We start from the raw sequence: 72,089 nt of genomic DNA, 5'->3' as shown, positions 1-72,089 counted from the left end.
AGAGCCAATTTTGAAGAAAACCACTTGAAAAGACAGAGAAGGGACCTTCCTCTGAAAGTGTTGTTTATTTCTATCCTTTTATCCTCCTTCTTGTTCTTATTCATACCCCCTTAGAAAAAGTCACTTTTAAAAAACAAATTAAAGAGCTGCGTTATTTAGTATTTCTGTTTTATATTTTTATACTAAGCTTAGCTTCCATTATTACTGAATGTTTGGACATGATATGAAATACATTTTGGAGGTGGAAAAAGTTAATTCTAAGAAGTACGTTTACAAATACAAATCTGGCCTAAATGCATGAGGCATTTTATTTGAAGTCATAGACTTTACATTGGCTTCATTTTTCAGACCAGGGTGCAGCTTCCCAGTCTGAAAAATGAAGCCAGTGTGGAACTGTCATACACCTACATTCTTGCAAATGGCCATGCAAAAAGAAGTCAAATTGTATTGTACTACGGGGAAACTAATCTACTACTCCCTTGATATATGACCTTAGAAAACACTTCCTTGATTAGTTTTTGCTCTAAATCACTTGTTGCGGGTCTGTCTGAATACAACATGATGCTCATTTTGTAAATTATGGTCCTCATTAGAAAAGAAAAAAGGAGGGTAAAATAGAGGATGCTTTGAGGTGGGCTGACTTTATGATGAACAAGTCCTAGTATGTGAACGTCAAGTCTTTTTGTACCAGCAAAAAAGCGAGCTTGAACTGTATGACAAAGTCTTTGTTTCCTTCTGTGCAATCACTACACTAAAAGTAATTTTGTTGGGAATTGTTTTCCCAAATTAAACGCTATGATCGCCTTCTGTTATGAGTCTGTAGTCATTTTTATTGTATCACAGCAAAGTGACAGTGAAATCCTATTTCATATTATCAGGCTGTATTCCCTCGATTCCTTTGTTTGCTCCAAATTGGGTTTTTAATAGTATTTCTAGTCTCTTCAGTACTAATTTTCTCAGGATGCGTACATAAAGAGCTGGGTTGTGGCAATCAAAGCACAAAAATTAGAAATTGGTGTTGAAAGACACCATCTGCAGACATATGCAGATAGAACACTGAGTACAGGGATGTTGTCCGGTTCAGCCACGAGCCAGGCGCTATGTCAATGCGGGCAGCTCATCAAAATGAGTGGCATGTACTGGGGCGCAACCCAAACTACCTCAGAGAGTGAAGGCAGGCATAACAATACATTCCATGCCTCAAGAAAAGAAGCTCCCTTATGTTCTTTGAGGTGCATATTCTGTTCTTTCCTTGTCCTGACCTCTATGCCCCTGCTTTCACCCTCTCATCTACATACAGACTCTCTCTGGTTACAAACTCCAGGCTGAGGGAAGGGAATCTATCATTTCCATCAGTTGAGAGAACTCTGGGAGTGTTATTACTTTGAGCCAAGCCATTAAGCTTTTACCCCGAAGCGATCGATGGCAGATGCTGGAGGGGTTGTTTATCTTTTGTCTTCTTATCAGAGCTGCAAGGAGAGGTGGGGCACCTGGAGGGGGAGAGGACTGGTGTGTGAGGGAGAGATACAAGAAGAAAGGGAGGCAGACTGACAGAGAGAAGGAAAAGTAGAAAGGCTGAACACCTGTTCCCAGAGAAGCAGCAACTTTTACTTGTAATTCAGCGTACAGTCCATGTGCCACCTTTTGATTTGCCAGAATTCATGTCAGGAGCTTGACACTTCTGATGTGGGAGATCAGTCATTAGACAAGGTTATGTGAAAGGCTCACAGCCTACAGGGGAATAACTCAGTATGATAAGCAGATGATCTGAAAGCCCTGCTTCATATCATTAAGCACACCAGCTTAACAGGTTTGCTACGTTCTGCAGCACTCAGAATCTATCTGTATGTTTTTAGGTTGATTTTTCATCTGATGCAAACCCTTCATTTGCTCTTCTTGGCACTGAATCATATTACCTGGCTTAAAGGCAGTGTGAATGACTTTTAGAAGGTGGCTTATAAAAGAGTGGAAGTCATACACAAGAGAAATACCTTTTCCAAACTCAGAGATGTGAGAATTTCTGATGAAAGCCGTGTGAGTAGCCCCTAACGAGGAAGATGGACGGAGCATGAAGCAGAACGATGAAAACCAGCTGTCTGGAGGAGGTTTTTCCCTCGCTTTCACTCTCCCTTTACTTCTCTCCCTGTCTTTTGTCGCTGTTTTATGAACACACAAACTGTGTTCATCACTGAATTTCAAAGCTAATTTCTCTCCACAAACAGAGTAAAAAAAAAAGTCAATTAGTCTTTATGATTATGAGATTCTTACATTTTTACTTCACATATTCACCTTTGTCTTCTCCTTTCAGTCTAAGCCCTCAGTTAAACTGCTCTCCTTCATCCTCTGTCTCATACAAGCATTCATTTCCTCTTCTCTTTGCATCCCGAATTAGCAATGCGTTCATTAAAATAAATATGATGTTTTATTTTTACCAAGGCACCTCTGCCTACAGGTGTGGACAAAAAAATAAATAAAAATCAGTTAACTTCTAAGTCTGGCTTTGCTGAACTAAACAACAAAGTTTCCTTTCACAGGTTGGAAGCAGATGGTGCACTCAAATAAATTTACAATTATAGCTGCTTTTTTTTTTTAAGTCCGGTTAAATGAGGTATTAGACCATGCATGATGGATATCATAGCATCAGTAAATGAATGTGCACTGAGACTGTACATTTTGAATTTACGTGGAAGGTGTGACTCGTATTTTGTTTACCTGGCTTGAACACTGCTGGTGTGTGACTGTTGAAAGGGTCTATTGATAGTCCTGAAGCCTGGGCATTTCCTGCTGAGCAACTGCTGACAGCACTAACGGTGCTCTTGGGAGTTCCCTGTCAGCAGCTTCTACTCTCCATGAACCAGCAGCTACAGGTAGCTAAAGTATCAACAGCTTTAGAAAATGCCTTTGAGTCAGTGTGAAGGTGACCAGTGTTGCTTGACCAGAACACTCTTCCCCCCCCATTCTGCTGTTTAACTCATAACTATCTCATACTATGTAAATCAGTTATTTTCATATCATGATTCATACATATATCTCTATACATACATATATACACTTATACCCCCCCACACACATATATATATATACATATATACACACACATACACACAAGTACCTGGAAATCCCACAGGCAAATGGGAACCACAAAGAGGCTGCTAGGAAAGCTGCAATCACAAAGTACCTGCAGTGGGTCAGGCAATCACAGAGCGTTCTCACTCCCGAGGCGTAACATGTCGACGTTTTGTCACGTCCCGCGGCGTTCCTGAGGAACGCGAAAGGAGACCTTCGGCGTTCTTATGGTACGCGGCGGGTTATTGCTGGAATCCAGTGCAATGACGCTCCCGCGGTAGTAGACGTTCTAGCCCTGTATTCCAGCCCTAAACCTAACCTTATCCCTAGCCCTGACCATAACCTTATTCCTGACCTTAACCAGGACTTTAATGATGTTAAATAGCGTGTTTCTAAGCGATTTGAAGAAAAAGAGCGAACATGTGTAGGTTCAGTCCAGACGGTTCTCATATTTCCTCTTTTTCCGAGGTCGTCATTTAGGAACGTGGTGGGTAGCCGAAAACGTAATATGGTGACGATTTGTCACCTAGCGTAAAATGTTACGCTTTGGGAGTGAGAACGGGTTGGCAATCAACACCTACACCCTGACGGTGATCAGGTACCCTTCTGGGATAATAAGCTGGCCAAAGGAGGCAATAGAAGCCTCTGACATCAAGACATGGAGGGTTCCACCCCAAATCCAGCACCCTGAGACTGCACGCCAAACGTAAAGATGAGGTCGAGGACTGGTGAGTGTCAGAACTACTGTCCAGGATGAGACAACAAACATCCATGAGTACCTCAGGCAGATGGCTCCAATTGACCTTGTGCTTTGTGAGTACCTCAGGTAGGAAGTACCAGAGAAAGAAGAGGAACAAGGAGAAGAACAATCATGGAAGGACAGTCCCCTGCAAGGTATGTGCACCAGCATATAGATGAAGTGGCTGACACCCAGAAATCTTAATAGTGGGTGGACAAAAATGGACTGAAAGACAGCACAGGGGCACTAATCGTGGTGGTACAGGAACAAGCTCTAAGTACAAGATCTATAGAGGCTGGGCTCTATCACACCAGACAAGACCCCAGGTGCAGGCTGTGCAAAGATGCCCCAGCTCATAACAGCAGGGTGTAATGTCCAAGCAGGCAGGGCATACATGGAATGCCATAACCAAGTGGCCAGCATAGTCTACAGGAACGTCTGTACCAAGTATGGCCTGGAAGTTTCGAGGTCAAAATGGGACACGCCCCCTATTGTGTCGGTCCGTATCTGGAAGTTCGGTGGGACTTTCAGATAAAGGCAGAGTGGCTCCAGCAGATCCCAGGAATAACATCAGAGATCTCTGTCCAGAAGAGCGCAGTCCTAGGAACAGCTGTTTACTTTTATTGGCCTTGCTTTTGGTTAAACTGTTACTGATTAGAGTGTAGCTCTGTTCACAGGTAATACAACCAATGTCCCAGAATCTTTAACTCTAACAATTAACAAGTTACTTGTTTATTTAAACTGCAGAAATAGCAGAAAGAAAAATGAAAGCTTAATGTTGTACAAAGATTCATGTTTTAGATTATTTATTGTCCTGGAACAGTCCTTCCATATTTCACGGTATGCATAACAGTGAAAAAGCATATTTCCAAAAATGTCATACTATTACTAAACTCTTTACCAGATGTTCCAGATGTATTATTTTATGTGTATTTGGCAAACGCCTGAAGCAAATGAAAGATACTTTCTATGTGCATGTTCTAAATAACTACAAGTGAATGACCACCTGAACTCATGAATATAATACTAAAAATAAGATATGTTGTTTTTATTTGCATTGATTTATTTATTGATTTATATATGGCAGTATGGCTCTCTTCTCAAAGGAACAAAAGACAATAGAGTGAATAATAACCACAGAATAAGTCAGACATATGAAAAGAAGAGCTGCAAAGCAACTTGCAGCTGCACAGCTAGTGTTAGCTGGCAAGAAAGGTGGATTCACAGAAAGGATTTAGCACAGGGGTGTCAAACTCCAGGCCTCAAGGGCCACTGTCCTGCAGGTTTAGATGTGTCCTTGATTCAACACAGCTGATTCAAATGGCTAAATGACCTTCTCAACATGTCTTGAAGTTCTCCAGAAGCCTGGTAATGAACTAATCATTTCATTCATGTGTGTTGACCCAGGGTGATATCTAAAACCTGCAGGACACCAGCCCTAGACGCCTGGATTTCGACACCCCTGATTAGCAGATCCATCATTATGGTCCAACCATGAAGTGGTGAAACTCCGGAGTCACTGTCTATGTAATATCTTCATATATTCATATCAAAAGTGAATAAGAAAACTTGGGAAACATGTTGAGTCCTGGTTGCATGTGTTAAGGGAATTTTCAGCCTTGGCAAAGGTATGCAGTCTTGTTTAATATTTGCCAACTTCATTCGCTGAGAATCATGTAACCACTGTTCAGTGACACTAAGACCATGTCCTTTCAATTCAACAAACAAGCATAAAACAAACAAACAACAACAAATAAAACTCAGTTTTTTTCTTTTAAAATGGTGTAGCTACATGCTGATGCTTCCACTGAAGAACCTAGGAGGATTCAGCCCCGTGACACACTTTGTACTTTATTTTTAAGACCCATTCATGCTATACCTGCCAGTAGGCATTCTCAAAGCTTCCCTGCCTCCTTTAAATCACCTGACTGCTCTTGTGATCAGCCACCTGCTTGCACAGCTGCTGCTCGCTTGCTCATTAGCTCCCCAGGATATATAGAGGGCATTTAGCTTTGTGGTTTGCTAGGTTGTTTATGCTGCCTTGCTGCTGCAGAATGGGACTTAGTCTTGCTTTGTTGTACCTGTTGCACTTTTACTGATAACTGCCTGTTGCTGATGTCAGGCATGATTTTTCAGTTGCTTGGCAGATCTTGACTGACTGAAGTTGACCAACAGTGATATATTGCTTTCTTCCAGCAATGGAAGAAAAATAGCCTCCAGCTTGTACTGTTTCTCTGGATGGACAGGTACAAAATCATATACTCAGGAACATGGACAAAATATACTGTGACATTTGCATCACCAAAATAGGTAAAAAGGAGCAAATATTCTATTTGTTCCTCATTAAAAGCAAGAATTAAATGTATGCCCGTGATTGCATGTACAGTAAATTGTATCGGTGGGGTGACTTGATTTTACAAGAAAAAGAAATATAGGTCCCAAACTAGGGTCAAGAATCAGGAGAGGAGTTGTTCTGATATTATGAGGTTATTACAGCTGATAATAACATCAACATAACCTGCTGTTAAACTCTGTGTATTTACATTAAGCGATTAAATCTAGTTTAAAGTGCTGAGGTTTTACATGCTTTTGGCTTATGGATTCATTTTCAGCACGAGTAATACAATAGTTGAATTTCTTTTTAAGGATTTGTCTTTTTACAAGTCATTTTAGGAATAATATACATCACATTATTAAAGATAATACTGAATAATTTTTGCATTGCAATCTAATGTTTGATTCTTAATAATATTGCGAGGCATTATTTAAGATTTATTTAATTAAAATTCAGTTACAAAATATTATCACCACTCCTATGAGTCAATATATGAGCCTCAGATGATTCTCATCACCAAATCAGTTTCATCATAATCGCTTGAGTTTGTGCGATCTCTTGACTTAAAAGAATGGCTAGAATTGATTTTCTAGTCTCTGCAGGTACGGTATATTTTTTCTTGAGTGTTGACAAAAACTTGCAACTTTTTTTCCCTCTCGCTTTTTTTTCACTTTACAATTCACACAGAAGTGCAAAGGTAATGTACTTTAACTATTCCAGTTTCTAAGGTGTGAGCTGATGCAATTTAATGCAACATAACGCAATACTTGTGTGAGGAGTAAGAAGGAATTCTGAAAATTATGCTTACCGCTGGATAGTGCATGAGGTAATGGTACTGCTTTAGGAGTAAATGACAACACAAATTTATGAGGGCTAAAGGGAAAACAATAAAGTCTACCAGGATCAAAAACTGAGGAAATATGTTGTTTTATACAGCTTTACATGCAGGATTACTTTTTCCCGTGGGATTTTTTAAATCCCTGTAGTCTAACACTGTAAAGCTCCAAAATGTTCTTTCTATATTTACTGTCATGAAGAATTAGTACTGTAAAAAATCATGAATTTGTGAGATGTTTTGCTAGGCGATATTAATAGCAGATTCATTACGTAACTAACAAGCTCCTGCCAGTATCAGAAAACGAACAGAGATCTGAGAGTGGTATCAGTCTCAGAGAGAAGGAAAAAATAGTCCAACAGGCTGCTATAGTTTTTGTGAAATGGCCACAGCCTGCTACCTTGGATTTTTTTTCCTTTTGTAGCAGCTGCATCCTGTGTGCAAGCTAAAATCCCTGTCAGATAACCCAGATTTCAACCTGTTGAGCACTGACACACTCCTGCCGGCTGTCCACCCTGTCACTCTCTATGACCCTTATCACTTATCAACAGTCTCGTCCAGGCATACACACACTGAAATGCATAAACACTTCAAATGCATACAGATGGCTTCTCACAAGACCACAGGCACACTTGTATAAACCTGCAGTCACACACATACACACACTCGTTCTTATACTTTCTCCTGCTTATAACACACACAGAGTGTCACTCTTTGATCACACTTGTGTTTACTGAAGCTTTCAGCATCCCTGCTCATTTTCATGGTATTAAATGGCATGAAAAAAAGGCTGTAAATACATCCTGGTTTAATAATTCAGAATGTGCAGGTGAATACATTTAAGCGATTAGGATTAAAATGGGGTTGTGCTCTGCATCGTTTGGCTGTCCGATAATGAGAGACCTGCATTCAGAGCATCTCATCCCTAAAAGGATCAAGATTGTCTCTGATCTGTTTCACAACCTCGCCGGGCCTCTGGCTGCTTATATGCTCATTACACCATGCAGGGTAGTGTGGGTGGAGGATATTTGTGGTGTTCGGTGAGTGTGTGTTGTGTTTTCAGCTATTAATAATGAACTTCCACAGCTAGCAGGTGCTAAATTACAACATTAAAATTACACTAAACATTAAAAGTCAGTCAAGAACTCAATAAAAATTAAAAAAATTGTCATACTTTAAAAAAATATATACATATTATTATTTTTTTAATTGTCCTGATCAGTTTGTGGTCTAACTCAAGTCTAATAAAATATAACAAAATGTGCATTTAAAAAAAAATAGGGTTTTTTTTGTAATTTTTGAATGTTGTCCAAAGAGACTATCAGTTATCCTTATTTGTTTTATTTCATATTTATCTCATCTAATTGTATTAATTAATTTATTTTTTGGTTTTGATTTTGTCTATTCTATATATCTATATTAAATCACAATCCTAAAATATCTGGTAGTGTGTTCCTTCAAAGAAAGTGGTAGTTTTTTACAACAGCATCTATACTTAGTTGAATTTTGTTTTTCAGAATAAAAATGTGATTATATGGCTACAAGCTACAGTTCCTTGAAGCATGACAAGGAGAATTTCTCTTTGAAGGTGTCAATATACCCAAAACAAGAGCAGACATGAGGCTGCTGCACTATTTTAGATGCCCAATGTACATGATATAACTTTATGTGGGATAAAAGTTTTTTTTATTATTTATTTATTTATTTTTGTTACTGCTAATAATCCGATTTAAAACTTTCACATATGCATGTGTGGTGTGCGCATGTAGATAACAGTGTGCGCAACACACTCCTGTGTTGGAGTAAGCGGACTAATGCTGCCCATAGTGGTGGTGGGCTTTAGATAAGAATGTCTGTAATCTCAGTTCCTCTTATCATGCTGGTACAATGACATGACCCTAATCCTACACTGCAGTAAATACATTCTTTAAAACCTATATTTGTTCTGTAGCGAAACACCGAGTTCTCTTATAACATCGTGTGTGCCCCGGAGGACCCCAGTTTCTTGTCTCGTCTGTGTCAAGAACTAGTAGAAACATTGTCTCGGTGCCTCTGGGCGATGCTATAGGCATGGCAGTCTTATCTGATATTCCATCATCTTGTCAGCTTGTTCTGCTACCTTTACCTGCTTTATTCATCCAGGGTACAAGAAAACATTTTTGACATCAAAAAACAGTTTGAAGATGTGCTCTACAGGTCAACCTTGTAGCTCTCTTGATTCAAAGTCTTCGTGTGTGTGTCTTTAGGCACATATGTAGATGTGTGTGATGTTGAAGGAGTTGCTGGCTGGCATCAGGCTGAGTCCTCAGAGAATGCTACTCTGCATTTGGAAGATGGCTTTCTGTCTGGTCAGTTAAAGATTCAGCTCCATAAGGGTTTGAAAAAAGCTTCCTTATACTTAGACTTTGTCCCTGCACTTGTTCCTTTCCTGTCTGCTTCCTCCTTCTTTCCTCTTAGATGTGCGCTTCAAAGTGCGTCACAGATCCGGGTGTTTATTCCCAGCCTTCCTTCAGGCATCTCTCCTCCTGAGCATCGCTTTCATTTGCCACAGCTACTCTGATGGCCTGTCAGCTCTGCCACACATGTCCTGACGCATACTGTAAGTGCACACATGCACAGAAACCCAGGCAGAACATTAAAAGAAGAGATGTGCCAGTAAATGAAGTCGGTCTGTGGACTTAGCAGTTCACTCGCATGCAAGTGAGCAAGGCAGCAAAGGAGGTTTTGACAAAGAAAAAGTGCACTCACATCTGCAGCTGTACTTATCCCAGCTTTAAAGCTGCCTTTGCATTTTGCTTGTTCTCCTCTGAGAAACACTCTGGGTATAGCTGAATGCATTAATTACATATGCACTGCTATAGATCCACTGTCTAACACTGCTGATTGCCTTCACCCTCCCCATGTCAAACCTAATTGCAACTGTTAACCTTAAAGTTGCTCTCATAAATGAAATTGACATTCTGCCAAGTTCGATTAACTTGGGTAATAGAATGGATTGTGTTATTTCCTTTACACCTTAGCACACCTTCCACATTTCACATGGCTCTTGTGAGACTGCTGTGTATAGGCAATCCATTTAACGGATTAATAATTTGGACTTTTTAAGTTTAGCTGAGAAGTGAAGCTAAAACAGTCTAAAGTCTAAAGGTCCTCATCTTAAATATTCATCACTCTTCTTATACTCTTTTTCCCAGGAGATGTCTTGTGACCAGAACTTCTGACAGACTGAATATAGCACCAGTGGTCTTAGGATGCTGTATTGCATAATAAAGTCTAGAGTGTAATCTCATTCATAATTTAAGAAGAAATGTTACACAACATGGAAGGAAAAAGTCAATGAGGGACAAGTCTATTGAGTGACAATAGACTGAAAAGTGCATATGAGTTACACACGTACACTGTTTCTTCACTTAATGTAGAAAAAACACAGTGTAGCCTGAAATGCAGCTGGAAGCGTTGGATTGATGAAAGCCTTCATTCTGCAGCATTTTAAGCATCCCCACGCTTGACAATATATCAATAAATTTTCAAAAAGAATGCAACAGCACAGTTCAATGTGCAAATCAATTACACCATAACTTAGAGAATAGTTATTTCCATCAATGGAGGAAAAATCAGAGAACATAACTCTAATCATTTGTCACAAAAATTGGTCTCCCTCTCTCTCTTTGCTTACTGACTAACACTCTATCCAACCCTACAATTCGCCCTGTCATTTCTCAGACAAACTATGGGTATAGTCAGGCTTCAATGTATAAAAAGGCTTAGTGTTAAAAATGTAAAAACAGGAAGGAACCCGAGGAACCCTCAGGGTGCTGGAGATGGATGCAGACAGCCATCTTACTCATAGTCCTGGCCGGAGCTGACAGAATACTAAAACACTGCAATGTGTCAGAAAGCTGACTGGTGACATGAAAAACAGGAGTGTGGATGGTGTGCCAAAAGTTACTGGTGCAGTTCCATGTGAAAAAATGGATGACGGTTTATGTTTGAAGTTCTTTATGAACAATTGCTTGTGTCTTAAACCCACGGTAAAGGCATAAATAATACAAGTCGTGTTCTTTCATGAGAATAGAACAGAGAATACCAGCATTACTTAAAGTTACAGTCATTTTAAAGAGCCTCTGTCGACAGCTCAGCTTTACATGTCAAAGTAATTACATTTGTGGACACTGATTTTCATATTTTTAAGAAACATTTCTGGTGGCATGAAATCAACTATTTTTTTCTGCTTGCAAAAACCCTTCGAATTAAAAAATAAGACACAATAGTGATAATAAAGTTTGCAAGAAGACATATTGTTGGAGGGATTATTCCTCAGCACAACTTTCATTTCTTCCCAAAGGTGTCAGATAACTGACAGTAACCAGGGTGCAATATAATGAGCAGACTGAGGTGAAAATACTCAAAAGAATGAAACAGTGATTAAAGACACAAACTCTGACACGACCAAATTCATAACTTCATAGTCAATGTGACATATCATCTTGCTCAGGCTATTTCCAAGCTGTGAAATTTGATTTTTATTATGTGTGGCAGTAATGACAGAGAATTTCAGACAGAAATCCCACTTGGGTTGCCAAATTTAACTTAATGTCTTGTTGTGCTGGTTGCTTATACTTACCTTCAGGAATAACGGTAGAGGCAAGAACTTTTTTTATATTATAATATTATTAATAAATAGTAAATTAATAGTCATTTGAATGTAGCGAATTTCATTTTAAAAGACAGTGTTTACAATATCATTAATAATTACTTTATTTTATAAGCCATTGTAAATATTAAGTGGACAGTTATTGTAAGAGTAAAACGAATCTTTATGAAACTTTGTAAATGGTTAACAAACAATTTAGTGCATTAGCTGATGTAGCTGATGATTATAATACTTAACCCTTGTATGAAAAACTTGAGTGTGTCTCTGAGACACCAGGGACTTTGACCAGAGTATTTGTTGCCATCAGAACAAGGGTGGGTTCACCGATTAGGTAAAAACCTCTAAAACATTTGGTAATCAGTAACAACTGCATAACATACAACATATGATGTTATATGTGGGGTCATGGGGGGATAGAATTAATATCTTCTCTTAGGAACAATAAAAGAAGATATAATTTATAAAACTAGTAATTTTATTATACTATTAAACTCTGTTTTCAGCAATTGCCGCAACCATTTATTCATTACAGATTAATTACATGCCAGCAATATTAATAGCTAATTACAGTGACTTATTCCCAGTACTCACAGTAAATGAGGACCTTTACCCCCGGCCACACTCATACATTTCAGATCAGCTTGTCAGCTGAACAGAGTAACCATGCGTTTAAAACTTGCTCATGGCACAGCTCTAAGAGGAAATTCACAAAGATGTAATGTAACAGCAGTCATTACAATACTGAAAAAAGTTCTCTGCTGATGCACATGTAATACAAACTGATGTGCACTGTATAGTCACAGAGAACAGAAACACCATCTACCTTTGCACTGAGCTTTGCCTCAAACTCTGATAGATCTGTATCAAAGCATGATATGATCAAGGTGCCATCAGAAAGACAGAGCCTGCAGCTTCTCTCTCATTTGCCCGGCGATGTCTTTTGGAGCAATCTGTCAGCTGTGGGCTAAAATAGGGACTCCGGGGTTGATGTCAGGAGCATCATATTGTACCAATGAGAAAGGACCCCCCATGTGATTCCTTCTATTTCACTCCTTATGTATGTGCAAAGCATATAAAATGTGATTTTTTTTAATGTTTCAGATTAGACTTTAATACCCATACAAGCTTACTGTATCAGTCAGATGAATACACAAATCCAGTGCTGATAAATAACCTTGGCGATAACCACCAGATTAATGATTAGTAAGTCTTTCTGTTTCGGGAAACACATCTGAGACATATTAATGAGCAGCTATCCCGGTTAGCTCCCAACACGTATCACATGGACCATACTGCAGCATACTTCCAGCACTAATGGCTCACAGGGCTCTTTTATCTCATCTGTGGCGGTGATCCAGATGATGTAACAGCTCAATTGAAATATCATCATGGGAGAAAGACAAGCATGAAAAAATGCAAGAAGCACCATCCCCAAAACAAACCTTAAATATTAATTCAGTGATGCCACTTATGTAAGCCTCAGCTCCACTGGGAAGGAGGCAGACACGTGTGCATGAAGAGTGTGAGAGACGTTACAAGTGCAGTTATATATTCTCTCCTGAGTGTCTGACTCATAGTGATCTCTCCCATGCATCTTTATTTCTCGTTTTACATTCTAATTCATATCCCTATTTTGTGTATTTTAAAAGTAGAGGCAAGACTTTTGTTGAGTTTTTTAAAGCATCATTTTTATTATAGGGCCAGGATGGGCCACCAGATGGACAAAGTGATAAAAAAAGAGACAGTATTCATGGGAAAGATGAGGCAGGATCCATATCACAGGAAACATCTAATCTTTCAAGACAGGAAAGGTTACCCAGAATCTGCAGATGTCCTAAATATTTAGATAAGGTGTGCATAGGCTTTCAATCTCCTTTTGCTCCACGCTTCCTCTCTTTCTTGAGCTGTTAAATAGTTTATGTCCTTCCTCTGAGGTGAAACACTGGGGAAACAGTCTAAACAGTTTTATTACATGTATCAGGGGAACCTAAATATTTGTCTAACGGGATGGGCGAGAGGTTGATGTATCATAGGTGGAAGCCTGTATAGGGCACAAAAATGAATCTGAATCTTTTGCTGCTACTCTTTCCTTGCTGATCTCTTATCCTACAGCTGAAACACTTGTGATAACAACATCTTTTGCCATGCTTGGAGCATGTCACTGAAAATTGCATTTTCAGCTTGATCTGCCAGTCTATTCCTTTCCGTTCAAACAAAAAGCTTCTCAGAAACTGCAGGGTGGATTAACATTTTATTTTTGTAAGGATATTAATGGTTCCCAGGGGGTCCATTGTTAGTGTTTTTAGATGATCGTTGTGGCACTGAGTGGAATTCATCAACAATTATTGGGCAGATTGGCACTCAGTGCAGTACAGATCTTGACCCCTCTCTGGGAATATTGTGTACTTTCTTTCATCCAAATTCAATATCTGGTATTGGATTTTTTTTCACCTTTTCTTCTAGTTCAGTGATGAGGTCAGAATTTTGATTTGTCCAACTGTTTTTTCTTTTAAAAAATGCACTGTTCTAAGGTACCTATAAAAATGTGTTTTGCTTTTTGCTCACTGTAAAAACATCCCCTGGAGAACCAGAAAGGTTTTATGATTCTTCTAGACATTCAGTTTTGGCATCTGTGTAGCTTCAATAACATGTATGAACATTATGCTATAAGAGACAACCGTTTACACCAACTAACACTGAAAACTTTTGAACAGAATTAACAACTAATCACATTTCAGTGTCTTGAATGTCTATTACCTCCACAGACATCCAAAATAAAGCCTCCTAGCCAGACTGTTAAATACTGGAATTGAAGTCTAGGAGAGGTATTCAGACATTCAGACAGTGAACCTGATTTGCATGAGATATAATCCTGGACCAACACGATCTTCCTGTCTGGCAGACGTCTCCTGTTCCCTGAGATATTGGCTGGATGTCGGCTGCCATTTGTCCCGTTTTCTGTCAAGATGATCTCACACAGCATCAATAATGTTGAGGTCTAGTCTCTGTTTTTCTACCCAGGTATGCTTTTACTGCACTGGCAGTGTGGTTGGTATCATTGTCATGCTGAAAAATGAAGCTGTTACCAATCAGACGCTTTCCAGAGCATCTGATTGGTACTAATTGGTCAATCAAAATCTGACTGTAGTTTTTTGAGGATATAATTCCATCAACTTTGACATGATCACCACTGGCTGAAATGCAGCCCCAAACCACGTCAGAGTCTCCATCCTTTTACTCTAATCCATCTTTTGGCTGTAGATACTGACTGTTGCACCTCTCTCTTGAACTTTCACATTCATGCTACCAACAATTTGAACCAAACATTTCAAAAACTGATTCATCACTACATCAGACCTGCTGCTACTGATTTTCAGTCCACTTTTTGTATGAATTAGTACCCTTCAGCCTTTTCTCCTCGCTTTCTCTTTCTTAAGAATAGCGCCTCGACAGCCACTCTTCCACTCTTCCACTGAGACCTTTTCTGATGAGGCTTCCTCAATCCTTGGATAGGGTTTCCTTTTATGAACATCACTTTCATACACTGCTGCAGATAGGTTTTTAGGACTGCCAGTTTCATTGTCTTCCACTGTCCAGCCTCCTCAATTTTCTTAAGGAAACATGCACACCTTGCTGAGACATACCCAGTTTTCAGCTTATAAGTTTACAAAAACACAATTTTATTCATGCTAAACTCTGTTAAATAAGGTATTTTTCATTGATTTAAATAAAGAAATGGGAACAAACTGTGTGTTTATGCAACAGCCTCCAAAAGTAACAAAGTGCCTAAAGATACAAGGCTCTATGCTAAGATTAGCGCTTAGCCAAAAGTATGGCTGTGCTAGAATCTCACAGTGTTTCAAGCACTGTTGGAAGTTTTGCAGGCTTGTTTCACTTTGAACCAGATTCTTTCTAATCTACGAGAATCCAGCTAATTGACAATAATCTGCAGTTTCCAAAAATGTGATCTATGTTAACACAAAACAATGCCGAATATTCCTAGCATGCCTCTTTTAAGTTTCCTCTTAAACACCAGAGCAGTAATTTTGTTTAATCAGTAATCATTTCATCATTGCTGCTTAACATACTTCCTCCTAGGCAAAATAAGGGAAAGAAATTGGCAGACTAAAGATAAAAATGACCTGCATTTACCAGTTCAGCTGTAGTAATGGACACACTGCCATCTGCACCTCGGGGATAATTTGATTTGGGCTGACATGGTAAATTACCCTGCTACAGCCTGTCCATTTTATTTGCTAATTCAATTCAGTGTCACTTAACACCCAGAGCCCTTCCTTCGACAGGGCCCCAGAGGCACAGAGAGTCTGGTTTACTCTAGTGTAGGTGCTTCTCTGGGTTGGTTTACTAATAAGTAGAATTTGACCAAGGGGTGCTGAGGAGGACACCCTGAAAATCTCAGAAACAATTTCATCAGCATGACCTTGACATAGAAGGGAAAAAACCTGATACAACAGCATAAATTCATGCTAACTGGGTTGGCGACACTTCTCAACTTGACACGTGACTAGATGATTTAACACACGCTGATACATGTGTATCAGCAATCTGCTTTACTAATATATTTAATGATGCCTGCTGGTTTTCTTAATGCCCCACCCTCCTTCTTAAATATTTGATTCTTCCATATATTTTAAGACTCAAGAGGCCTATATGTATCATAACTACAGACATGTTTATAATGTTTCCTTCAGAAAAAGATATTCTCAGGGAAGCGATCTAAGATAAGTCCTTTTATATTTTCCATGTGGTTCATTAAAATAAAGATGCTCCCTCACAGGGTGCTGGCCCCATTTTTCCCAGCACAAATTATACTTTATGAACAAACTTTTCCATTTTAGGCCCTCTGCATAAATACATAAAGAACAGCTTTGCTAAGAAACTAAAGTTTTCTCAAAGTAAACATCCATGTTGTGATGGCTTTTTAGAGTTTATGTTCTTGAACAAAGACTCTTCCCCAGCTGACTAAAATATTTCTGCCAAAACTTTCTTCTTAAGGAACAAGGGTTCTGTTCCCTTTATCTTCTCATTCACCAAATTTTTGTGTTCAGTCTTTCATTGTTGATGTTTTTCCAAACCCAAAGCCCACTCCTCTGAGCTTTCCTGTAGACTAATATTTGTCTTTCCACCTCCTCCCTCTATGTGAACATCTGGACTGGAGCTTTGCCGCAGCACAAACTTCCTTGGCGAACTTTCCTATCTTTTGATGCTTGCATATATAACGATCAATAGTTTACCTTGGCCATAAACAATTTGCTCTAGCCACCAACACAACAACACTCAGCTGACTGCTGATTTAAAGGGAGAAATACTTCTCTGCATGTCATCTTGCTGGAACCTGTACCATACTGGAACTCCATAATAGGAATTTTACTCTGTGACATGTTTGTTCTCTTGTATCTGGGACAGTTTTGCCAACAGCAGTGAAAGGTTTGATCACCTACAGATCACTAAATCCATTGAGGTCCAACTTTGAGAAGTTTTCTTTACTGCCTTATCCCTTGATTTCGATAGGATGGACTGCAGGGGGTTGATGTGTTTGTCACCCCTCAGGGATAATTGGATTGGTCTGAGCCGTAGATGAAATGAAACACGTGACCAATCCTTTATTTTGAAGCATCTTTATTCTTGCTGTGTTGCTGAAGTAGTGATAAGAGAAATAATAACAATGGATTGCATTTATATAGCGCTTTTCGGGACCCCTCAAAGCACTTTACAATACCACTATTCATTCATACACTGGTGAAGGCAAGCTACAGTTGTAGCCACAGCTGCCCTGGGGCAGACTGACAGAAGCAAGGCCGCCATATCGCGCCATCAGCCCCTCTGGCCAACACCAGTAGGGGGTAGGTGAAATGTCTTGCCAAGGACACAACGACCGAGACTGTCCAAGCTCGAACCGGCAACCTTCCGATTACAAGACAAACACCCAACTCTTGAGCCACAATCGCCCCCTGGAGAATAGAAATGAGTATGAGCTGCTTCTGAACACCATCTCTCTCTCTCTGTGTGTGTGTGTGTGTGTGTGTGAGAGAGAGAGAGAGAGAGAGAGAGAGAGAGAGAGGCAGCCCATGCATACCGTTCTGATTGTGTGTTGCTACATGTCACAAAGTCAAACACTGCAAAGTTTGGTCCAATTTCCGCATGTGATGGAAGTCATTACAGCTCCGGCTCACTGCTCTGATTGAAGTCTCTTAGTCACAATGGGCCAGAGTGACTTCGTCTGAGGCAGGGTCAGTGGAAGCCGGCTCAGTAATCAGGTGGGATTGAGGAAGGAAGATGTGTTCAATCAGGCATCTTACAGATACACGCTGCAGGTCACGAGAACAGGAATTTCATGTGGTGTTCCATCTATGGATGCCATTGTCAATCAATGACACACATATATATTACTAAATGCACAAACTAAATACACAACAAAATCCATAAATTAATATGATCGCTTATTTATTTTTTTTAAATTCTGCCCTAATATAAATATGTATTACATTTGAGTTGACTAAAGAATTGGCTTGAAATGATGAGTTTACTTAACCTGTTAAACCTACAAGACAATGGTGTCCATTTAGTAACAGCTGCAAAACTGTAAGACCAAGATAAATAACCTTGGGTAAAAGGGTTATATGGGTAACAGACACTTGGGAGAATTTTAAAACATTATTAGTCTCCTTAAATGTATCACCAGCTTTAAGCCAGTCATGAAATTCTACAGCATTTTTTTTTAATGTCTGCCTGATTGATAGCTCTGTGACAGTGAGTATATATTGATGTTATCAAGCCCCTTCCAGAAATCCTCCACTGCAAATTTTCATGCAACAGAATTGAAGCATATACCGCATCTATAGTTGTAGGAGACGGCTTCTTTGGTAAGTCTGTTAAGCTCAGCAAGAAAAATTTTCAGGGCTGAAGGGAGGGTCACATTATCAAATTAAGAAATGTGTTTAACATAAGAGCAAACTATCATTGTGATACACTGCATTACTCGCCAACTCCCTTGCATACATTAACACATGCAAACTATAAATCTGCACAGACTACTAAATTGAGAACTGATGTGTTAAATTAAGAGCTAAATTATTATAATGTGAAAATAAAATTTGCTTCCTTAAGTTAACTTACTTGGATATTCTTATTATTCATTAGTCTTTAAATCTTAAAAACTCATTAAATTGTAAATAAATACACAAAAAATTTTTATGTTTATGACACAACATATATTACACAAATTTACGTTAAAAATGTATATAACACGGGAAAAACAACAAGAAAAACTGGAGAAAACTTAACTTTATCTCAGGATTGTAATTTTTTTTTACACCAGTTTAAGAGGTACAATTACAAATCTGTGCCAGCTCTGGCAAAAGCGTTGTCAGTCATCCTGTATACTGTTAGCTAAATTTCTGCTGACTTACCTTTACAATTATTACCACCTTTTAAAGGTGCCCAAATGATAAAGTGGGTCTAAATCCTGTCAGGGGTATCACTTTAGCTTTTTAGAATATATGTTATCTTCTCCATGGCTTTGCAGTGCCTCATTTTCTTAATCTATTGGGCCACCTGTGAACTAAAGAGTCTTCCATGATAAGGCAATCAATTGCTTTGCCTGGAGTAAACACATTACCATAAGTATTTGCTTAGATAGGGCTAGGGTGACTGGATATAACCCTAAAGTAAACACTGTAGGTTGGCTTTACTTCCAGCATTTTGTGCATCATTTATATTGTATATTATGTAATCATAATCTTCTTTTTGTGGCTGGTGTATATACACATATTACTTCCTCTAATCTAACTTACATGTACAGCTTGTTTTCAGGCTTCTAACTGGTCAGCATAGAACTCAATTGAATTGATCAAATCCAGCTTTTACTACAACACTTTTCAGAGATTGACTGTTCCCTTTTAGAAAAAGGTGGTTGAGTTTATAAATGCCTATGAAATGCTGTTTTACAGCTTCTAAACAAATGGCAATTCACATGTTCATATTTGGCTATTTATGCAACATCAAATTTTTTTTTATCTTCAAATATGTTTCCCATCTCAGTTACACCTTTAGTGGACAAAGACTGAAGCCTCAGTCTATTGTTCCATGTTTTAACTGATTTAACTGTTTCTATATAGAAGCACTTTAATTTATTTGTAACATCTGTAGGGATGAGAAAATTGCACATGCAGCAGTGACGGAGATGAACGCAGTGTTAATGTGATGCTTCAGGATGCTGTAGATGGCAGTGTAGCACTGATTTCCAGCACCTTTGTGTGTGTGTGTGTGTGTGTGTGTGTGTGTGTGTGTGTGTGTGTGTGTGTGTAAAATCCTATCCAAGCCACTGATAGCTAAGATAATTCCTTCTGATGGAAAAATCCTATGAATTCCAGAAATAGCCACTGCCTATGTTAACATATTGAGCTCACTTTTACATAAATGTGCAAATATAAAGCACTTGTTCACCTGATATGAATCCTGTACCATCAAACAGAATTATTCAATCAAATTAAGAGCTTTGATCAAAACCTAAGAGAAATACAGGATTATTTGCACATGTGAATGTCATCGAGGACCTTTGATAGAAACTGCAGATCCCTCTTCTCCCGCTACACGGAGTTGTCAGGAAAACAAGCCAGCTCTTTGAGCAAGAATAAACCTAGTCCTGCATTAATTTGCATTCATGTTTCCAGTAAATAAATTCCTCTGTAATCCACACACAGAGGCATCACTGTGAAGAAGCAGAGTATGCACAACACTGGCCACAAGCAGAGAGAAGGGTACAGGAAAGGGATGAAACATAGAATAAAGGAGTAGATTTGAACCAAATTGGCAGCGGAAATAGTAAATTTAGCAAATACAGTATTGATGAGAAGAAAGTGGGAAGAATGTTGCCAGGAAGGGCTTTGACACATACCGTAGTGTTGCAAAGAAAGAGGAGGAAAGAGAGGAATGACTTTATGTTGAAAGAAGGAGACGGATATGACCCAGCGGTTAGTCATGTCCCCTGTGGGGCCCTGGGGGGCCTGCAGCGTCTCTTGCTTGTGTACTCTCTTGCTGTCAGGCCGCTTGCACTGTTGTCCTCTGCTCTCCTTCAACATCTGGAGTCTGTTTAGCCTCATGAGCTCTGCAGCCCCCACCATGACACCTCTGCTAAAAATGCCTGATATGAGGATTTTTTTCCCCAAAGGTTAGCTCAATAAACACCCATGTTCTGATTAATTTCACAATGTATATGTCTTCATTTTTACTCACTGCATCCATTGTGTTATTCACTACTTATCATATTTCCACAAATCAACAAACCTCTTCACTCCAACTGTTAAATCATGGCTGACTAAATGCTTTGACATTTTCATTAGAAGAAAATTTGTTGCTGCAATGGAAAACACTTCCAGTTATGTGTGTGTCACTGTCGGATGCTTTGATGATCTCCGGTCAATTACCTGCAAGACTCCACTGTTTGTAGATGCAGTGATAGTGTAGCTGTTTCTGGCTTTTCCTGCTGGGTTACAACATGAGTCATGTTTAACTGTGAGGTTGTACATAAGCTGTAAACCACAGCCTAGTTGTTGTTATGCATGTGTGTATGTTTACATGGAACTGTCACAGTCCCCCCCTCCCCCCCCGTAGCCACAGGGTTAGAGGTTAGCAGACACCTCTGTGAAAGTGTTTAAAACCACAATGACAGATTTTCCTGCTGGTCAATCAGCAGATGAGCACACCATTCATTTTCTGCAGTCAGTTAGATGACCTTTGTGTCCGCGCCCGGGCCATTTCCCTATGCCTGCTCGTGGGAAACAGGGCTGCTACGAGCTAGAGTTGGATGGGGGTTCAGGGGGGTCTGTTCTTTTCAAGGCAGAGATATATAGACAGAGGTGATACAGCTTGGAGTGTAGTTTCTCGGTTTTGGGGTGCTGACAACTGTTAAATGTATAATTAAGTTCATATGAGGCATATGTGTGTCGTGTGTGTGAGCTGAAATGCCTGATAGGTTATGCTTTGAGTTGAGATGCGTTTTGTGTCAGCCAGTGAAAAAAATGGGTATACAACCCACTAAGTATCCCTTGGGTATACTTCTTTTTTTTCCATGCAGCTGCACTTTGTGTGTACAAACTGAGGTTTGAATGTGGGGGTCCACATGGGAGAGGGCGGGAGTTCCTGGGCACTGAGCCTTTAACAGTAAAATATTTCAGAGGTTGTCCACCAGCAGCCTAATGACTTCAGCAGACAGAGCCTGGATTTTGGCTTTTCCCCACTGCCGACACCAAAAGCCATAAAACACTGCGTGTTTGGAATGCAAAACATGGATCCTGTGGAAGACAACAGCAACTCAGATCACACACAAACCAGAAAACTTGTTGGCTCAAACAACAAAGTGTGTAAAGCTATTTTAATACATTACATGCTGTGATTTAGAGTAGCTAACTTTGCTATCTGTTTGTACAGACTCAGAATACAAACTTATCTGTGCATGAAATCAATTCAAATTGAGTTTTGCCAGGATGCAGGCTGGTAAGCATCCAGCTACAGAAGGTCAGATTACTGAATGATTCATAGACTGGTATAAGTGACCGTGTTTACAGGAGGTCATACCAACAGACCGGTCCTCCTGACCTTTAACCCAAACCTAAAATATAGTGAGTTTGAAACACCCAAGAAACCAGGATCATTAACACCTCAAGAACTACGAAGGCAAGAGGGTGAAATAAGTTTTTGTCTTAACACACACACACAAGAAAGAAAGAAATGTCTAATCTAGCTAGAAATATAGAAAATTTAGGGATGTGATTCTAAATTTTGAGAAAGTGAAAAGAAGAATTTAGAAATGATTAGGATTTTATGAATCAAGTCACGCTCAACAGAGCCAAAAAATGCAACGCCCGGAAATTGTTTTAGCCCTCCAACAAACCATGTCAAATTCCCTTGAATGCTTCCTTATAGTCCCTTATCTTGGCCCACCTCCTTCACACACGGCTGAGGTGGAGTTAGGTTACTAAGCTGACCTCCCACATGGAGCCAGCAGACAGCAGAAGCGGTGGTTTGATGAGTTTTACATATACAGCCAAAGAACTACTAAATAACAGGTAAACATAAAATCTTTAAGTTGTATTTCAGAATCTGATCACTTTTATTGACTGAGAATATCATCCAGTTGCTCCTGGTTGCATTTATTAAAAGGTGCAGAAAAGTCATTACCACCTGAAGATGAGTTTTTCTGCAAGACTGATGGCTTTAATCCCCCTGCAGGCCAAATGACAGGTCAGGCCGATCGAAGAAATGACAGGGATTTTTCTGAGTGCCACCCTCAGGTCATTGTCATTTGTAGCTGGTCCCCATACACAGTAATAGGTCACCTCCCCAGGAGCTGCCACAGGCTAACACCATGGAAACCAGATGGCTGCAGGGGGGATTAGACATGATGAGCTGCAACCCCTGAAATAAATATAATGGTTATGAGAAAGTAGCCTGTTACTGACACAGGGAGAATAGTTGTCCTGGGATCAAGTGAGAGGACAGACTCATCAAAACTGAGTGTGGCTTGGTTGTTTTGTTCCAGTTTTGGAGTGCATCTGAAAAGATTTGTGATGAGTTCAACAGAAAACCACACGATTAGAGATCAGGCTATAAATGTTTTTTGTCATGTCTTGATTATAACTAAAGATTAAAAAAGAAACAAGTTTAGGTAGTAAAATCTGTCATGTGTTAGATGACCTTTTGTTTTTGTTTTAAATTCATTAGGAGAGCATTCATATCTTTTTCACAACAATTAACAGTGTAAAGGGAAAGTAATGACCCCTACTTCCACTTCACAATAAAACTATGTATTGCTAAATTTTACATGATTAGATATTTTTTTTAAATTGGTGCATGATGTTTGTAGAACCAGTTTGAATGAGTTAATAGAGTAAAGTTCACTGGCTTGGTCTAGTGCTTTAGCCCCTCTAAATAAATCTGACATGGGATGAGATAATGAATGTTTTTGCAAAGGAAAGAAAAATGTAAATTAGCTCTTTTGGAAAGGGTAATAAATCATAAACACAAGTACAGTAAAATGTATAACATTCCTATCAAATGTAGTGTAACAGAAGTATAAAGAAGCAGAAAGTAGTACATCTGAAGTGCTGAACTAACAGCATTTCAGTGAATGCAATTAGTTGGTTTTCACAAAGAGACAAATATGACAATAACTATATATGAAACATATATATTTATCTTTACATGACTATGATGATAAAGTTATTCAGGTCTAAAACTCATTTAAATTATTTATTACAACAGAAGAATTTAGCTTGAATTTAGCATCACTCTTTTGATGCACAACAGCAGCCACACTAAAGAGGGAGGACTGGGGGAGTGTGTTTGTTTGACGTATTAGTGATTAAGTATGTATGACGCGGCACAGCTTGACTTTTCTGCCTGAGCTAGCTCGTAAGTTTTATTTGATTTTGTGCTTCTATAATGGCACCGAAGATAACGTATACTAAATATTTGATTTGAACTAAATAACACCTTGAGAGGGACCAGGTGTTGAGGAACATCTCAAGTGGTACTTGAGATGCTGCTTCTACATGCTTCTTCCTCACGACTCAGGATTTATCTGTAGGCAACTGTAAGGTGCCCATTGATAAACCCTCCTTTGGATTGATGTCTTCCCGTATTCGAAGGATTCATTTGTGGTAGTTGTTATCTGAAGAACTCATTACAGATTATGAGTGGGAAAAGTGATCTTAACTATAAGCTGAAAATGTCCTTTAAAAACAGATCATTCTTTTAGTAACAAATAATTAGTTACTTGTTATTGCCTTTTATTTGCTTATATATGTTTGGATGCATTTTTCTCTGAGTTCTGTAAAAGTATAAATGGATTATTAGCAGCTTCTCTTGCCTTAAACAGGTATTATTTTCACATTTGCCATTCAAAGATCAGCATCATACTAAAGAAAAGTATGAGCTTCATGTTTCTTTGTGTCTAACTTAAAGCAACAGAGTAACATCCTCAGTTTTATCCTGGATCTAATACCTTTTGTCCGTTTTGCCCTGTGGACTTTTCAAATGTTGTGTCTCCAAATTAACTCGCTGAAAAAAAAGTTTGTTTTGCTTACAAAAACTTTGGTATTAGAAAGTGCTGTGTGAAAATACAATATTGTGCTGATGTGCAGATCAGGTTGACAGCTTCACAATCGCTGTTTTTTTAGAGGGACCTGCTGAATGATATTTCCCTAAGGGACAGCCCCCAACCCCAGGTAAGAAAAAAAGACATCACATTGTCATTGGGCTGGCAAATTAAACTTTTTGGGTTCCTTTTAAGAAACAATTTACCGACTCACCGACCACACTCCTCACAAAGTCAGCTAAAGTCTCCCTTCTGTAAACAAGTGAGGAAAATGCCACGTGAAACTGTTGCACAAAAAATACTATCATCCAGGGCAAAATACATAACTGTAGCTAGACATTGCAGGTTGTGAGCGAAGTCTGGCTGCATCACATTGTTTATAGATAGGCCAAATAAGGGTTTGTGATGTTCCTGTCTTTCCGCACAAAAAAGGTAGAGGGCAGTGTTTGTCTTTTCATGCTGAGGTGGTCTCATGGGAAACAGATCTGGAGGAGTCAGTTTATCAGCAACATATGAAAGACTAAAGCCTTAAAAAACAAGTACACTGGCCTTCACATTCAAAGATGCAACAGAAGCACCATGCAAAACTATATCACACCTTAGAACAACAATAATGTAACCTTTCACTCGTCTCTCTCCTGCACAGAGCTTGATGACGTTTCTACATTCACATTGTGGTTTGAATCTCAATAGCACTTTGTTGATACTAAAAAAGATTACTTACCGTAATTGGTGCTCTTATACTTTTGTCTCCTTTGAAGAGACACATTAAGAGAGTCTTGAGAATGGTTTCGAGTGCATCTGTCTCTCTTGAGAAGTTAAGAGTGGTGTGGTTTTTGTAAGCTGCCTCATTTGCCCTGAGAGTTCGTGTCTCCAGCAAGCGCTCAGTTTTTTCGATGAGAACAGTGCTGGGAAACCGGAGACTCTAGAACTATCATGGAAATAAATGAGGTTTGTTTGACTGTCAGAAACATGTTGACTGTGTCAGAGCCAGATTAAATGTGGTCAGATATACAGCTGGCGAAAAAAACGAGAAAAAAAAGACATGCTTGTCTGAAGTAGAAGCGTTTTAGAAAAACTCAATTTTTTATGTTTCATTTGGGTACGCAAATGAAATGTTATTGCTGTTTTAAATCCTCCTTCCAATTTCCATAAAGAGTAGGTAACCTAGCTCTGTGTTAACTCATGTAAATGATCTTAAATGACAGCCGAATCCCTCTGCTCAGTGAACGAATTAGCAATTGAATCTCCCTCCGTCTGCAACCTTGCATTTTTCTCAAGACAAATGTGTGAAGTGTCTGCCTGTTTTCCTGCTGTAGGTGGGCAAGATTACTGCTGTCCTCATTGGATAGCTAGTCTTTTGATGTATCAGCAAGACGTCCAGAAGAAGTCAACTGAGTGATTTATGAAGGTGCAGGAACACACACACTCTCACACATTCATGGCCTCCCCACAGAGAGTCTCAGTAGTAGACAGGACGCGGGCCAGGCCTGTGTTGTCGGATGGGGCAGACTAAACAGTAAACAGACACCTCACAGGGCATGGTCAAAGTTTACAGAATTGCCCAGCTGAATTGCCAAAGACTCAAACAAAACCTCATAATTTCCAATGCGGCCACATCACAATCATTCATATTCACAGAAAGAAGTGGACGATTGTCTTTGAAATTTATCCCCATTGTTATTGATAAACATTTGGACTGTAATTACACAGACATGTGTCATACAGGAGTGAAGTCATAAACTGAAAGGCCATCTGACAGAATCTATAAGACCTATGCGTAATTGTATTCATTGTATCTGCGTAATTCTTCTGTGTGAGATCTGTCAGAGGAGTCTTTGTGGCGAAGGCTGTATAATAGGAGGATCTGGCTTTATAATGGGACCCTCTCTATGGGCCCTGGCATACTGCCAGTAACCCCAAAATGCCTCTTATTGGCTGTTGGTTTAGCCGTTGATCCCTGGAAGTGGCGGTCGAGGATAGCGGCCACACTGGTGCTCATATAAATCAAGATATGACTGTTTTTACTGTGGTTGCTTTCTTCATCTTTACAATCTCTGACAAAGCTGAGAAGCTTCTTACCCAGGCTCAAAATAGCCTTCTGTCTTCAGACAAGCCTGTAAGCTAGCAGGCCACAATACAGATCAACATCTTTAGTGTTTCTTTAGCCTCTTTAATGTTAGTTTCACTGTGCTGTACATATAAACAAAGTTCCATGCAACATCCCTCCTATCTATTCATATACTAACCTCCTACTCAGAGTCACAGACAGACAGGCGGGCAGCAGACACGGTGGAGCTGCGATTAGCTGTCGGGGCTCATGGTCTCTAATCAGAAGCAGAAATGAAAACGTTAGATGCGGTTAAGAAAGGCTTACGCCACACTGGCTGGTACAATATGGCACATTATTTGTTGTTCACAGATTGCTTTGTTTTTATTGCACAGAATTTAATATGGTCAGACTGGTCAGACACTGATAGGTAAGACGACATACCTGAACTTCTACCTGAACTTCTAGTTCTCACTGATACATGTACCAAATATCATGACAATCAATCCAATGAAGAAATTTCAATAAACTAACAGTCTTCAAAGGAGACAGCCTGGCTGGAGATACTAGCAACCCAAATATGAAAAAATACTCCACCAAACATGGATGTAGCGGCAAATGTATTTGAGTCTGTCCCAAGGTGGTGGACATTCCCATGACTAGCTATACCATAAAAGACAGAAAGCTCATCATTACAGTGGGGCAAAAAAGTATTTAGTCAGCCACCGATTGTGCAAGTTCCCCCACTTAAAATGATGACAGAGGTCAGTAATTTGCACCAGAGGTACACGTCAACTGTGAGAGACAGAATGTGAAAAAAAAAAATCCATGAATTCACATGGTAGGATTTGTAAAGAATTTATTCGTAAATCAGGGTGGAAAATAAGTATTTGGTCACTTCAAACAAGGAAAATCTCTGGCTCTCACAGACCTGTAACGTCTTCTGTAAGAAGCTTTTCTGTCCCCCACTCGTTACCTGTATGAATGGCACCTGTTTGAACTCATCATCTGTATAAAAGACACCTGTCCACAGCCTCAAACAGTCAGACTCCAAACTCCGCCATGGCCAAGACCAAAGAGCTTTCGAAGGACACCAGGAAAAGTATTGTAGACCTGCACCAGACTGGGAAGAGTGAATCTACAATAGGCAAGCAGCTTGGTGTGAAGAAATCAACTGTGGGAGCAATCATCAGAAAATGGAAGACATACAAGACCACTGATAATCTCCCTCGATCTGGGGCTCCACGCAAGATCTCATCCCGTGGGGTCAAAATGATCATGAGAACGGTGAGCAAAGATCCCAGAACCACACGGGGGGACCTGGTGAATGACCTGCAGAGAGCTGGGACCAAAGTAACAAAGGTCACCATCAGTAACACACTACAACGGCAGGGAATCAAATCCCGCAGTGCCAGATGTGTTCCGCTGCTGAAGCCAGTGCATGTCCAGGCCCGTCTGAAGTTTGCCAGAGAGCACATGGATGATACAGCAGAGGATTGGGAGAATGTCATGTGGTCAGATGAAACCAAAGTAGAACTTTTTGGTATAAACTCAACTCGTCGTGTTTGGAGGAAGAAGAATACTGAGTTGCATCCCAAGAACTCCATACCTACTGTGAAGCATGGGGGTGGAAACATCATGCTATGGGGCTGTTTTTCTGCCAAGGGGACAGGACGACTGATCCGTGTTAAGGACAGAATGAATGGGGCCATGTATCGTGAGATTTTGAGCCAAAACCTCCTTCCATCAGTGAGAACTTTGAAGATGAAACGAGGCTGGGTCTTCCAACATGACAATGATCCAAAACACACCGCCCGGGCAACAAAGGAGTGGCTCCGTAAGAAGCATTTGAAAGTCCTGGAGTGGCCTAGCCAGTCTCCAGACCTCAACCCCATAGAAAATCTGTGGCGGGAGTTGAAAGTCCGTGTTGCTCGGTGACAGCCCCAAAACATCACTGCTCTCGAGAAGATCTGCATGGAGGAATGGGCCAAAATACCAGCTACTGTGTGTGCAAACCTGGTAAAGACCTATAGTAAACGTTTGACCTCTGTTATTGCCAACAAAGGTTATGTTACAAAGTATTGAGTTGTATTTTTGTTATTGCCCAAATACTTATTTTCCACCCTGATTTACGAATAAATTCTTTACAAATCCTACCATGTGGATTCATGGATTTTTTTTTCACATTCTGTCTCTCACAGTTGAAGTGTACCTCTGGTGCAAATTACTGACCTCTGTCATCATTTTAAGTGGGGGAACGTGCACAATCGGTGGCTGACTAAATACTTTTTTGCCCCACTGTATATGTTTTCTCCATCATAGAACCCTTAGGAGCCCTGTAAGTACTGTATGAGCTAGGATTGTTGACGACTGTTAGTGTAAAAACCACACGCTTGCTTTTTAATTGAGTTCTTTTAAAAACACAAAGCCAGCAAGACACAAAAACTGTACCGGACAAATATACAAAACCTCTAACTGTAACTGACATGCAAAGTTACCGTATTTGGATTAGAGGGTACCGTGCTAAGCTATCAACTAACACTGGCAAACTCGGTTAGCAAGCTGTGGTCATAAAATGTATGGGTCTAATGCACACATAACACAACACACACACACAGAAAGCCCTTGGTTTTGTATGATAATTCCATTAAAAATGTTCTAAAGGGCACCGACAGGTCCAGTTCAGTCACTTCCGGTTCAGGAGGTAAGACCTAGCAGACGCCTGTCAATCAACATGGACACACTCGAACTTCCAGTATACCGACTGATGAAACTGTTTGTTGCATCAGGCTTTTTAAATGCTGTAAAGTTGGACAGTTTTTGTATTCTAATCCGAATCAGAGCTTTAAGATTAAGTGATTTCTATGTGTATATTTCACAAAAACAAACATACTATGTGAGCTCTACAGCACATAGGTTCAAAAGAACCAATTTCCATACTAAAAAACTCCACTGAAAACCGTTAGAGAATAAAAATCAACCTATCATCCAAACTCCTCTCATCAGGCCCACAGGCTTATCCGTCTTGTAGAGCTGTTTTCGCTGTGTGAGGGCGGCAGATACGCCACCCACAGCCCCACCCTCGATGTAATGAAAAGTGTTATGAATGTATGTGTCTTAATTCTCTTCTACTAATGTCTGTGGGTGGCAAAATTAGGGTGGGCTGTGCTGGAACCGCTTAAATAGAAAACCGTGTCCAGTTTAACCGAGCTGCTCTAAGCCGATTTTTTAAGGTCACATTGGCACAAATGGGGGATTAGTTTGGTTCAGATCAATGTCTGATTGGGATCTTTCACTCTGCCATTGCCTCCCTCTGTCCTGGGAGAATGCAGCCAAAGTCTTGCGATTTGTACTTGGGGAGAAGAAAGGCTCTCCCCTCCCATGGCGGACAAAGACACACATTAGCTCAGTTTTGCTGTTTTTTTCTCCTCCACCAGTAAAGTTCGCTGTCAAAAGGATCAAACGTATGAAGACATGACCAGTGATGGCACCCCACTGCAGCTGCTGTTGCTACTGTTGCATTGCACAAGTGTGTATCCAGTATGAGCATGCATATGTGTGCATTTTTCTTGTATGTGAGTTATGTGGAGGATAAAAACAGGTGGCTTCAGGAGCAAGTGTATGCATATGTTGTCAATTTAAGTCAGTAAAAATTACTGAGCCTGTGTGAGGAACTGCTTCTAAACAAGTGGTGTGCACATTGGTGGAATATTTGTCATGTTTCCCACAGGACTTAAAGATAAACAAACCTCCATCACCATCAACACCACTTGAAAAGAAAGCTTGCAACCATCCAGTGGCCAGTAATAAGGTAATTCCTACAAGCTACAACAGTTAAACAAAAAGAAAGCCACTGTAGGTCTGTGTGTCTCCTATAAATGAAAAATTTCCTTTAAAATCCCTAATTTCTTACAAACAAATTATTTTATCTGCATCAGACCCCAGAAGACCACAAAGTCACCAAAGTTTACACAGCTGGTTTGAACTAAGTTTCTTTTTTATTTATATTTGAATAAACCGGTACTTGTTCAGAGAAAGGCTTACAGCTCATCAGTAAGCACAAAGCATAAAGAGATAATTCCTGGTGTGTGAAATTCGTTCTTTGTTCCCGTGTATGTCTCATTACATCTTAGTCTATCATTATCCAATCAAAGAGAAGACTAAACAAACAGGGCAGACCATAATTGACAGTGAAGCTGCACAGTAATCTTTATTTTCATCTGTTTCATCTCCCAAGAAAACCAGCATCAGTACTTAAATAAAAGATCACATCAGAAAAGTGTCAGTTTATTTGTCTCTTCGTTCTGCCTGCATACACATTATATGATTTATGTCAGCGTGACAGGCCATGCATGGCTAAACTGGTTAACGCCAACCAAGAGAGGTTCCCAGCAAAGACTAAAAATAAACACAGAAGCAAGAATATCGAAACGGAAATATTTTGGTACGTGTATTCTGGCCGACCTCATGAAGCGATTGATCTGTTTTTAAGGGGGTCAAAAATACAATGAATTAGATGCCTTATTCATTCAAATTATTTGGTAAATCAAAGCACCATTTCCAATTTGCACATATTATGCACCATTCATTGTATCTGCTGATACAACAACAGTCTCAAACGACTTCCTACAAGTGGAGTACAAGAGTTTCGGGCTTTCTTTAGCTGCTGCTACAGAATGGCCTCTCCTCCCCTTCAGTTGAAGACTATTGAGATCCTCAGCAGCTGGGAGTGTTTGTCTCCTTGTAGTACACTGGTGCTAGTTAGTTAAACCAGGGTCAAAGGTCAGAGGTCAACACTGCCCCTGGTGTAGAACAGTTTTAATTGACTTAGAGACAACAACCTCAGGCATTCACCTGTAACTCTAATTTTATCTAACATAAATACACATGTGGAGACAAATAACCACTTTTTACATTTCAAAGTGTTGTTTGCTGCCAAATTCCAAATCAAAGCTTTAGTTTGGAGTTACAAGCATTTATTAAAAGCTGGGCTTGGGTTAGATGTTAAATAGAATATCTTATTTTCATTGTTAATGCTGCATAAAATGCCAAATGATGCTATAGAGCTTTATTGAGCTGAAAAGAAGTGACAAATATACTGGGGATGGCGGTCGACCCCGCTTAAGATCAAACTGGGTGGGTAAAGTAGAATGCGTTTGAGACTCCTGGTCTAACTAAAGGATATACACCGCAGTTGGGTGTCAAAACTTTCCTGCTACAGCAGCCTGTGCTGGAGGCAAATCTCTGATTGCCTAATTATGCTAAACCCTGATGTTAATGAAATGGTCTGAAAGGTCATTATGTGGGGACACTTCTCACATTGCTCAGGGCTTAGATAGGGGTGTGTGTGTGTGTGTGTGTGTGTGTGTGTGTGTGTGTGTGTGTGTGTGTGTGTGTGTGTGTGTGTGAAAGGAGAAGATGAAACATGAAGCTAAGGGGACTGCACTGCGTCTTGTTGCATATGATGTACCTGTAAGCAGTATTGGGGTCATTACTCTAAAATGCAATGCATTACACATTACTTGTTATATTTCTTAAAAGTAATGCATTGTGTTACTTAATTACTTGACAGAGAAAGTAATTTGCTACACTGCTCATTACATTACTTTTACCTTATTCTGCAAATTGACCTGAAATATCTCATAATTACCAGTTAGCAATATAAATCAGAGGCTACAGTCCCACATACCAACACCTATCCCAATGAAGACACACATATGACTCTTCTTTTAGTTTTTACGTATGAACACAAAGCTAACTACACAAAGCAAAGATTAAAAAAAAACAGCCCAAAGAGACTTCAAAGCAATTGTCACAGTGATTCTACTGTAGAAACATGAACAGGTAGACATGAAGGCTACAATGCTACAAGCCTGTCTCCTCATCACTACTTTTGTTACCTGCTGAAGTTTAGGGTCTGGCTGCTGGTCTGGTGTCAGCATTCACTCTGGGTTCTTAGCTAGCCTTGTGTTAGCATGCTGTCTGTGCGGATTCTTTCCAAGAGTCGAGGTTGTGTTAGCAACAGTGCGGAAATGTCTATATCTCTACTCCTCAAAAGCTCATGTATATCACTCTAGCATTGTCCTCTTTGCACATGAACTGAAGTAAGCAGGTTGGCGTGCAAGCATGCAGGAAGACAAAATGCATGTTTCTTTTCATCTTTTGCACTGTTTATGGTGGCTACCCATTTAACCATTAGCTCCAACCATCTCATAACTAAAACCACAGTAAAAGCAATAACTTGTAAGCCTGCTTGGTACACATGCTTTTTCTGTATGGTACACCCAAATCAGTAATTCCTGTCCCAGTAGAATAATAACAGTCTACATCCAAGTTCAAGTTCCACCCAAGAGGTGGAAGAAGCTGGAAGGCGGAGTGTTTTTAATAAACTATTACGGTACTGAATGACGATGACTCACACTGGGACAAAGCAATACCCAGTGCAAAAAAGTTTTATTGCCGCAGATGTGACCACACTTAATCACCGAAAACATCATTAACTAGTCAAATCATTTGTCACCGCATTCCAAAACAAACCATGCACTAATTTTTCAATCTGAAAACTCAGTAGGTTGTTTGTTGATGTTGCTCACTCAGTTGTTTTTAAGGAAAAACTGTGGAAATTAACATGAGCTCCAGGTGAAAGGCACAAAAAGCATACCCTGCCCTCTGATGTACACAAAGATAGACATAGTTGCCCAACCATCTGCTTTTAGTGCTCTAACATTTAAGGAAGTCAACCTATCACCAGACTTGAATGTCATTATTGGATAATATAGAGAGTGTGAAAGAAGAGACAAATGCCTGCAACAGGAGGCAAAAATATGGCTGACTGCGTGAAGGCTGGATTGGCTACATGAATAACTCACATTCACACCCTTACTTTCTGCTTCATAAAGCACAGGCACTGACTGTTCCCTCTGGATGTACACAATGAGTTCTATAACCGTACAGGATTCTTGGCTGGGACTAGAATATGATCCATGAAAACTTTACACTTTAGAAATGAAAAGGCATGTTTTCTTAGGCTTCCTCACCGCATCGAAAATCTCCCATGATAACCATGATTTATATCTAACCTTGAACTGAATTGTTGTGCACCTAATATGGTGTGGAAGCTGGACCTCAAGTTTTTTTTCTTTTTTTTTTTGATGAAGGAAATAATATGTTTGTTTTACTCATGGGCTAGGTTTTGGATATAAAAAGAGAAGATTGGCAGTGCACCTGTGGGCTGCCAATGAAGGAGTGACCCTGAATAAAGAGATGGGGAAGAAAAGGGGAGCGGCTGCCGGACAAGTTCCTTAGCTCTGCAAACCACTTCAGCTCTCACTTGAGTGCCTCTCTTTGGGCCTTAACCCACACGGACCCCCACCTAAATGCTTCAGATTTAAATTCCTCTACTCGGCAAGACCCTGCGCACCCCTCCTTCCCCCAGTGCTCGGCACACACCAAGGGGCATTCAAAACGCATTAACACCAAATCAATGGGAAACAGTGAAAAAAAGCAAAAAAGAAAGAAAAAAAATCTCCTTAGCAACATAATCTAGACAGCCTGACGAGAGAAGAAGTGAAAAGAAAAAAAAGAGAGGGGTGCTGGTGCTGTTAGGGAGGGAAGAAGAATTGGACACAAAGGGTGGGCACACAGACAGCAACAAAATTGAAAATTAACACAGAAGAAACTGTTCCTTTTTTTCATGGGAACACAATCAGCTACATTAAACCCAAGCCAGGCCCCTCCTCCTCGCCTGGCCTTCTCTTGCTTGTGGAAGGAGGCTCCATCAGGATTTTGCCCAGTTCCAGAGAACTTCCAGAGAGAGTAGTTACCAAAGAAAAACATGTTTGTTTTCTAAGTTTCTCGTTTAAGATGGAACACATGCTGTCTTATTTTTCTCTTTTTCTTTTTTTAAAATCAACTTTCTCTTTAACAAACAGGTTACAATCTATACCATTTAAGCAGTATGTAAGTAAGTAGCATTAATAAGTAAGGGTCTGCCTGTGAATGTACCCTTAAATGGTGTTAGCAAGACCTTATCTGCATGTCAACAAACACTTGTTAGAGATTTAAGTCGTCTCGTCTAGCCTTTAGATAAACACTTAGGCTGGCTTAATGAACTCAGGTTTTGTGGGGGGATAATGCAAAAACTTCCTGAGAGAGACTGGCGGCTGTAAAAGAAGAAGCACTGGTGAAGTCATTCTAAGTCAACAGAGAAAAATTATACAAATAGAATTAAAAAAAATAAAAATAAATCATGCTTGGGAATAATATCGAAAGAGCCTCGTCTGCTGATTCCACTAGAAATCAGATTTACCATTATAGTTGATCAGAATGATCATGTGCTCATTTGGGTATATTGGAAAACAATTAGCATGAGCAGGAACTCTGGCCACCAGCGGCCCTGTAAATGACCTCTGACCTCCACTACATGATCAACCCTTTGAGAGGAGGGCCTGCTTTAATTAGGAGGTCATTAAGAGCCAACCTCTGGACACCACGGGAACACATAATGCCAGCACTCCCACCTGGAAGCACAAAATCTGGACAATGACTTTCAGTCAAACAGTGCTGAATACCTAAAAAACTTCATGTCTTGTTCTTGTCTGTGTTAATTTTATGCAAGGAAATACTCACCCTTTTCCACAGCCTAGAATTAAAATGTTATGATAAGTATATTAAATAAAAAAGACAAGCATGCTACTAAAATGAAACAGTTTTGCTGTCTGCCCCATGTTTCTTCACTTATTAGGACAAAAGTTTGTAGGAAAGGTAAAAGAAAAGTTTCACTCATACCAAGTTTCAACTGATTAAACAAGAAGGAAATTAGGGGGGGAGGCGGGTGAGCACCACAGAGAAGACGAGCGTCTAAAGAGGTGCAACAACAAAGTCAGACAGAGTATAAAGGTGGAGAAAATAGATGACAAGGGAAAGAGTGATTCCAGCGCCCTTTATTCAAGCCTCTGATTTCACACTCGCACAAAGAGCTTTGGGGACGTTTCATCCTTTTCACATTTCTTCTGCATTTATTCAGTGTTATTCTGCAGTGCAGTGTCTCCTATATGGGAGAGGGAGTGCTGCCCGGAGAGGAGTCAGCTCCATTCACAGCTTTATAAATCACCTCAGCATGTGCAGACCGTGGCCAATCAGCCAATTACACCCCTCTGACACACCGGGTCTGATAAAGAAGGCCCAGGACAATGGGATCACAGGCCAGATAAACGACCCTTTAATGAAGTCGCCCACAAAACAGGCCAAAACCGCGCGCCCCACTTACGTATTCCATCATGCCGTTGCCCTTGCATTTCCTCTTGCTCAGCCGCCACGGCAGGCACAGCTGGGGAGAGGGAGTCACAGAGAAAGAGAGGCAGAGTGAGAGAAAAATGACTCTGTGCTCTGACACTGCTAAGCCCCCCACCCAAGGCCCCTTTCAGACTTTTGGCCGAACAAAAGCATCTGTTGCCATACTGTGCCGTTCAACCCCCCCTTAACACACACATACTCCAGTCGGGTAAGGAGCCTCGCAGGAGCTAAAAAAGGCAGCACTGAGCCGTATGCAGCTGAGGCTGCTCACCTTGTGGCACAGTCTATTGTGGACCCCATTCCAGGAGCTTCTCCATCCATCTTTGTGTCTCAGGGACAAATAGAGAAAGAGAGGGAGAAACTTTTTATGACAGAGTGAGAGAGAGCCACAAGACTGCAGCTGCAGGATGAATAGGAGAGGGAATGAAGGGATGAGGTGGGAGTGAGAGAGAGAGAGGAGAGAAGGGGGCAGCTGCAGGGTGGTCCCACCCCTCTGTCCCTCCACCTCCAACAACTTCGAGAGAGTTGTTTGGCTTCTCCTAGGATTCAGAACACAAACAACTTCGTGGTACGTGCTATAAGTTCAGACTGCTCCTATAACTCCAGTGAAAGAACTGAGAGGGGAGGAGAAAGTAGAGAATGTGGACTGAAAGGGGCCAATGTGTATACATTTACCTTGATGCTTCGGTTTCCCTGTCTTTCCCCCCTTCATTTATACAATCTTTTTTGCAAACTGTCTGACCACATCATAAACTATCTACAGCATCAGTTTGTTCCAGCTCCGCATGAGGCTGTATGATGTTTACACTGAGTGAAACGTGCAAATATTAGAATTCACATGGCTTCATTATCCCAACTAATGGAAATAATCTCGTGTGCCTTTTTTTTTTTTGGGTAAAATTCAGACTCATGTGTTTTCTTTCACTAAAGCAAAAGCAATAAAAAAAAGTTTTAAATCTCTCAGTTTGAATACAATTTATAATAGCTAAAAGTCTACGCTACTTAAAAGGACAAAACATTTATACCTGTTTATTCACACAGAATGTTTAATAGAACCAACAATGACCTCCGATTGAGTAAAACACAACTACATATATCAGCCTTGTTACTTGTATCACTTGTTAAATACAGTAAATATAAATAAATACAGTCCATTAACCCTTTCTACCCTGGAGGTTCCAGCATCAGGACCAGGCTGGATTTCTTATTGCATCATTCCAAAAGTTAATACAAAAGGTGGATTTTAATAGGATTTTTACTGGCATAGAAACAGTGTTTGTGCATGCTTAATAGTAAGCAGGTTTGCTGTGTACAGTAAAGGAAATGAAAGCCTTTATTTGACCAAAATCGATGTTCTGTTCCTGTCATAAGACATGAGTAAATTAAATCCTGGTTAACAACAAGACAAGACATTATATTACATTATATTATTATAATGTAATATAATTTCTAATGCTGTAATAATTATATTACAACATTAGAAAAGGGGTCAAATATTTGACTTTCGGGCTGGCTAAAAATATATCATGCTAAGAGAAAACCACCAAGGAAATGGGTGAAGTATTGTTAAGCACCGAGAAAATTTCAGAAATGTTTTATTTCACTTTATAGTTTTAAGTCATCTGAAGTAAAAATGAAAATAGTTGCTTTACTTTAATAAATCTCATTCTGACCGAGTGATGGGGCCAAAGAAGCTTGTTTCCATTTTCTTTTAGCAACAGATGCCATGTTGTTCATTTTCCCTTTGCTCTCAGAGTGTATTAAATAAATTTGAGGACATGTTTTTATCCAGGGGTAATAATTTTATAATTTTTAAAAACAAAACAAAAAAAAAATAGAAAAGTGAAAGAAGGTTAAACTTTGACTCAGATATAAAAATATATATAAAATAAACAAAAACAAAAGACTATGAAAGGCTAATGATACCTACAGAGAGAAAGTGAAACCAGAAGTCAGACAGAAAAAAAGGGGAAAGGAAAAAGTGTTTCCATAGCGATTTTATTCAAGCCTTTCACACAGAGCTTTGGGGGAGTTGCATGCTTTTCACATTTTACTGTATGAAATCAGTGCTTTAAAAATGAACCAGATTAAAAAAAATTGGATCACTAAAAAGGTAGTTATATTCATTAATCACTGAAGTCTCTGGATCCTGGAGTATACCTTTAAAGAACTAATGAGGCCTACAGTTTAGTAGTCAGGTTTTGATTTAACTTTGATTATGATTTTGGAGGCTATCATCATTATTTAAACTGCATTCCTGGTATAAATGGGATGGATAAAGTAAAATACCTGCTAGTTTATTAACTGATTTAACTTACTGACTGCTAAAAATAGCCTTTTCACCTTATAATTTTAAACATAAGCATGCCTAAAAATATTGTTCTGTAGTGAAAAACTTCCCTTTCCAATTCTGGATGATTTAAACTTTTGAGAACTAAATTTTCTTTTTGTCTTCTAAGACTTTAAACTGATTTAAATCCACTGGGTTCTGTGAAAAAGACATCATAAAAAGCTGGAAATAGGGCTGGTTTTGCCAGATTTTAAAGAGAAAAAAAATCAAAAACTCAAGCAATTTATTTTTTGCTCATCAGGTCAAAATGATGCTGTAATTGTTTCCCTCAAAAACTACACAAACCCAATAAAAAAGACAAAAAATGAAGAATAAGTAGATGATTTTCACAGCTGCAGGTGCAGAAAGGGTGTCACCAAGTTCAAAACGCCTCCCCAGAGGACCGCCGCAGCGTCCAGCTGTAATTCTCTCTGTCATCTGACATCCTCGGGCCAAAGTGCCAGTTTCCTAACACTAACTCACTTCTTTGTCTTTCGTGTATGTAACCTTCGTCCTAAAGAAAACTCACACAAAAATACTCCTTGATTGAAAAATACCACTTTTTGATAAAGTGATTTTTTGTGAAATCCTCTTCTTTGTCATCAAGAGTCTCAAAGCCTTTTTTTAAGTGAAGATCCACTGAGGTTTGTGTGTTTTCCTGATTTATATGCAGATCAGGTCTCATCCAGAGATGCTCCTACAGTATCATCACTGTAGAGATATCTTTTCTTCATCCACACAAACATCTCTCACTCACACTTAAAACAAATTTACTCTCATGGGTATTGTCATGTGTCAGAATAAGACTTTTAAGAGTGTGTTTAGCATTCAGGTTTGGGCATTCATCACCCCTGTCTAAGCCAAGAAATCTTTGTTTGGTCGCTCCTCTTCAAACCTTTGAGTGTTAGGAGGGGCGGGGGGATCGATTTGATTCTAATCGGACCATGAAAAGAACATGATCTAACTACTTTCAGACCGGAGTATATTTAGGCCCACTTTTCTTTACACTCTCCCTCTCTCCATTCCCCCCTACTTTAGTGCGGGCACAATGAAGCTGGCCAATCTAAAAAGCTTTGAATGTCTCGTCAATTACTTTGTGAATACAGGGAAGAGAGATTTTGAGAGGAGAAGAGGGAGTGAGGAAAGTAGGGAAATGAGGGAGAAATGGAGAAAAAAAGGCCAGGGAGCACACATAAAAATTCCAAGAGTTGTTTAAGCGTGGGTGGGTTCATTTGCATGACAGCGCCATGTGAATAAGACTGACCTCTTGGACCGCCCCAGTGCTCGGCCGAGCTGCAGCCTGACGTGCAGGCTTTGACCCAGCTCATTGACTCTGAATGGATACTCTGTCAAAAGGAGGGACCTTGCAGCACTCAGCCGGACAGGCATCTGCAGACCTCCTGTTTGACACCCAGCTACCTCTATTTCAGTCCCTACTACTAACACAGTAGGTTGTGCACATGCACACACATTTACCAAGGCATTAGGCAGATATCCAAAACTCTCTTATCGCCGACCCTCAGACCTCCAAGAGGAATCACACGGACAGAAGATGTGAATACAGAGACGTAAACATCCACAGAAACCATGAAACAAGTCCTTTCTTTAGACACATTTATGCGCACACACAGACACGACAGGTGCAGCAAAGCTCTTGCACGTGCAGGCCCATCAACACGCTTCGCTTGATGGCTCTATGATTTACTGCAACAGGCAGGTGAGAGGACATAGAGTGGACCAGGGGGGCGGTTGAGCGATGTAGTCTGCATACAAATCTTAGTTAACTGCCCCGTACTCCCCCTCGACCCCATACAAAGTTGTGACTCTGTGCAAACACAAAAAGCTCAGACAGCTTATAAACACACTCTCCATTTATCTGGCTGGCACAGAGCTGGGATGATGCAGACAGGCACCCTTACCCCTGACCTCAGCTGTCTATAAACGCTCAAAAGCAAGCCCACCATACTTGGAAATGCAAACAAAGCGATGTCAACACTTGTTTCGTTTCTATGAATTCATTTGTTTCCAGAGAAATTGAGGGGAAAAGAGTGAATAATGACGGAGGTGATGGACAAGTTACACTGATCCAAGTTTCAAGTGTTGTACAAAATCTCTAGTTTTTTTTCCCCTTTTTTGGGAATGAATGTGGTGAGAAAATGAGAAAAAGGAATTCAAGTGTATTTGTCATGATAGAGTATAATACTAAGTGGAATTGTGATGGCATAGCTGTGTGTGTATGTGTGTATGTTTAAATTTATTTGGGCAAAGTAGTATCTCATTAATAAATTACTATCATTCAGACATCAGATGCTGGACTATATACAATTTATGTGTTTTTAAAAACCTACCTTACCTTAAATTTGTCTCAGTTTTTTTCTTTGTACTTACATCTATGTGGACAAGTTAGATGGCTTTGTGAAAAGAAAAAGAAAAATTGTACCTGACACTGATGAATTTTAAACCTCTTCTAATACTTTGAAATTCATGTTTGATATGGATATTCTCCTCTAAATGAATAAATGGTATTTATTTTTTGTTTTAGAATATATTTTTAGAGTTTATCATTTTCAACAACTTCAACTCATCATTCACTTGAAAGATTTTTCATTTATTTTGCAGTTTCATGTGTTATTGTGTATGTATACATCACAAACAACCATTAATACAGTTTTGAAGTAACTTTTACTAAATTATTACTTTAGAAATAATCACCAAACCAATTTAGTTACAAGCGAAAATATATATCGCTTTATTGAGCATTAATTATGACCTTTATTAATAACTTTATTTGAGGTCACAGACCAGATATAAATTCATAAAAAGTTGTTATATGTTGGTCAGCACCAACTTTTCAGTCAGTGCATTGGCCTAACTGAAGCACCTTTTCACAAATAAAAAGACTTAATCCTTTCAGATGTATGCTGTATTTGTTAGTGGATGATAATACATTTAAAAAAAATGTAGCAGTCTGCTGAACCAATGCAAATATATTTCAATAAATGAAAACGCCAGAAGCTTTCACTAAGTAGCACATAAAATGTTTACATTTGCACAGATCATAGTTACACATTTGGGATTATCCCTACGGTAATTTAATTGTGCAATTATTATGATATTATGAACTGATTCAAGGTGTTAATAATAATTGCAACAAGCTCCGGGGCTTTGTTCCTGCAGAGGGTGGCCCTGTGCTGCTGCTGCTGCTGCTGCTGCTATGCCTGATGACTCACAGAGGCTGGAGGCTGGTTGATGCTTCCCAGCAAACACTAGCCAGTTCATGTGATGTTCCAAATTACCTACCACATAATTAGCTGCATGTTACATAATAAGCTCTGCTGGGCTTAAAACACTAGATTAGTTTCTCTGCTAATAGACCTTGTGATGCCCTCACTGTGCTTGATGCCATATTATGACTGGTGGGAAAAGAATGGATCCAGGCAACAGATTGTGATTACAAATTCTGACTTTTTATTTATTTATTTACTTATTTATTTATTTACAAAAATCACTATGGGATGCACTCACACACAAAAAAGAACAGGTGGCTTTTCCAGATCTTTAGAGCAGGCTGTTTAACATTTGGTTGTTATAAGCATAATTTGTGCATTACATAGCAGTGATAGTCTGTCGAATACTTTGAACCTAATTAACATGAATTCATATATATAAATATGTGTGTGTGTGGATAGATAGATAGATAGATAGATAGATAGATAGATAGATAGATAGATAGATAGATAGATAGATAGATAGATAGATAGATAGATAGATGAATTCATGTTAATTTTTCTTCAACAAAATATCAATTGTACAGTTGCAGCTGCCACATAAAATAAGCACTGAGGCACATTTGGTCTGTTGTAAGTAAGATATTCAAGTATGTTCAAGCTGGCCTTTTCGTCTGAGAGAAAAAGTATCAACAGTAAATCAACAGTAACCATCATCATGTCATTTCTGCAGCCTTTTACTGAATCTAAATTTTCTTTAAGTGAGAAAATAAGGATTTGGATGCTGTTTGCACAGAGGAGTGAATTTAAATGAACACTGAAATGCAAACAGCGAGGAAGACTAAACTGGAAACTGAGATTGATGTGTTCTTCATTGTTCAGATGAGAGGAATAAGGTTCAGAATGCAGTCTTACAGTGGATTTCTCTAACTCCCTTTAACTTCTACATATCGTTCAATATATGTGTAACAGATGGGAAAAAAAAGTGGACATTATCTGAATTAAGAAATAAGTTTGTGTTTTTGTGGACGACCGTATCTGACCTCAAACACGGGGAAAAGCTGCAAGTGACAAGCTGCCTGAGAGACACTAACGGGCAATAATGAGGATCAAGATAATGACAGACTCTACTCAACATGACACTTTTTCAAATAAATATTTGGCAGCATCGCATGATACAGCCTATGATTTGCATTGTAATTTCTACACATTTGTTGTCTCATTATTCTAAATTTTCAGTGCTAAGTAGGAGGACTGAATTGATTGGATTTTGAGAAACATTAATAAAAACAAAAACAAAACAAAGCACAATCATTTTAGAAAACATTAATCATTCCATTAATCTTATCTAAGCAAACAGCACTAATCAAGTGCAGCAGGAAAACAAAAAAAAAGCAAAAATATGAGCCCAGTGCAGTCACTTATAATGTTAAAAGATGCAGACAGTCTGATTTGAAATACTAAAACTAAATCTAGACAAATATCAGTCTTTTACAGTTTTGCTAATACACTATTAAAAACTGAAATATGTTAGTTTGTATAATTTATGTAAACCACTCTTTATATTTAGGTCTACCTAGGCTTGCTTTTATAAAAGATAAGCCAAAATAAACCCTGTTAAAACTAAAGCAAATATGGATTTGGCAAACTGAGCTCATGTCACTAAAGAAGCAAAAGTGGTTTGTTTGCATGTGTATGTCTAAATGACCTATTTTCAAAAGCCATGACCAAAGGGCACACCCACAGGTACACAATAGTGACAAATATACTTTGCCAACTCTGAGGTTTTTCATATCATTGCATAATAAAAAAAACCCGACCCAGTTCTTGCCAGGTCTTAAGTTAAATAAATACAAAACAACACATGACACATTACATTATGTCCTTAATGTCAACTAACTGTACCCCATGATTCAGTATCTCGTAGAACTACCTTTAGCAGCAATAACTTGAGGCTTTCTTATGACTTTATCAGTTTCTCGCATGATTGTTGAGGCATTTTCACCTTCACTCTTCTTTAAATATTGCGTCATTTCCTTGAGGTTTGTTGCATTTGCTTATGTACAGCTCTCTTACAGTCCTATAAGAGCATTTCAGCTGAGTTGAGGTCTGGACTGGGCCACACAACACATTGATTCTTTTCTTTTTCAGCCATTCTTTTGTAGCTATGCTGCTGTGTTTGGGATCTTTGTTGGGTTGTATGAGCACGTTACAGCCAAGCTTTGGTTATGGGACTGATGGGCTCATAATTGACTCTAGAATACTTTGGTATACAGAGGAGTTCATCGTTGATACAATGATTGCAAGATGCTCAGGTCCTGTGGCTGCAAAAGCAGCCCAAATCATCACTCCTCTACCGCTGTGCTTGATATTTGGTATGAGGTATTTGTGCGGATATGCTTTGTTTGTTTTTCTCCAAACATGGCGCTGTGCATCATAGCCAAATATCTCCACTTTGTTGCAGGAGTCTTGAGGTTTGTTCACATGCATTTTCCACACTCCTGGGAAGACTATCAGTTGTTTTCAGTGTTTTCCACTTGTGAATAATCCTTCTGACTGCACAGTGATGGACATCAAATTGTTTGGAAATAGTCTTCCAATTGCTCCCAGATGGATGTACAGCAACAATTAATTCTTTGAGATCATTGCTGATCTCTTCCCTGTTTAGCATTATATTAACAGACCAGCAAGCTTCAAGTGCATTTGGTTATCAGCACCTGTTTGCTACTTGCTTACTCTTAATTCCTTTCGAAGTTAGGGTGCTACTAGTTTTGCACACTATCTTTCTCTATTTTGGCTTAATTTTTTTTAAATAAGTAATGAAACAGCGTAATATGTCATGCACTATTGTTCATTTGAGGTTGCATTTACCTAATTTTAAGACTTTCTAAGCACCAGATGTTTTTTATCATTATACCCTAATATGTAAAACCTGATAAAAAAAAAACTGATAGAGGCTATAGTGGCTTTTTACTTTGACTGTAAGTTGCAATAATAATAATAATAAGTGCAAATCCGACTGCATGAGAGCAACTGACAGGTATAAGGTGTGGAAAACATGGATGATACAGTTTGGTTTGTTTGCTTCCTTACAGTCTGATAAACAGAGAGATTGTGGCCCACGTCTATTCATGGCCCAGGCTGGTGACAAAAGATGCGGCCTGGACACACATTCCAGTCTGCTTCTGCTCCAGTACACAAGCTCAATCCCAGGGATTTCCCCTTTCAGAAGCCAGAAAAGGAGGCTACAATATCACCTCCTTTAAATCGGGAGACAGGATGGAGGTACTGCTGTCATTCACTCTCCAGCTCATTTCCTGATTTAGGTTTCACTGGAAGTCGGGAGCTCGCAATAGAAAAAAGGGGCCAATTAGGCCATGACTGTTTTTACATTTTAAATTTTGACTTTTTCTGAAAATGTGCTGATCTACTAAGAAATCAGAAAAGCTATTCCAATGGCATTATTCTGAACGTGAATAATTCTGCTAAAAGGCCAATCATTAACAGAGATAAATAGAATCTTGATCTTCTTGGAAACCTGTGCGTCTCCTCAGTAGTGAGCCGTTACAGTTAATAATTCCTAAGCCCTGCAGTGTAGATTTAAGTGACCAACAATGGAATAGCGTCTTATTACAATAAGGACTGAAATTCACGACTATTTGACAACTCAAGCAAGAAAAGATTGAAATAAGGGCTGTTCTGTGCTGCACTCACTCTAATGGCATTTGCTTAGTCTTTTGGAAACAACAGAGCAAGCAGAGGGACAAATCAGGGCTCTAACAATAAGCTCTAATAAAGACATTTCTCTGGGAACTTAAGCGTGATCGGCGTCACTATCAGTTGCTGTTTATCTCATTTTCGAGACTCCTTAATTGTGTGCGCTACGAAGCACAGACTCATACACATACTACACCGAGTGTGGACATCCAGACACACTCGTTGATGTAGGGGCACACTTCAAACTGGAGTGTCTGGTCTGAACAGCTCTGTAAGGCTGAGAAGTGTCTCCCTAATTAGAGGGAGCCTGGTGCAGGACATCTATATAGGCCATCAACAGGGCCCTCGCTGGCTTTGTTCAGCAGCCTCTTCTTACACGGAAGCTGTCACTTTACTTTTCTATAAGCCTGAGCTCCTTAACAGTGTTGTGTGTACCCAATCACTGGAACAGTTTGTAGATATTTTCAAGGATATAGCTGCGACACAACAGTCCTGTGATTGTATATTGAAAGAAGAATATCTGATCCATTTTTTAGGACAAAACTTTAAATGCCGTTTATTGATCTTGATCAGGGAACTAAAAGAGTTCAAAAACTCCTGATGAGAGACATTAAATGGCCCTGCTTTGTTTTGTTTATCCGGCTAAGTTGTCACACCATTTTAAGATGTAATTATTTCTATCTCAATTTTGCATAGAAACCTAATTATTCACTGAGATATAAATTAGATTCCACATTCATGAAGACCATGACCCCCCAAACTCCTGCAGGATACTATTCAGGGGCAAGCCTCTTTCTCTCCCCTGCTCTGAGATGGAGAGTAGCCACTGCAGCTGCTATTCACATCAACCAGATAATTGTTAATGAAAAGTCATTGGATGGCATTATGTTGTCCACGGGATCATTGTTCATTTCCCCCCATCGCCACTGAGATCTATATGGAGAACCAGAGTGTTTCCTTTGAGTTTTGGTATTCAGGATCTGTTGCCTGGAAACTAATAAAGGGGCAAATCATCGACTGTATTGGCCAAGATGGGCCGCAGACTGGCCCTGCACAACAATGCAAGGTTTGTAAAAAGGCGTTGAAACAAGTTAATGACGCTTGTTGAACAAAACATTAATGGACTTCTTCACGGTATAATATGGCATGAGGTGCGAGGTGAATGGGGGGGGGGGGACTTTAGCTGCGCACTTTAATAAGTTTGTGTGTTTTTACTACTGGGAGGAGCTGGATATGCACACATACACACCCACCTATTTGATGAACTTGATACTAGAAATTTTGTGCGGGACTGAAAAGAAAAAACAAACTTGCACCTATCTCAGAAGGGATTTAACTTAAAAAAAAAATCCCCCTCTTTTAATTTTAATTTTCAAGTCATTGAATGGGCCGTTGATTAATTGCCCATCAGCATGATTTGAAAAGGGGTTGAATAGTGGAGGGTACTGCTGCACTAAAGGCGCAAAACGTTAGGGAGAAGAGGCAAAGTGGGAGGTGGGGCCTCGGGAGTTGGACACATTTCTCATTTTTAATCTAACATTTAAACACCCAATAATATTGCACCGGCCCCATTTACTGCACCGACTTCTTAACCGAAGCGGACAAAAAAAAAAATGCACTGCAGCCCTGTCACCCCGAGCAGAATAAAGGGAATCAAAGGATTTTTCCCTTAAATGGACTAATTTTCTCCTTGAATTATGAAAGTAATGGCTAGGTAACAGCCTGTGCTCAGTACCCGACGGCTTAATGCTTCCTAAATCCTTCCACGTGGCTCCACTAGTCCTGGCAATTAGGACTCATTATAGCCTCATAAAGGATCTCATTTGTAGGATTACTTAATAGACAATGGAATTTTATCGTGCAAAATTATGGAAAAATAATATTAGACCTCGCATGGTGAGGCGAGGGCGCGCGCCACGCATCATTCCGCTTGGTTTACTTTCTCTCTCCCGTCCTCTCTCTGGTTCAGGACTGTTATCTGTACCATAACAACTGCGCGTCTTCCTTGTCAAACGCTGAATTCGCTTTATTAGAGCAATTACTGTCTGTGTGACTGACATGTCTGTTTTTATCTTTATTATGGTTGGATTTTAAAGATTTTGTAATTCTCTCAAAGAGTGCATCGAAAGTCACAGCTGACTAAGTGCTTCGGTTGCCTTGTTTGTTGTAAACATGTGTGTTTGCTCTGCGATGATGAGTTTCATACAGCAGGTTTTTCAAGAAAAAAATGGTGACAAATAACTTTTTAAAAGTTGGAATCCACATGAGGCTATTTCTATTTTTTTTTCTTTTTGGCCTTATTTGTTTTGCTACAGACAGCGGACAACTTAATATCTGCGGTGTTGTACCTGTACCGTCTGCACCTTAACCCCGCTGACGGCTCACATATGAAGGTTCGAGGCGTTACTTGGCAGATGAAAGCAGAAGCTAAACCTACCGGTGACCCGCCTGGGGATCAAACTCGCTAATTATTGTCACAAGATGAGGGATTAACGCATTTCTGAAATAGCTGCCTGTTTACCCCCGCACAGACTGGCCATTATAAACACTTTCTAATTGAATCCTAATCGCCGTCAAATAACCCCAGTCCAGACTCGCCATGAGTTCATAATTCTTTAATTGCTAGAAGTGAAACCTGGACCAACCGGATTCAATGCACGATTAGTCTGCAAAGCAATTATTGCTCATGGTCGCGTGGACAATTCCTTAAATCTCATTTGCGAACTATCAATCCTTAGCCTTGGACATATATCGTTCATTCCTATGTCAGACTTATCAGTAATTTAAAAAAATGTGAATAAACCAATAACTGACTGCAGGTCAAATTTGGAAAAAAAAAAGAAAAAGAAAAGAAGAGTGAATCGCGTATGTAAAGCACGTTTTGTCAGAAATTTGAAGTGTTATGGATACTAAACAATCTATTTATATAGTTGCAGGTGTTTCCAAACAGCTGTTCAGTAGTGACAAGTTTGAATTTTCAAATCTCACCAGCACGTTTTAAATGTTCGCAATATCTATCTATCTATCTATCTATCTATCTATCTATCTATCTATCTATCTATCTATCTATCTATCTATCTATCTATCTATCTATCTATCTATCTATCTATCTATCTATCTATCTATCTATCTATCTATCTACCTACCTACCTACCTACCTACCTACCTACCTACCTACCTATATTAGGTTTTGTTTCAAATGTATTACAAAGTAATACTTCAGTCAGTGTGAATGTGCTGAAAAATGTCTTTGTAGAACTTTCTACACAGTTCTCAAAATAATAAATAAATAAAAAAAAATCCCTGATTATGTTATGTTACCAGTCAAGACTTTTGTAAATTCTGCATAAAAAAGCAAATCTTGAAGCTGTGATTGGAGGCCTATATGAGACATCACGTGGTCTAGGTCACTGACAGTATAAACCCCAAGAGCCGGGTGCGCACGTGGGTGACGCTGCAGGGCCAACCCTCCTCGGGCTCTCTTTTGTTGGACCATCAAACATAAGCACCTTTGGAAATCCCGAGGGGCTCAGATGAGAAGCAGCAATCATCCTGCTCACCGAGTGATCACTTATCAGCGACGCAGCCATGTCGAGGTCATTTTATGTTGATTCTTTAATAATCAAGGATACGGTGCGACCTGGACCAACTGAGCATCCAGGACAAGACTTCCTTATTCCAATCAGCATGCACTCTCCGAGCGTAATGACTGTCACCGCTCCCGTGTGCCCCTCCAGGAAAAATGGGACTTTCTGTGTTTGTCCACTGTGCGTCACATCCCACATCCACTCTTCCCGCAGCGGCATTCCCATGCTGAAGAGTCAGTTTCCAGGAGCAGAGCCACAGTATTGTCAGAGAATAGCACATCAGCAGTCTCCTGCACTCGCTCACCCTGGACATACACCTGTCTGCACGCCCACCTTCAGCGTCACAGATCCCAGGAGATACCATTGTCTCTCTATTGGTAAGCACGTGTTTTCTACTGTCTCGGCTCATGACTAGAGCTACTGTCCGGCACATATTTGTGTACTTATTAGAACTCGTGTTGTACTTTGTAGCAGTAAGATCAATGGTATGCACTTTGTTTTTACGCACGACGATTTACGCGCGATATTTCACCTGTCTTGGATTGAGCGCGCATTCACAGACGAAGTACAGAACTAAAACATGACTCAAAAAATGTTTGTTTCCTCTAACAGGTGCCTCCGAGAGTAACCACATACAGAATGGCAAGAGGATGCGCACGGCTTTTACAAGTACGCAACTCCTGGAACTTGAAAGGGAGTTTTCCACGAACATGTATCTTTCTAGACTCAGGAGAATCGAAATCGCTACATATTTAAACCTGTCAGAGAAACAGGTGAAAATCTGGTTTCAGAACCGCAGAGTGAAGCACAAGAAGGAGGGTAAAGCCACCCAAAGGAGCGCGCACAGTGGTTGCAAGTGCACAACCGGCCACACAGACTATTCAAGGTCAGAAGACGAGGAGTCTCTATCTCCGGCCTCAGCCTCTGAAGAGAAAGAGGTGTCACCCATCTGAGAGCAACTCGGCTCAACAAGTTCCACTGCTGGCGCATCCTCTGCCCTGCTGCATTTATGGATCACGGCATCACCCAGCCCCTGAGCCAAATATCTGCTGCATGAAGCCTGAGAAGAAGTTCTGAAAATATTAATTGTTCTTCGCTCCATGTTCTTTATAATGTTCAAAACAAATGTTTAATGTTTAAAAACCAGTGTGGATAGGTGTTTGTGAAATATTTGGGAACACGGCCAACTATGTGACTGATGTTATGTGGATCCCCCCGAGGTTCTCACCTACACTACCTTGTTAATTATCCCCAGTAAATGATTTCAGTTTTTGCCGGAAATACGTTTACAGTCAGTGACGTGTAGCACAGAAAACCCCAAGAAATAGTAAAGGTCTGACGTGTAAACCCGAAACCTGTATGTAACAATTTGTAAACTTTGTATATCTGTATTTATTGAAATAAACATGACGAGCTGACCTAATAATTTGTCATTATTGACTTACTATGATTGATTATGCACATGCTCACCCGAATCTCTAATATTTCTAACACTGATAATTAATACAAAGTGGAAAAACTGATTTTTGCGTCTTTGAGAGTCGAGTTGATTTAAAAACTGCTCGCAGGGATGATTTTTTTCACTTTTCCATTAAAAATATGTAAATATTCAGTATTATAAGTGAAATATTACAAGGTTTCAAACGTACATTCATTGTAATTTTATGAAGAAAAAAGCCCCCCTTATATAATTTAATTTAAACACAATTAAATGTTTTTTTCAAAAAATTACAATTCCACCTTAAAAAAGATAAAGTTGTTTTATTGTATTACAAAGACTTTGTACTTTCCTAGCCTCTGGCTCATTAAACCGTGAGTTCAGTTATCTTTTAGCATTTCACCGAATTAAGGTGTTTCTGTCACGACAGCTATCATTATTAAGCTGTCATTCCTAACCAGTGGTCTTATTCTGTTACACCTCAATGTCCACTGTGCTATTTTATTTAAGAACATTATGAAGCAGAGCTCAATTTACAAGATCTAGCTATCTAATTCAAAATGGATGAAGTGAGCTTTATGAAAGTGTAATTTCTCCTTAGATGTGACCACAAAAGGGTACCCGATAACGCCCCCGGGGAGCAGCCAATAGTCCATTAATGTTCGCTTTTGAAAAGATTTTGGTTGTCCAAAGCGAGTTTAATTGCGTTTTCGGTCCCACGTTGGTTGATTATGCTGCTATTGCTTGAGACCACAGAACAAGTATATATAGAAGTGGGCAAAGGCTTTGACAGGTTAGATTGTCCTGCCTTGGGACTCGCATTTAGCCCAGGACCCCCGACGGCTGTGTGCTGAGAGAGCTTTGAGAGACAGCTACAGGGTTCCTCCGAGCGACAGAGAACGATTTAGTCACTGTTTCATTAGGCACTATTTGAACCTTTCAACTTATGGTGAATTAAAGGGGGCACGCTCAAATGGAAAGGCTCTGAGGAGGGATTACGTAGGAGGGGCCACTGGAAATTAGCTGACGCCTAATTTAACTCGTTTCTGTCAGAGTTTGGGATACATTCCTAATTGAGAGGGGAAGCAGGTGAAGTTTTGGTCCCACGCAGGCCCATTCAGAGTAGGAATAAATGGTCCCCATTCACATCCCGCTGGTGATCATATATTATTGGGGGAAAGCCATCTAATGAATATATATTGAAGTTCCTATTAATCGAATTAGAGTTCCCTTGCAGGTGTGAAAGACCAGTGCAGCATTTAAAGCTATTAACAATAGAATAAACCACAGTTTCGACAAAGACTCTCCCCCTTTTCAGCCCCACAGGACGTGACCTCAAACTGTAAGGTCTATATAATGATGGGCTGAAGCTCCTTTTTCCAGGTCGAACGGCTATCTCTTCTATAACTGTCACAATGACGAACTTTTCCGATCACACGGAGGTTACACAGATATTTGAAATAATGCCGGGCTGAGACTGTGGAGCATAAATTCTGCAGTAAAGGGACTATAGCAACCAATGCACAGAAAAACGAGAGCACTCCAAAGTCGTCCTGCATCGGCCACCATTGAAAATACAGCAATTACGCATGACAAAAGACAATTAATAAGAGCGCTTTTGAGCCTGGTGCAGCTGCTGTCTCATGCGGAGAGATGGGCTGGAAGAAGCTGAAGTACCCGAGGGGGGTGTTGTCTTTTTTTTTTCCTCCAAGAGAGGTCCACTTTATTTATTTATCAGCAGTGTAGCATTCAACTTCCGCACATATATCTATTCCATTCATTTAAATCACATATCAACGGGTTTCCCCTGGGACACACGCTCTGATCTCACGTTAAACACCTGAACGTTTTTACACTTAAACACATGGATCTGAAATTATGATACTGGGTTACTTTTTCGGACCAAGCTACAGTCGAAATGTGTATTATTTAGGCTATAGTAATTAACTAATATATTTATATGGTGGCCAATTTCCTTCTCTCTCTCTCTCTCTCTCTCTCTCTCTCTCTCTCTCTCTCTGTGTGTGTGTGTGTGTGTGTGTGTGTGTGTGTGTGTGTGTGTGTGTGCAAGACAAGGATGTGATAATTAATTATTACGTTGACCTTTCAAAAAGTCAAGTGGTTGCATCCATCTTTGTATAAACGGGGTCAGGTACATTCACACATGGAGCGCTATGGAGACCTCATATATTTGTATTAATATCAGCTTAAATGAACTTAACTACATATATTGTTGACTTTTGTATGCTGCATTGTTGATCCAAAATGAATCCCATTTTTTCCTTGTTTACACTGTTTGGAGGTTTTTGGAATTGTTTTTAATATACATCGTAATATAATGCGGGATTCTGGTGAATGTTTAGCATGTTGTGTATCATGCAGTCACTGTTTTCGTTTTCTATGATCTATAAAAATCAACTTAATGCCTAGCCTTTTAGAGAGGTTAGAGCTAAAAAAAAAAAAAAAAAAAAAAAAAAGAGGGTGTTGAATAGGTTACGGACAACGCTCAGTTCAGCACGCTGGACAGCTCCCGCAAGGACCGCCCTCCAAAGGCCATCGTCCATCCAGTAGTTTAAGTACTCCATTTAAGTACTTATCATGTCTATGAGACGAAATGTTATGTTGGATATCGATGTTTGCTAAACTCAGTTGTGCATTGAGTTTGCTCTGGCAAGAAGCTGTTTTTTGCTTAAAAGGGATGTTTAAACACATATCAAATGGAGTTTCTCAGTCTTTTATTTATTTACATATATTATTTATTTTTATGTGTTTATTTGTTATGTAGCAACTGAACGTTGCTGTTAACATATAATTAATACCGCTATATTTTTTGTCAAAGCCCCCTGGTGGAGAGTTGGTGGCAAGACAGTCACCATGCAGGAACTGGAGTTATATGCAGTGTAGGCCTATATCTGGAATATTTAGGCGTTTGCTGTGCTTGTAATCTGTTGTGAAAATTAACTGTGATTATTTTTTCTTAAGAAATCTATTAGCGAAGCCTTGTATTTGCTTGATTTTGCTTTGAACTTATTCACACGAAGAAATAAGTAACTAAAACTTTTCCAGTTTACCTGTAATGTTTTACGGAAGTTAGAACTGTTGAAACTGAGCAGTTTTATCCCCCCAAACGAGGCAAAAACAGGTCTGAGCTGAGCTCTGGCTTCCGAAGTTGAGATCCTTTGTTTGGAGAACAAGGACACAGTTCTTTTCCCTAACATGTGGAAGTAATTGCGCCAAGGGGCCGTAGTTGGGGGGGGGGGGGGGGGGGGGGGGTGAAACATCGGCCCCGGGGCCCTGCTCCATGCAAAGACAACGGTCTGATACCCCTCTGCTTTGCCAAGAGATAGGTGATTCATAGGGACCCATTCTTCTTTGTGAGCCCACCAGGAGAGGCCCGGGGTGTAGGGAGATACGGTGAAAAAATAATAGCCTTGGATGAGCACTCGGTAAACAGCTGACTCTCGTGTGTGTGTGTGTGTGTGTGTGTGTGTGTGTGTGTGTGTGTGTGTGTCCCTCATCGAGAAGGCTCTGTCCTTTGAGTCAGGGAGAGAGAAGAAGCAAAGACGAAAAGGTAGGTGGTGATATGGTGGTGTTGGAGCGCCCTCTATGCGTTCCGAGAGCCGCAGTTCGCGGTTTCTGACTGAGAACCTTGTTCACTGTAGGCTACGGGGATCCTGCAAGAAAACATAGATAAGTACGTTTTAATTTGAGGAAAACCCTTCTTAACATGAATCAGTAATACAATCAGTCACAAAATACCATATCCATCAAAGCTAAACATCATCACATACAACATAGGTTCCCCAAAAGTATCTCATGAAGAGTTTTACTTTCAGAAGTTTTCGTATCCGACTAAAGTCCATTGAAAATGCCATTTTGTGCCCAGATTTCAGCGGGTATACACGTCCGACTCTTACTTTGAAAAGGGTCTCGGAGCTCGAAAGAAGAGAAAGGGAGGGGGGGGGGGGTCATTTCCTGGGAGTTATTTACTTTGAGACAGATGATTACTTTTTTTCGGTGGGAGGAGGGTGGACTGTAACATCGAATCAGTTACAGGTCGATGTAGCTGGAGCGCAGTAGTGAAGGCAGTCGTGGATGCGGACAGAGGGTGGCACATATGCTCTCACAGAGCAGGACCTCTGAGGATTATAACCGCTGCAAAGGACCCTTTATGCTGCGGCATTTGGAGTGACCAATTCATTGTGGATATACTTACACGAAAGGAATATAAAGCAGGGATTAGTATAAGGTAATTAAGGGGTCGATTGAAACTATTTTTCTTAGTCTTTTGAAAAGTTGTCTCGTTTTGATATAATTAAAGAGTGGGAAATCTACAGTAGATTACTGTTCTGTAAGATTAGATGGAGTTTAATTGTCTTCCTAATTAGTTTAGCCAGTTAATGCACTATATCATTTCGTATCATATTAATAGAAAAGTTGATCTAAAAGTTGCATTCACTTAATATGGATCGCAGGGAGCCCTTCGACCCTGCAATTTGTATGCAGGCTTTGCATTAAACAATCCAAAAGGATTTTGGGGTTTGATTTCCTCTCCCCCTTGCACCATATGGTCTCACCCCTGGACGCCAAGCGGAGAGATCATGCTGACTCTGCTGGATAAAAGCGCTCGGTTTTAGGCTCACAGCTGGAGGTGTCAATTCGAAGACTGAAGGCTCCATTGTGGGATGCTGCTTGGCATTTAATGAGAAACACATTGGAAATTGTACATCACATTGTTTTCTAGTCTGTCCCAGGAATGTGAGGAATTAAAATGGAAAATCTGTGCTGGTTGCACTTCAATAAGGCTGACTGGAGATTTCGAGCGGAGGCTGAACTGATCCAAGAGGAGAAAAAGAAGAAAGGAAGAACTTTTAGGGCCATGTCACCAACGGGTTTAACAGAGGAATACCGCTTGTGGTCAGAATTTCAAGAGTGAATTCTCACAAGAATTTAAAACATTTTAACTGTATTCGACAGTTTCTTAATTTTTTATGGAAAATTATGGTACATAACCGACCCGGTGAAAGTTGAGATAAGCCAATATCAGCTGTTGCTCAACTGTGTCCAAACCCAGCGGAGGATGCGTTTGCTCTGTGGCGCATTTGTCGAGTCTCCTGCTGGGAGAGCAGAGGAAATAAAAGTGGATCGGGACGTGCACGAAGTCTTACTGCCACTTTAGGCTCAGTCAGATTTACGCTCAGTGGCTACAGAATTCTTGCCAAGCCAATGCAATTGAAAAATCCTCTCTCGAAATTGTTTGAGACAACGCGAGTGTACAAACATGCCAAACGGATTAGGCATTTTGTCAACTGATTCCCACGCGAATATGTACTTTTGTGCACACTGGGTGCGCTAATTATAGAGCTAAACAAACCCAGGTTACCCATGGATAATTTAGTTCTTTTCGACTGAGCCAGAGCGGGCAGCCACAGGAAACAGCAAAGGGACCAGCAGCTGTATTGTCTGGGACCAGGGAAGTTATGCAGAAAATGGAATCTAGACCTCCCCGTCACATGCAAAACCTATTTTGAGATATAAAAAGAAAGAAAAATACTTAAATTTAATTGAAGGGGAGCTTAATCTTTAGCAGAGTTTTCTTTGAGTGGGCCACTCAAATTATGTTCCCCCTGATTTACAAAAAAAAAATCCCTGATCGCCCATCAGCTTCAAAGAATATGGGGATCATAGTTGCAGAGGTACCTGAAAAGGCAGACATAACACGATCTTTGTAAAGAATTGTTCGGAATAATGGGCTAAATTTGAGAAGGTATCAGACCTGATTATCCAGTTGATAACAGTGTTTTTATAGGTACATTTAGAATTGTAACAAAAAGGGGAGAAACAGAACAATGTGCAACCAATTTGTGCTTACATTCCATGCAAAAACTAAAATGTGCATTTATAAAACGAAAAGATAAGCTTTAGGAGAGCGAGTAAGCAAAGGGGGGGGGGGGGGGGGGGATTAGCTTCGATGCACTTATAAGGCGGACTGTGTCGCCCTCTATCGATTGGGAGCAGCCACCACTGGCTCTTTTTACCCTCAAAAATGATATGAATTGCATGACAACTTTTTAATGACTAAATTGCAAAAATATGGCTTGTGTAGCAAATGTGATACATATTAAATATCATATATAATCAGATTAAAATTCGATATATTTTTATATATTTTGTCTAACAAACACTCCGTTATCAAAAAATTAAAGATTTCTGGCAGTTATTTCATGGTTCAGGTTAAAGGGTTAACGGCAGAATTGCGAGTCACAATTTGCGAATAGTAATTCTCCTCTTAATAAAATAATGGATGCATATCTGCAATAAATTTCACATGTGTACAGTTTCAGCACTAAAGCAATGTGTGGCACCAGAAATGTGCACGCATCATAGCAAGCGCATGCTCGATATAATTACTTAAAGTTGGGCTTAAAGGAAGTAGAAGTCAAAATTCAAAAGTGAAAACTCCACTGATCCATTTTTTTAAAACATTAATGCTTTCAAATGGGATAAATCGTGTAAGATCGGATAAAGTGTCCTCGTCTTTAGTAAATAACCGTTTGTCTTTACAGGTCAAAGCATCCATAGTCATGGATTGGCTGAAGACGTTTGTCCTCTTTGGGGGCAGTTTGGTGGTTTTGGTTACAGGTAAGTAAAACAGTCTGCAGGTAAATCCTTTTGATAGTTTCCCAGCTGTTTCTCTGATGTTTACCAAACTGTCTCTTAGTTACCTCTGGACTGCCTCCACCAACCATCTTGTCTGACCAGGAGGAGTTTGTCCTACAGCGCAATTCCATCTTCAATATAAGCTGCACCGGTAAAAGAAACGTGGTTTGGGAGGAACCGCTGCCGAAAAATGCCCTGGTTTATCCGGGGTATTACACTTCAACACTCTTCATAGACAACGCAACTGTAGAAAACACAGGTTATTACACGTGCAAATATGAAGACCCGGATGAAGAACTGGAAGATGCTGAAGCAGAAATTTATGTTTTTGTCCCAGGTGAATATATTGGTCATATGTTATGCTATACCATATAACTTTTGCTCGGGCAGCTTACAGCACTAGAGTGAATTTGTGGGGGGTGTCGGTTTTTTGTGTTTAGCGGTCGCCCACATGCCATAGGCTGATGAAGCAAATTATAAAAATCTCCTTTTTTTAAACCTAGATCCACACGTTCCATTTGTCCCCGAGTTACCCAGAGACCTGGTTGTCTCCATGGACAATATGGACAATTATGGATTCAACATCCCATGTCGTGTGTCTCACTGGGACTCCTATGTCATCCTGAGAAAAGTCCCCAGTGGAGAGGCTATGCATGCCTTATACAACAACAAAGAAGGCTTCTTCTCAAACAACCTATCTCCTGGGCAGTACCAGTGTGAAACCAATGTGAATGACCAGATATTCCGAAGTTCTATTTACACTGTAATATCTAATGGTAAGTCAAGACAAGTGTAGTTGTAGTATGATATACTCTCTTTTTACTAAAAAAGAAATAGGAGCTATAGACATGGTAATGGCAGGATAAAGATAAAAAAAAAGAATAACTGAACAGCTGGAAACACTCCTGTTTATGAAGAGAAGGCTACAGGGTGATCTCACTGCATGACATTATGTCATTATTACAGAAGTGGGATGACTTCACATGCATGTTTGCACTCTCTGTGTGTTTGTGTGTGTGTGTTGGTGTATAACCACCACTCTGCGATAAATCAAGTCACGGTAATCAGGCTGCCACACGTGATGTGAGAGATTGTGTTGCTGATAAATGCTCTCCGCTGGTCCCTCTTTAGACCCTATGGAGATAATAGCCAGTGAAGAGACGTTGCGAGCAGGGCAGCCTTTTAACATCACATGCATCGTTCCTTCTGGCCTGGACTTTCAACAGCAGTGGCTCCATCCTAAAAAACAGGCAAGATGCAGTCATTTCCCTCTGTGTTTTCCCATTTTAATTAAATTTAGTCTCCTATACAGCTTCAGCCACTCATCCACTTCATCTTGCAGTGTGTCCTTCTACCCAATGTCATTTCCAAGCCAGCAGTACTGAGCCTTAAATAAGAAAATAATGGTTTTGGACCCAAAGCTAGCAGTGGCAAGTGGAATATAGCTCAGAGGACAGCCTTTAGTGGTTACAAATGATGTGTTAGGAAAGCAGCAACTGAAGGTTGAGTCTTTATTGTGAGGATGTAAGCCAAACACAGCACTGCCACAGCTATCTTGAGGGAAAGAAGCAGTTTAAAAGAAGGGCAAGAGAAACCATAGTAAATCTTTGACCCCACTGACTTTGAAACATGTCGGACAGATGTTATCTGCTCCTGTAAACCAGCTAAACATTTAATGCTTTTAATGCGTGTTACGTTGAAGGGTCAGAGCAAGTTGCATTTGTAACTTAAGTTTGTTTATATTCAGATAGTTAATCTATGTGCACATTTTGCATGGGATTCCTTTAAGCCCTTTTCCAGAGATGGTCAGGAACACAGGACTTATGACTCCTGGTTTTGGTCTCAGCTGCAATTACAGGCTCTTTAAAAGCCTCTGTGATCCTAATTTATCTCCTGTGGCCTAGCAAGTGTTTTAACCATTAGCCTTCAGCACCATGACATACAGATTCTGATATACAGATGTTGTATCTGCAAAAGGGAAAACTCTGTGAATTACAACATTCAGATATCATATTGCTAATTTTTTTTTCTCTGGTGATCTCACACTGTTCTTTTGTGTCTATAGGCTAAGGATGCAGTTTTGATGAAGGAAACTTTTCCTGAGCGGGTCGTCTACATCCTCAGTATCCCACGAGCCGCCTCAGAGGACAGTGGCACCTATGAGTGCTCTGTTACAGACAAACGCGGTGAGGTCAGAGTCAAAAAGGTGGCTGTGACGGTCTTTGGTGAGTCATCCCCAAGAAACCTTTCCTATATACCACCAATGAGTTTCCAGCAGAGCTGTAATAATGTGAATAACTGCGTAAACGGCCGACTTAAAATCAGTTATATCATATATATTTAACATTCTCATCATCATTCAGGTCAAATTAGTATTTTCCCATATGTACACAAAATGCTTTCAGCAGTGTGTGGAAGTCATTTTCTGCTATCCAACCATAAAACATCACCGCTGCTTTCAGCATCAGCTACTGTGTTTTATAGGATGGGTTCAACAGATGTGTGTCAGGTCTTCATTTCACCTTCAGCCTCCCTGTCAATGTGCCTTCTTCCCAGTCCTTGACTTGCACCACTGTTAACTTTCCTCACTCACTTTAACCCATTTTAACCTGCAGTCTTCTGCTTTTTCCTTTTGCAGAGGAGAATTCTTTTGTGGCCATGGACCACAGTGGGATTTTATCCACAGAATTTGTCCACAGTTTTGAGGAGACAGAGTTTACTATCATTATTGACGCATACCCAGCCCCCAAAGTGATATGGATGAAAGATGACAAAGACTTACAAGTGAACTACTACCTCTTTACTACGACTAGCCACCAGGGAGGAAATCGGTGAGGAAAAATATTCTTTGTTATTAGATCTATATGCAGGAAAATTCAACATTGACAGCAGTTATTTAGTTTGAAGGTCTTATGGTGGTTGTCCAGCATAACATCTCCCACAAGTAGCGGCAAAACTAGTAACATTTAAAAAAAAAAAAGACATGTATGACAATGAGATGTAAATGTGATTTTAGCATTATCCTTATTTAGCATATCATTTTCTTACCCAGGTATCTGAGCATTTTGAAATTCAGACATCCTCTGGAAAAAGACAATGGAAATTATACCATAATTGCTCAAAGTGGCTCTCACACTGCTCAGTTCTCCTTTAACCTGCACGTGAAAGGTAAGAAAGACAGACTGACAGACCATAGAGTATTTAGGACCTATAGAAGATTTATGACCCACTGTATTTGTCTTCTTTCAGCTCTCACTGCAGGAATGATCCCATCATCTTCAGTCCCTGTGCTGCTGCCAGAGCTGGACGAGATGGTAGTTACTCTCCACACCCCTTTCACCTTGACCTGTCATGGACAGGAAAAACTGGGCTGGGAGACGCCAATCAGTTTATCGGAGCAAACGCAGGAGGACTCCAACGGCTTGTTTTTCAGCACCATCACAGTGGATAGTGCCACCGCAAGCCACACTGGCTACTACACGTGCTTTTATAGTAGAACTATCACTGAGGATACAGCAGAATTTAGCAGAATCTACATTTATGTTCCAGGTATGGAGTAAACTGAGCTTGTGTGTTTTGTGTGTTTGATTTTATTTTCTGGTGTGATAATCTTGTTTTATTCCTACACAGACCCCGATGTCCCCTTTCTGGAATCACTGATACCTTTTGGCAACCACGTCCTGTCTGGATACGATGAGATGGAGATCCAGTGTCGAGTGTCTGATCCAAATGCTAACGTGACTCTGATTAACAGTGACACCCAGCAGCCTGTGCCTAGTATTTATGACAGCAAGAGGGGCGCTTTGGGGATATTCATTGCTGGAACCTATGTCTGCAAGGCCGTCATAAATGGACACGAATTCTACAGCGAGGAATATATTGTCCATGGTTGGACAGGTGTGTTTTCTTGTGTTCGTGAATATGTAAGACAAAGACACAAGTTTAGCATCCTACATGTTAATTCTAAGATCAAGATTTACCTCTATACCATCATTTTAACTCGATAAAATGTTGTATCACAGATGAGCTGGATGTTGAGTTGACAGCAAAAAAGACTGCTCTGCTGGTGGGCGACACAATAACTGTCACCTGTCTGGCTCGGGGATCTGAGATTCTGGAAGATCACTGGAAGTATCCCGGCAAACTGGTGAATGCACACGTCATTTTGACTCCATCTGTATTTAATGTTGTTTTAAAATTGTTTGTAACTGAGCATCTCTGATGTTCCCTTTTTGTTTGGCAGGCAAATCGTGGTACAAAAACAGTGCGAGAAAATAAGAGAACTCAGGAGATCTTTTATACCCTGACCATCCCACAAGCTTCAACCAAAGACAGCGGCATCTACTCTTGCTCCATCACTGACATACTGAGTAACAGGGGCCAGACGAAACAACTAGCTATTCAAGTTTATGGTATAAAACCTTCCTTATCCAGAGTGAATATCATGTATACTATTTCTGAAGTCTTTCTTTTTACAATGATATATTAGTGATTATCTTTTGGACTCTCTTCATGTCTCACAGCAAGTGATATCTTGTCCATCAAGCCGGAGTTCAGAGAATACGAATCTGCAGCGCTGGATAAAGTCTGTGAGTTCAGGGCTGTTGTCAACTCCTTCCCAAGTGTTCATGTCAGCTGGTTTAAAGATGGCTACCCACTCAGCTATGTGACTGCAGAGATCTCCACCAGCCTTCGGCAGATCAATGAAACCAGGTGAAAAGCCACTAATGGCAGCAGAGCTAATGACAACCTCAAAGTAAAATTCTCATGCATTAGCTAGTTTACCTTTTAATTAGTTAGAGTTGATGCGACTGTGAGCTGTCACTACTGGGTGCTTATTGGAACTTCTGGTTGTGTTGTTCTTTACAGCTACAGGAGTGTTCTCACCCTGATCCGAGCCAAGGAGGAGGACAGCGGGAACTACACCATGCGGGTGGATAACGGAAACCAAAGTCGTGATATCAGTTTAATCCTTGAAATCAAAGGTCAGAGAAATCAATTCCCTATGATTACTGCTCTGACAACCTTTTAGCCTCAGTTAAAGTCTGTTTTTTTTTCTCATGCTTACACTGACTGTGTTACAGTGCCTGCAGTCATTGTTGATCTGATGGACGTTCACCATGGCTCACCTCAAGGCCAGTCTGTGGTTTGCATTACCAGAGGGCAGCCGACACCCACGGTGGAGTGGTTTGTCTGCAAGAATATCAAACAGTATGTGCAGTCTTCTTTGAGAAAACATTCATTTGTTCCTGGACCTCTCTATATACACACATGCTCTACATAGTCTTTTTACTGCTGTTACCATCCAGTTGCGCTAATGATTCGTCTTCGTGGGTGCCCATCCCTGCCAACTCCACTGAGATCACATTGGACTCACACATTGATGAAGACAATAACCTGGAGAGCCAGGTCATGTTTGGTCATCTGGAAAGCACAATGGCAGTGCGCTGCCTGGCCAGGAACGAAATGGCTGTTGTCAGCAGGGAGGTCAAACTGGTGTCCAATGGTGAGAGCACACAAATATATTTCACTGCATCCTCTTCAATAACCTCCTTTTTTTAACCTAGCTTTGAAATGATGTTGTTTTTTCCACCTTTTATCCTCCAAATTTCCTTTAATTTTTGATGCTCAGGGTGTGATGTGCTCTGTAAAGACTGTTTAGGGCTAGCTTAGCTCTGCCAGTGTTGTAGCAGCTGTCAGCTGATGACATTTTAGTCGCACAACTGATGGTGAGTCATCAGGAAGGGGCTCTTCTTCTGACAGCTAATTTTGGGACTCCAGGAATCACTAGGCCATTTGGTCCTTTCAAATGAGCTTTACAATTTCACCCCCATCTCCCTACAACAGCTCCTCATCTCCACCCCATCCCCCCCACTTCTGTGTTGTTTTCTCAACATGACTTTTTGGCTTAACTCTCTGCGCACCCTGTGGTTTTCATATTTCTTATGCAATAAATAAAGCAAATTTCACTGCAAGAATTTCAGTAGACATGCTGCATCCACGTGATTAATGCGTGATCCATTTAACATGTGTGACTGCTGGATTTCCTCTTGAACAGGCCCTCACCCTGAGCTGACTGTAGCTGCTGCTGTGCTGGTGCTCCTGGTCATTGTCATCATCTCACTCATTGTCTTGGTTGTTATCTGGAAACAGGTATTGTTGTGATCATTTTTGCATTTTATCCCCACTTCTCACCTGCTCACCAGTTCATCCATTTCTCTTTTTTCAGCATACATAATGAACTGCAGATTTTACTCTGAGCTTTCAACTGGACACTGTTAGTCTTTTCACCTGCAAGATATTTCAATATTGCATAATCAGCTCCTGAACTTAAAATTTCCTTTCGAGACAATAAAGGAAATTTAATTAGTGGGTGGATCTGCAAAACAAAGACCCCAATACTGTTAGAACAAAAGTAAATTTGCAAATGTTAATTAACCATCTTTTATGCGTTCTTTGTCTCTCAGAAACCACGATATGAAATCCGCTGGAGGGTCATAGAATCTGTGAGCCCAGACGGTCATGAGTACATCTATGTGGATCCCATGCAGCTTCCCTATGACTCCAGATGGGAGTTTCCCCGTGACAGACTTGTGCTTGGTGAGCTGACAGTCATTTTTTATATGCTAACTCTATAGAGGCTCTGTGGCCTCCCTGCTGGGATGTTCCAGCCAGGATGGCTCACTCTTTCTTTGAAGTTAGGGTGCGATAAACTAATCCAGCTTGAGGTTTTTCTGCCTGGGATTTGTTTTGAGTCAGTGATCAAGGGGACAGTCAATCACTGGAAAGAGTCACAGATGAGAGAGCAGAAGCATGCAAAGTGTATGGATGTGTTTGTATGCCTGAGCAGTTTCTTTTGTTTTTATTACAAGGAAACTGATCCCCTGTTGTTGCGTCTTTCACAGGTCGTATCTTGGGCTCTGGAGCCTTTGGGAAGGTGGTAGAGGGCACCGCCTATGGGCTCAGCCGCTCCCAACCTGTCATGAAGGTGGCAGTGAAAATGCTGAAACGTGAGTTTAACAGTTGCCATGTCATAACTGACTGAATTCAGTGGTAAATAAAATAAGCCTTGAAAAAATTCTAACAATGAATTCAGTCAGTGGTACAGGCCTGTCTATATACATTACATATATTACTGGGAAAACAGCTGACAGCTCATTTTATTTGTTGAAGGAACTCAAGGGGGTGGTAAAGTGAAAGCTGTAAAGACACTATAGTGAAGACAGGACACTACAGTGAAAGATTTTTGTCTTTAGTCCCATATCTTATGATAAAAGTCTTTAGATATGGGACTGAGTGGCTTGTTGTTGGTTTGACTGAGTGTGTGATAGTCATGCTTGCTGTACCTTCTTTCAGCCACAGCACGCTCCAGTGAGAAACAGGCCCTGATGTCTGAACTCAAGATCATGACTCATCTTGGACCCCATCTCAACATTGTTAACCTCCTGGGAGCATGCACCAAGTCAGGTAAATAACCCACACAAACCAAGGACATAAAGACACATAAACACACACACACACACACACACACACACACACACACGCACACACACACACACACACACACATAGAGACACATGCACACACTCACTTTCATAAGCAAACATGTAAGGTAGTATAATGACTGTTTATCATAACCACTGTTGCCTCTCCTATGTAATTTAGTCACCACTTTACAAAGACACACAAACAATAACACCCACATTTGTATGCACGCACTCACACAAACACTCTTTCAGATTTGGGAACTGCAGACATTTACAATTGTAACAGCCCAAAAAGATTGACAGCCTTCCTCAGCTCTTGCTGGGTGTGGTATTTTAATAGGCTTTTTATGGGAAAGTGGAGGCTTGCCCTCTTGACTGTGCTTTTAGCCTTTTATGAGCCTCTGATAAGATTAGCCTGCAGACTGACGCCAATGCACGACTTCATCTTCTGTGTTGTTCCCAGGCCCTATCTACATTATCACTGAGTACTGCTTCTATGGGGACCTGGTTAACTATCTGCACAAGAACAGGGAGAACTTCCTCAGTCTGAACCCCGAGAAGAACAAGAAGGAGCTGGATATCTTTGGAATCAACCCTGCAGATGAAAGCAGCAGGAGGTACAACATATAGAAGATATTTCTCACATCTGCACATATATCACAAATAATGTATTTTCATTTGTGGAATGATATTTTTTTTCCATGCAGACAGTTATCAAAAGGTACTTTGCAAAAAGACCAAACATCCTCAAGTCTTTACAAGCCCAAGCAACCGTTTACAACACATGCACTCACATTGTCCATCTACCCCCAATCAGTAACTCTATCACCAGTTTCTCCATGGTTGAGGAGGTTGTCTGGCATCTTTGCCTAATCAGATCACAGTCTGAAGTGGTCTCCGCTTTCAATTTAATTGCGTTACTATGGAGGTACCTGTTAATTGTGTCCACCCAAATCCTCATGGTAAAATAGCAGCCCTCTCTTGCTCTCTTTTGAGGCTCATCTGTGTTGATGGATGACTCAGTGACCACACCTCAAAATGACCATAACACAATTTAATCCTGGCTACTATGTTATCCTCAACCACATCTTCCTCTAACCTCAGCCTAGGGGAGTGAGAGGATTTAAGGACACACACACATATAAACTGACATGCATGCACATAATTTGTAGAATGTATTTTTGCTATAGGTTGCCATCACTAACAACGTTCCTTTCTTGTCTTTGCTCCCAGTTATGTGATCCTGTCATTTGAAAGCAAAGGGGACTACATGGATATGAAGCAGGCTGACAGCACTCAGTATGTGCCCATGTTGGAGATGAGCAATGCCTCCAAGTACTCAGACATCCAGCGGTCTAACTATGACCATCCACCCTCGCAGAAAGACTCGAGTGGTACGCACCGTCTTCCTGTCCTGCTTCTTGCTCTGCCCTCAGAGTTATTGATGTGGACTTGTTTGGCCTTGGTGCTATGTTTGAGTCAGTGTTTTAGCCAGGGGGTACACCCTGTCAGAATTTTAGGACTGGTAAAACCCTGCAATTACATGGAGAGGATAATTGCAGCACATGCATAATAATGCCTCATTTCTCCCTGCCATTAGTAAAAGCCAGGTTTGCGCAGGCAGTGCTATATTTGCAATACACGTTGAACATATACTCGCATAACGCTTCAGGGTGTGTTTGCGTGTGTTTTCTAAACCAGAAGGTGAAATGGAAATCATGCTGTCAGACGACGTAAATGAAGGCCTCACCACCACTGACCTGCTCAGCTTTACCTACCAGGTGGCCAAAGGCATGGAGTTTCTTGCCTCCAAAAATGTAAGTTTAAAAGAATTTTTTTTCACGCACAGATCTACAACCTTGCATTCCCCTGCTTCCCTCTGCACTAATCGCAGATTATAGGTTTTGTGCTTTGACCTATATGAAGACAGCCATACTGGCCAAAGGGGCGAACTAAGGAAATCAGTGGTTGTGTGATAAGCAGTCCCGTGAAGGCTGCTGAGCCCACTCCAGAGAGCGGCCAGGAACTGAATATAGTAGCAGCACAGCCAGAGCTAGAATTACCAGACAGGGACGCACTGCAGCCAGAAGTTTTTCATTCAGCTTCATAGTTATTATCCCTAAATATCCAGTGGTCACAGACATCCCTCCAACTGGCATGTATACACAAAGAGTATGCTTTATAAAGCATTATGAAACTGCATTAAAAATGTGCTTGAGAGAGTAGCTATGGGAGCAGAGTGTACTGGTTTGAGCTCGAAGAGAATATGAGTTTAAGAGAGAACTGAGAACAGCTATGTCGTTCAATGAAGTGCTAATCAAGTTTCCTTACTTTCTTACAACAGTGTGTACATCGAGACCTTGCAGCCAGGAATGTCCTTCTCTCTCAGGGCAAGATAGTGAAGATCTGTGACTTTGGACTGGCTAGAGATATCATGCATGACAACAACTATGTATCCAAAGGGAGCGTAAGTGTTTCTTCTCCGGACAAATTATACTGTAGTTTAAAAAATAACAGATTCAACAATAGCTGAAGATTTTGTTTCTGCCGTAAAACAGACTTTTCTCCCGGTGAAGTGGATGGCACCAGAGAGTATTTTTGATAACTTGTACACCACTCTGAGCGACGTGTGGTCTTACGGCATCCTCCTCTGGGAGATATTCTCCCTAGGTGAGTCCCAGCAAACCTCTGTTAAAGAAAAGAAAATCCAAATATTGGTTGAGAAACTCACGTGAAAATGTCTCTGTGCAAAGGTGGCACCCCGTACCCAGGGATGGTGGTGGACTCGAGTTTCTACAACAAGATCAAGAGTGGATACAGGATGTCAAAACCAGAGCATGCACCTCATGATGTGTATGTAGGGGTTCACGTAATGGTTATACAGTTGCTTTGTTGGGGTGTTCATTTCTGTGCTGTGATATACACCAGCGGTCCCCAACCTTTTTTGCGCCACGGACCGGTTTATGCCCGACAATATTTTCATGGACCGGCCTTTAAGGTGTCGCGGATAAATACAACAAAATAAAACTAGTACCGGTACCGAAAAAAAGAAGATTTATTCATAACACACGTGAAAAGACCAAGGAAAACCGAGTAAACGATAACAAAATAACGCTGAAAACCGATAAAAACCCTGAAAACTATACATTTCACACCTGAGCCTCAACTCTCACAGCCCGGTACCAAACGACTCACGGACCGGTGCCGGTCCGAGGCCCGGGGGTTGGGGACCGCTCATATACGGCATCTCGAATCTGTCAAGATAAACTTACAAAGTGCAAGACAGCTTGTATGTTCTCGACGATTGCATCAGATCACATGTTTGTTGCTTTTTCAGGTATGAGATGATGATGAAGTGCTGGAACAGTGAGCCAGAGAAGAGGCCATCTTTCCTGGGTCTGAGTGAAACAGTAGCTTCGTTGTTACCCTCCAGCTACAAGAGGGTGAGTCTCCTTGTGACCTCTTACAGCCTCAGAGCTCTGTGGAAACTTAACACCTGCTTTCAAGATTTACCTCTGCTCATTCTTGACCTCATGGTTGGACGTGTGCATTCTGTTACCTTTTTATTTTTTTCATTTTCTAGCTGTTTATTGGCTTTTTAGGTATCATTTACCAAGCATGTGTTTAAAATGCAAGCTGTGTATTTAAAGCCCTTTCCACTCTCTCTGCATTTGGATATTTTTTTCAAGCTCTCTCGCTTTTTCTTAAAAAAACAAAAAAACCACACACACACATGGAAGCACACAAACCTACAAGTGATTAGAGTTCAAATGCAGCAGCTGGATGTCAGAGCAGCTGGCCTAATGACACAGCCTCAGTTCTTGCCTCCACCACCCAGTCTTAATGACCCCACTACACATGGCATATCAAACCGGCCACACCTCTGCCTTCCCCACAGTGTAAATGGCTGGTGGCAGAACACGAACCAGCTCCTGTTTTAGCACCTCACGCTAGCATGAGATATGTAATTTTCAGTTTAGATCGCACCATCCAGCTGGCAAATGAGCTAGTGATTACACACAACATACCGCACTTCTCCAGTCCTGTGGCTCCATAGTTCTATGGTTATTCTGTGAATTGAATCATCATTGCTTTTGTGCAACAGGAAAAAGTTATATCTTTTGTTTCCACCCTGTATTGGTATCTAGTTCTAATGGGCCCATGTTGTTTTTGATTCAGCAATACGAAAGAGTAAACCACGAGTTCCTGAAGAGCGACCACCCTGCGGTTACTCGGGTATGCATGGAAAATGAGGACTACATTGGGATTGCCTACAAAAACCAGGGGAAGCTGAAGGACAGAGAAAGTGGCTTTGATGAACAGCGGTTGAGCTCTGACAGTGGCTACATCATTCCCCTTCCTGACCTGGACCCTATATCTGATGAAGAATATGGAAAGAGGAACAGACACAGGTAAAAGTCAGTGACTTTTGCTACAGCTCACAGTGTTACGCTTTAGATGCGATTAACTTGTGTGTTATTTATGCCCCCTGTAGCTCTCAAACATCTGAAGAGAGCGCCATTGAGACAGGCTCCAGCAGTTCCACCTTTGCTAAGCGTGAGGGTGAGACTCTGGAGGACATCACGCTGCTGGATGAGATGTGTCTAGACTGTAGTGACCTGGTGGAAGACAGCTTTCTGTGACAACTGCTGAGCCTATAAAGCATTGGCAGAAAAGACAAGGGGTGTGAGGATATGGGAATCTAGAGAAAGACCTGTAAATGAACCAAAGACTGTTCTGTCAACCCTCTAGCCCCGCCATCCCTCCTATCAGTCACCCCATCAGAGAGAGAGGACAGAACAAAACCACTTCAGTATCTGGATGACTCTGTGGTGACATCGCTACCCCTCGGACATTGCCCCCCCGTCCCCGTGGGCTGGAGATGAGAGTGAGCAGAAAGTTACCTTAAAGAACTCAGAAGACTCAGAGCCTGTGTGTTGGAGACATCTAGATAAAAAGATCTAATTTGTCTTTGTACTTTGCAGAGCTTTATTCTATCGGGCATTCTTTTAACAGCAATATAAGCAACAAGGGACAAATTAAACATGTTAGTCAGAACTTTGATTGAACACCGCGGGACGTCATTCATATGGTATCTATAAAACCACTATAGTGCACTATTTAAACTATATGATTCCAACACTAGCAACAACTTTGGCAGGTAAACACACTCCATACTCACCTGCTGCAAGAGAAGCACCTGATGCTGGTACAATCAGTAGCAATACTTGGATTTTAAAGCACAAAATTTGGACTATGTGCATTTTTTTTGTATATAACCATTTAATGTATTCAGTGGTTAAGTACATACAGTAATTCAAATTTATTTTTTTACTTTATCAATATATAAACATGTTTAGTTTGTGAATACCAAGTAGATTTTTACCACAGCGGTTTGTATGGTTCGGAGAAATGAGCTTCTGAGTTGCTTCTTGGCGCTGCGCTTTTTGCAGAAATACAAATTCAAACATTTGTTCTCAGATAAAGTCCCCAGTCATATCTGTCATATAGGCTTTGTCTAACGAAGTGTGATTGTAATGTAAATAGCTTCAGAGTTGTTATATAAGAAAGAATTATTGGGATAGCACTCAAATATTTTATAAACACATATTCAATTTGTCCACCCTTATTCACCCGATTGAAGACAATAATTTTGTGAAATCCATTACAAAAAAGGAGATAATTCTCCTTTCTTCAGTCAGAGAAACATTAAAACATCACAGTAGACAGTCAAAAATATTCGTTTTCTCATGCAAATATGGGAATCATAAAATAATAGAGATCAAAAGGCATTTGTATCAGTAAATATGGCAGCATGGCCAATAAAAAGTATATAGTGCTTTACCAGAAGGTTACATCCTCTAACCTCATATTTTATCTGTTGTCCTGATGTCTATTAGCAGGTTCTAGTTATAAGAAGACAGTAGATAAACTACAGATTCATTTTTATATGATGTCATACATCAATTATCTGTAGACTCTTTATAACCCTCTGTATCTTCCTGCTGCTGAACCAGCTGTGCCACTGCCTCCTTCTCTTTTACTGTGACATAAACTACGTACGGTTGTTGCACTTTCCTGTCTTTTTGTCTTACTGTTGTCGTTTGATGTTGCTGACAAATTAGCTCTCGTCTAGTTTTGGTCTTAGATGCTTATGGCAGGCTGTATGGATGTGAATGTTTGTGGTGCGGTTGAGTGATGTGTTGTCATCAGTACCCTACCTGTAAGTAAAGGTAATCACACCCAGTATGATGATTCAATACTGTGCTTCATTATTTTACATCATGTACATTCAGATGATTTATATTTCAATAAATGATTTATAATGTAAAAAAAATCATGTTCTATTGCTCTTTGTGATTTTTAAGCATTGCACACCCAAACAAAAAATATATAGGAATAGAAAAATTTTTCTGAGGCATTTTTCATTACAGAATAAAGAAAAATAAAGTGATCAATTAAAAAAATGTGCTTACAGAGATATAACATGCCATGAAGATGTAGCGAAATAGATTCCCTACATCTGACTGTAATATTCTAATAAACCAATATAAATTGCAAAAGGAACAGAATTGCCTTTTGCCTAAATCAGTGTCATCATACGCACACAAACAAATATACACAAATAACCAACAATGGAAGAAATACTCTGATCCTCTCCTTGAAGTACTATACACAGATTTTACTGAGTAAAAGTATTAAAGTAGACATGAAAGACAATTTCTGCATAAAAAATGTCACTGTGTGGTCAGCAGTTTAATGTGAGACAAAGATATGTTATTTTTCATCTTTTGTTACAAAATCTCATTTTCAAAACGCATTTATTCAAAATGTAAATTCTAATTTATCTCAAGTGACCCCAACTGGTCATTGCTTTCATGCAAGCAACAGTGTGACAAAGAGGTGGAGACTTATTGTTACAACAGAACAAACTGTATTTATATACTGTAATACGATGTTAATCTAAATATAAAGTGGAACTTCAAATATCTATTAATGTGAAATAACTGGATGAAGACAAATTCTACAAAGTAGAATAAAATGAAAATATTCATGTCAAGCACAAGTATTCCAAAATTGTACTTTAGCATAGTGTTTCAGCAAATTACTTAGTTGTATCACTTCACATCACTCATATTTTATGTGCCAAAAAGAGGTTAATAAGATAACATAACCCCAAACATTGTCAATATACTGTGCAATCTAAGACACTGCCACAGGGGGGCAAAGATATCTCCTCATGAATCACCTTGTGAAATCGCCAACTAAACGTAAAAAGTATAAAGTATAAGGTCATACATGGTGCTGTTCTAGTTCATCATTGTCCGTGCTTTAGTGTCTGTTTGTGTGCTTCACTACTAAAAAAAAACAACAACAACAAAAAACCCCTTCAATTGCATTTGGAGACACTACAAGTAAGTATTAGCTGTCATTGACCGACCCTCCACAAGGGGGAGGTAGTATCAAGATAATGCTATATGCGTTCAGGAGGGCCTAAGGGGGATGGCAACATAATGCAGATCTGTCCTCTCTCCACCTCCTTACAATCAACCT

At 40.2% G+C, this 72,089-nt stretch overlaps 2 protein-coding genes across 2 annotated transcripts; both read left to right on the top strand.

Moving 5' to 3' along the window:
- Window positions 1–48,865: 48,865 nt before the first annotated feature.
- On the top strand, window positions 48,866–50,359 carry gsx2 (GS homeobox 2). Its single transcript, XM_085264784.1, has 2 exons — window positions 48,866–49,327; window positions 49,563–50,359. The coding sequence occupies exons 1-2, from the start codon at window positions 48,952–48,954 to the stop codon at window positions 49,901–49,903; spliced, it is 717 nt and encodes a 238-aa protein (XP_085120910.1). The 5' UTR covers window positions 48,866–48,951; the 3' UTR covers window positions 49,904–50,359.
- A 4,084-nt stretch (window positions 50,360–54,443) lies between these two features.
- pdgfra (platelet-derived growth factor receptor, alpha polypeptide) lies at window positions 54,444–70,872 on the top strand. The gene is made up of 29 exons (XM_085265930.1): window positions 54,444–54,637; window positions 56,955–57,030; window positions 57,110–57,385; window positions 57,552–57,824; window positions 58,180–58,298; window positions 59,114–59,273; window positions 59,687–59,879; window positions 60,101–60,216; window positions 60,298–60,597; window positions 60,679–60,945; window positions 61,071–61,195; window positions 61,292–61,460; window positions 61,572–61,761; window positions 61,918–62,033; window positions 62,133–62,259; window positions 62,358–62,554; window positions 63,107–63,201; window positions 63,516–63,648; window positions 63,954–64,058; window positions 64,405–64,515; window positions 64,999–65,152; window positions 65,769–65,929; window positions 66,237–66,352; window positions 66,880–67,002; window positions 67,094–67,205; window positions 67,289–67,388; window positions 67,873–67,978; window positions 68,715–68,947; window positions 69,031–70,872. Exons 2-29 carry the CDS (start codon window positions 56,973–56,975, stop codon window positions 69,176–69,178), a joined length of 4,383 nt encoding a protein of 1,460 aa, XP_085122056.1. The 5' UTR covers window positions 54,444–54,637; window positions 56,955–56,972; the 3' UTR covers window positions 69,179–70,872.
- Window positions 70,873–72,089: the final 1,217 nt, after the last annotated feature.

This window comes from Mchenga conophoros, linkage group LG23 (assembly GCF_057382185.1).
Source record: "Mchenga conophoros isolate Kocher_MC1m ecotype Shallow Benthic linkage group LG23, M_conophoros_male_GT1.1, whole genome shotgun sequence".
Taxonomy (NCBI): Eukaryota; Metazoa; Chordata; class Actinopteri; order Cichliformes; family Cichlidae; genus Mchenga; species Mchenga conophoros.
Note: the sequence above shows the minus strand (reverse complement) of the source record. Positions and strands in the feature narration are given on the sequence as shown.

Coding starts and splice junctions, on each gene's coding strand:
- gsx2 (XM_085264784.1), top strand. CDS start 48,952: ATGTCGAGGTCATTTTATGTTGATTCTTTAATAATCAAGGATACGGTG. Junction 49,328..49,562: donor ATACCATTGTCTCTCTATTG/GTAAGCACGTGT, acceptor TTCCTCTAACAG/GTGCCTCCGAGAGTAACCAC.
- pdgfra (XM_085265930.1), top strand. CDS start 56,973: ATGGATTGGCTGAAGACGTTTGTCCTCTTTGGGGGCAGTTTGGTGGTT. Junction 60,946..61,070: donor TATTGTCCATGGTTGGACAG/GTGTGTTTTCTT, acceptor GTTGTATCACAG/ATGAGCTGGATGTTGAGTTG. Junction 65,930..66,236: donor CTCGCAGAAAGACTCGAGTG/GTACGCACCGTC, acceptor TTTCTAAACCAG/AAGGTGAAATGGAAATCATG.